General features: G+C 36.7%; 2 protein-coding genes across 8 annotated transcripts in view; one reads left to right on the top strand and one right to left on the bottom strand.

Moving 5' to 3' along the window:
• The first annotated feature begins 18,183 nt into the window (after positions 1-18,183).
• On the top strand, positions 18,184-59,407 carry LOC121312948 (DNA-binding protein Ikaros-like). 7 transcript variants are annotated; one of them, XM_041244934.1, is made up of 8 exons: positions 18,184-18,447; positions 23,317-23,370; positions 28,673-28,792; positions 45,116-45,376; positions 48,315-48,482; positions 50,008-50,133; positions 53,470-53,601; positions 56,556-59,407. In XM_041244934.1, the coding sequence occupies exons 1-8, from the start codon at positions 18,303-18,305 to the stop codon at positions 57,242-57,244; spliced, it is 1,695 nt and encodes a 564-aa protein (XP_041100868.1). In that variant the 5' UTR covers positions 18,184-18,302; the 3' UTR covers positions 57,245-59,407. The 7 variants fall into 7 exon arrangements, with proteins under 7 accessions (XP_041100868.1, XP_041100867.1, XP_041100871.1 ...); XM_041244933.1 differs by having other exon boundaries at positions 53,467-53,601; XM_041244937.1 differs by lacking the exon at positions 45,116-45,376 and having other exon boundaries at positions 56,556-59,405.
• Positions 59,408-71,205: 11,798 nt separating this feature from the next.
• LOC121312947 (fidgetin-like protein 1) overlaps positions 71,206-72,089 on the bottom strand; it is a 7,477-nt gene continuing 6,593 nt past the window's right edge. Inside the window, exon 2 of the mRNA XM_041244932.1 lies at positions 71,206-72,089. This exon is cut by the window's right edge and continues 1,667 nt beyond it. Coding sequence (XP_041100866.1) covers positions 71,697-72,089 — 393 coding nt within the window. The 3' untranslated portion in view covers positions 71,206-71,696.

Genomic DNA, 72,089 nt, shown 5'->3' with positions numbered 1-72,089 from the left:
GTATTATTATGGGGACTTGCTATTTTACTTTCAAAGGTTTTGTAAATATAGTTAAACTCAACTCTCCATGGCAGACATTGGCCAGGTTTCCACTCAGCTTAGAAAATGTAATGCATTAGCTTAGCTGGGAATTTGATGCTAGTGGCTTTATTATTGCTGTGGGCTACTGACAGTACCAGGCTTGAGTGTCCACCTAGAGCTGAAATCTCTTAGACCTAATTCATTGTGGAAGATTTGACTAGATCATTTTTATATCATTAACCTAAAGTGCTGGTATTTTAGCTACGGTCATAGACTATGAGGATCAGAATTGCTGAAGCTATGGTTCTGTAGAAATAGATAGATAGATAGATAGATAGATAGATAGATAGATAGATAGATAGATAGATAGATAGATCTCAACCCAGTTTAAGAAAGTTATGACATCAGTTGTCATGCAAAGCCAAATTGAAACTCTGACACAGATATTTAAATATACCTGCTTGTATTTAATAGGAATTAGGTTATTTGCATTTGGAAATGGAATTTCTCTGGCTAAAAGAAAACTACATGGAAACATACAACCCGAAAGTACTACCAAAATAGAGAAAAAGGTGAGACTTATATTTCTTTTCCCATGGATATTTCCCCATTGTTTCCTGTATGTGTGCTCACTCTCCAAAAATGACTTGCTGACTGGCACTGACTCTGGGAGCCACGGCAGATGGTCAGGGAAAGGAAGTTACCTGCAATATGTGGTGGAGATTTGGAAACTCCCAGACTCTCTTCTGCAACTCACAGTGCTGTGATGTGGAAATGCATTTATTTTTTATCTATCTAGTCATACAGTTCTCCAGCACGGTATTCAGCAAGGAGTGGGTTTCTGCAGATGTACAGAAAATCTTTACCTGTTTTAAACCTGTTTTTAAGGCTTTAAATTTTAACTACTTTTATGACTCAACTATACTATATACAACATTAAAATATATGATATATGTTATGATTAATAATTCTTGCCACTTTTGGTTATCTCAATACAGGCATTTAGGAGTTTTATTTTCTGTTAATATAAAGCTTGCAAGGTTTTCAAGCACGAAATCTATAGCATCATTAATACAGTTCCTAGTACATCACATTTATTCATTGGTCAATCTACAAGCCAATAACTGGCAAGTTGCCATAAACCTATTAGGTATATAAACCTAATTCGCAAACGCAGTCCTGTCGTGCTTCAAATTACCACCTCCTCCCCAAACACCACCACCTCACTCCCAGCCTTGTCTGGGGTGGGGGTGGGGAGTATATGATGCTCCTCTGCTTAATATTTCTTGTTCTCTGGGATGGTTTTTTAAAATGTTATTCTTTGTTTTTTAGCAGGTGGTACCGTAATACCGTAAGGGTGAGGCTGTGCTCCAACTACAGTATTTTTATTCTGTGTTTTATGGTTTTCTTCAACCCTTGTTTGGGTTCAATGTTTTGGAAATCTGTAAGGTTTTGTGTTATGGTAAAGGTGATTATTTAATACAAAAGATTGTCCAGACTGTATATGCTACCATGAATATTACTGAATATTTTAACTGAAAATAAAACACAAAGTAAGACTAAAATAGAATCTTGACAAACATCAATCAATCACATAGGAGAAAAAAGAAATAAGAAGGGTCACAAATGAAAAAATGAAATGTTCACTATGGAAGTTGTTTCACCTTTACCATGGGCTATATTTCCAGAAATTAACTTGTTTATTGCCATTTTTTTTCCAATGTTTGTTGTATCAAATCATAAATATGCGCACTAGTGCATTTTTCCCACCTTGCATTCTTTTTTACATTTATTTTTCTAAAATGGGGCCGTTATACTCTGGTCACGTTTATCCATCTATCTATCTGTCTTTCCATCTGTTATGATAAACACAATAACTGACTTGATTTTGCACCAGTCTTCATCAAAATTGCTTTCAATTTTATATGAATATTTTTTACCTGTACACACACTCATTAACTTTACATACTGAACACTGAAGTTGTTTAAAGTTGATACACGTGGAAAATATAAGTGTGGCAATAGAGAAGTTAAATTCTCCAAATATACCTTCTGGTATTTCCATTATTTGTGGAACAACTTCCATAGCAAACGTTTCATTTTTGGTCATCACTTGTTGGTAAAACATCTATGTTGTCCTTTGAAATGCAAGAATTGTATTCAACAATCTACTACCCCTAAGAAATTGCCTGCAATGGAGGTTATTTTCTTGTTTTTATTCCAGCTGCCAGGAACACTTTTCCGTGAGGAACCAGCAGAGCTGGAAAGGTTATTCTTTGTTATAGCTCTGACCTTCGGGAACACCAATGTACTGTAAGAATGGGAACTGGGAATCTTATACATCATTACATCTTCTCAATGGTTACAGCTAAAGTAATATCTTCATCAATCCTTCATCCCAGTCATCCTTCCACCAGTTTTAAAAGGCAGTACCATGGTGGAGCCCACATGTTTTACTACATGTACCAGCCACTGCATCTCATTTTGAAAGCCACATTGGTTAAGATCAAAGCTGGCATGCCCCCATGTATTGGTATTAAATTCCATTATATTCCACCTGATTCTTTTTGTTGTCTCATACATTAGTATAATTACTCAACAAACGAGTAGTAATCATCCAAACGGGTTTCCTGGTTGAATCACACAGGCTCAGAGTGCTGGCGGTGTGTCCTACTTTGGATCACAGTTTGCGTCGTTGAATTAGGGGTATGTGGTAAGGTGCCTGCCCCTTTTTATTTATGTATGATTATTATGTGTTGTTGTGTTATTATTATTATTATTATTATTATTATTATTATTATTATTATTATTATTATAAACAGTTTGTACCACCCCCAATAATTTACCGGATGAAAGCCATCCGACAGTATTATTTATTATTTGAGACTGGCAAAAATCCGATCTCGTACAATGTCACTGGCATTGTTGGGGTTGAATCCTCCATCCTAACTAGCCTGTGGGAATGTGGCTGGAGCCTGAATAAGGTAATTATTTGATGGGTAACTAAGGCTCCAGCAAGAGTATAAAAGACCTACTCCCGGCTCAGAGTAGAGTTGTGAGAAGGTGATAGTAAGAGTGAATGCTACCAAGCCAGTGAACAAAGGTACTCGTTTATGTAAAAGTATCATTATTATTTTGTTTTGGCCCTTGTGCCCTTTTTGTTTCATGTAAAGACTTTTGTTTAAATATTTATTTTGTTTATTTATTAAAGACGAGCATAGCAGTGCCGTTTAGCCCCCTACCTGTGTTTATGTTTTATTTCCTGGTCTGACATCACCACCCACAAGCACCACTCTAGCCATCCATGACAGGGTGTTAATACTTTAATGTTTAAACATTTATATGCTTTCCAAGTGGTAAACATTAAGAATTTTCCTTTGTCAATGCATGTGCAAAGATAGAGTTCAGCTTCATTGTTTATACAGTAGGATGAGTGATTAATTCAAATGTTGTGCACATGGGTATCTCATGATGCCTTTTTGAGTGGTTACAATAATTTGGCAATATTCTAATATTCTAAAGTTTCTCGTGTTTTATCCAAAAGTTTAAACATGTTTTATCCAAAAGTTTAAACTCTAAGGAAATTAGTGGAATCTAACATCCCTACTTCGGAGAGCTTTACTGCTGTAATGAACGTAGCATATGCTAAGTCACTGTTAGGAGATGGAGCTATATCACAACACCAAGGAAGCATACTAAACCCTGCACAGCATGATTTGGCTCAACACATTGCTGAGTCACCCATTAACCCAGGCATTCCCTCTGCATGGTATTACTTAAATGTTCATTCTTCTTGGATCATTTAAATTGCATCTCTGTAGTCACCTATGTGCTGTATGTGCAATCATAACCTTCGCTTTGCAGCCTCACTTATGTATGGTAAATTAACTCTTTAGGCAGAAGGATAATGAGCTGAGGTCTGCAGTGTTATAAGGAACCCATAGACATATTTTCCACAAGCTCCAATATTCTCACTCAAAGGGCGTAAAGAGATAAGACAGTGTTCTCCTTACAGGCGGCAACCATGACTCAGCAATCCAGAGCGCACAGCATCCCGAGATAATATTGCATCACGCAGCTTCAAAGGGGAGCAGGGAAAAACATTAGTAGTCAGTATCTTTATTATTAATAAAGTCATTAATAGCAAGAGCAGAAGCCAGGTGACTGGAAATTGTATGCGTGAAAAACAACAACGATAAAATACAAAAACAAATGGAAAAAATTATTTGGGTAGTTATTTGGCTGTAAAATCAATATGGTTTCATCATTTGTTAACTATTGCTATTATTTTTTTTTTAATATTATAAAATTATAATATCTAAATTTCGTACTATTGAATGTAATAGTTATGGAGTTACTTTTGGGCTCTACTTTAAACAATGTATAGTAAGCAACCAACTAAAACTGTGTTCTTCCAACATAATGGCCTGGTACTTGTTGAAGGGCAGTGAAAATATGCCTTAATATGAAAACAAATAATGGTTATATATATATATATATATATATATACAGTGCCTTGCAAAAGTATTCAGACCCCTGACCAATTCTCTCATATTACTGAATTACAAATGGTACATTGAAATGTTGTTCTGTTTGATATTTTATTTTTAAACACTGAAACTCAGAATCAATTATTGTAAGGTGACATTGTTTTCTGTTGGGAAATATTTTTAAGAAAAATAAAAAACTGAAATATCTTGCTTGCATAAGTATTCAACCCCTGTGCTGTGGAAGCTCCCAGTTTGCACCGATGAAAGAAATTGCCCTAACGAGGACACAATTACCTTACCATTGGCCTCCACCTGTGAACCATTAAAGTTGCTGTCACATTTTCTGGATAAAAACCCCACTGTTGAAGGATCATTGGTAAGGCTGTGAATCTGAAGAAAAATGAAGACCAAAGAGCATTCTACAGAAGTTAGAGATACAGTAATACAAATGCATAGATTAGGGAAAGGGTACAAAATAATATCCAAGTGTTTGGATATCCCAGTGAGCACAGTTGGATCAATAATCAGGAAATGGAAGCTGCATCACACCATCCAGGCACTGCCAAGAAAAGGCCATCCCTCAAAACTCAGTGCTCAAACAAGGAGACTTGTGAGAGAAGCCACAGAGAGGCCAACAATCACTTTGAAGGAGCTACAGAGTTCAGTGGCTGGGAGTGGAGTAATGGTGCACCAGTCAACCATATCAAGAGCTCTGCATAACACTGGCCTGTATGGGAGGGTGGCAAGAAAGAAGCCGTTACTCAAAAAGTACCATCTGAAAGCACATCTGGAGTTTGCCAGAAAGCATGAGAGTGACCCAGCTGCGATGTGGGAAAAGGTTTTGTGGTCAGATGAGACCAAAATAGAGCTTTTTGGACAAAACTCAAAGCGCTATGTGTGGCGCAAACCTAACACTGCCCATGCCTCAAGACACACCATCCCTACAGTGAAGTATGGTGGTGGCAGCATCATGCTGTGGGGATGCTTCTCATCAGCAGGGACTGGGAATCTTGTTACAACTGAAGGAAGAATGGATGGAGCAAAATACAGGAAAATACTGCAAGAGAATCTGCTTCAGTCCGCTAAAAAACTGAAGCTTGGGAGGAAATTTACCTTTCAGCAGGACAATGATCCCAAGCACAAGGCCAAAGCAACATTGGAGTGGCTCAAGAACAGAAAGGTAAATGTCCTACAGTGGCCCAGTCAAAGTCTTGATCTCAATCCCATTGAAAATCTGTGGCACTATTTGAAAATTGCGGTCCACAAGCGTCGTCCAACCAACCTGAACAACCTGGGCCAAAATCACTCCAACACTGTGTGCAAAACTGGTACATACTTACCCCAAAAGACTTAAAGTGTGATTGCAGCGAAAGGTGGCTCTACCAAATATTAATGTGTGGGGGTTGAATACTTTTGCAAGCAAGATATTTCAGTTTTTTTATTTTTCTTAAAAATATTTCCCAACATAAAACCAATGTCACCTTACAATAATTGATTTTGAGTTTAAGTGTTTTAAAATAAAATATCGAACAGAATGAAATTTCAATGTACTATTTGTAATTCAGTAACATGAGAGAATTGGTCAGGGGTCTGAATACTTTTACAAGGCACTGTATATATATATATATATATATATATATATATATATATATATATATATATATATATATATATATATATATAACACACACACACACACACACACACACAGAGTACAGTAAACAGTTTAACTCTTTAGTTTAAATAAAAAAAAAAAAAGGTGGGGGGGTATATGCAGTATGCAGTGACCTCACAGTCAATTCCACCATTGTTGTTGTAATTGTATGGAACAACAAATGCTTTGGGAATGTTGATGGAAGGATGGGTTTCTTCTTGGAACACATGATTTATAGTTGTTTGAAAAATTTTGAACTAAAACATCTATCAAAACGTGTATGTTGTCAGTAAGGTATTTCCACTCTTTTGTCACCTGCTATAAGAATGACATAATCTTTTCCAGTTTCTGGGTAAAGCAAAAAAAAACATCTGCTGTCAAATGAAGACATGCACTTCATTTCAAATTAGTTTGAAGAGTCCAGTCATCTGGTGGGTGAATTGTTTGAATTTAATTGAATTGTTCTTTGTAGGAAGCTCACTGTAAATCACATGCTTTTCTAGCATCATTCCTGGGTATAAAACGGACTGGATTACCTACCCAGTAAATTGTGCTCTGGAAATATATTCAGTAGTTCAAGCCCCCACCCCCCAATAAAAACAAATGACGTTGACAAAGGGGAGATAGGGGCGAGATGCGAAAGATTCAAATGCAGAGGGGTTGATGATGTACTTGGTTAAGGGGGGAGTCTATCCTCCCAAACGTAGGTTTAGTGTAACAGTACATAAAGAAGGTGGTTTGTTTGTTTGAACATGTATTTGATGATACTGATAGGACCAACCCAGCAGTGGATCATCAAAGGCGTGGAAGAAAGGAGTGGATCTGGGTATGGAAGACTATGAACGACTGATAGGGAAAGGCTAGTTAACTGTAGGGCTGGAAGAGCAGGGGTGCAAGTGAACTGGTCAAAAAGGCAGTGCTGTGTTACTCTTGTTACAGATTTGGACAGGTGCAGGTGAGATAAGAGTAAAGAGGTTCATTTTCACATTTCTTACCCGGTTAATATATAAATCTTTGGAATGCATTCTCTACTGTCTAGTTTGAAAAAAAAACTCTTTAAAGAATTAATTAAGTGAGAGGGTTTGAGTAATGACTAATAGCAGTGTGTAGTTGTATTTTCTGCGATGATTTTGTATAGGGATTTGCCGCAGCTGAGGGGGCAGAAATTACACCCCTAGTGGTCATTCCTAAAAAGCACATCACTTCAGAAGATTACCTTTAAGGAGCCTATTCACAAGCAGTCCATATGGTTTAAAAAGGACACTAGGTAGCAAGTCTGGTAAATAATGGCACACATAATGGGTGGAGGGGGGGGGGCATAACTGTTAATATGCCTGTGCTAGAGAAGCAGAGGGGGCGAGACAGCGATAGGCGAGTACAAGAGTTTTGAATTGGGATGCAAGCAGTGATGGGGAGCCAGTAGAAGGAGCAGAACAGTGGTGCAGCATGGGAGAAACGAGGAAGGGAAAGGCAAGACGAGCAGCAGAGTTTTGGATAAGCTGGAACAAACAGATAGCAGAGACAGGGAGGCCGGCCAGGAGGGAGTTGAAGTAGTCAAGGCGGGACAGTACCAGGGCATGAGCTAGGAGCTGTTTGGAGTAGTCAATAAGGAAGGGGCAAATTCTGCATATGTTGCTGAGGAAGAAGCAATGAGCGTGCCAGAGAGTATGAGGGAGGGGTCGAGGGTGACACAATGTTCTTGGTGGATGAGGAGGGAGATAGGGCAGTGGATTCAAGAGGAATAGAGGTAGAGTGGTCAGCTGTGGGAGAGGAAGCAGGAGAAGAAAAGGTGGTCTGATTTGGAGAGGTTGAGTATGAGATGATGCAAGTGCATCCAGGAGGAGATGGCTGAGAGGCAGGTAGAGATACAGGATGAAATGTTGGAGTCAAAGGGGTGGAAGAAGAGGAAGATCTGGGCAATGTCAGCATAGAAATGAAACAAAAAACCATGGTAGGAGATGAGGAGACCCAGGGAGCGGGTGTAGAGAGAAAACAGGAGGGGTCCCAAGACTGAGCCTGAGGGACACCTGTCAAAAGAGATCAAGAGGCAGAGCCACGCGAGGATACCCGGTATGTGTGATCGGAGAGGTAGGAGGACAACCAGGCAAGAGCAGTACCGGAGAGGGAGGACAGGAGAATAGAGTGGTCAACTGTATCAAAGGCAGCAGAGAGGTTGAGGAGAATTTGGACAGAGGAGAGGGAGGTGACACGGACAGAGAGTAGAGAGTTAGTGATGGAGAGAAGAGCAGTTTCAGTGGAGTGTGCTGGGTGAAAACTAGATTCACAGCACCGTTTTAGTCCCCCTCAACCTAACCTACCAATTTACCGTCTGTGAACCAAATCTGAGGATGGTAAATTTATATAATATTGTGTGTTTGGAGAGAGTCTGGATGCTTTATATTGCTATAGCAAGGCCATCAGTAAGGAATACGATAATATCCTTTATAATATTATTCTGTCGAATTGGAACGGGAGAACACACAAGTGAAGATTGAGAAAGGAAGATTGGCAGAAAAAAAACTGTAACATACTAGTGGGAGGAGACTCTTTGAATGCAGTAGGTAGCAACATTGAAAGTAACAACTTCTAAGACTATAATATTATTAATATGATTAAGACAGGACTAAATATGACCACATTTTTGTACAGCAGTTCAAATTAACGTTACAGTTAAAATGTAATCCTTTAGTTAATGCATATCCCATAAGTTAGCATTGAAGTATGTACTGTGTTTATTGGAAGTACTCATGATTTCGAGGGAATGTTGCATTTTACTCACCCAAAATACAGTTTATGCAAATAGGGAGTTATTTTTCAAAGGAGATCTGCTGGAGGATAATGCTATACGTTATTATTTCTACCGTTTTGTCTGCACTTCTGCTTTTCCCATCGATTGAGTATTTTCTAAAGATGAGAAAACACAGCGTGAATATCCACTGATTTGGTTAATTCATTATTCAAACACTTTCTTTTTGGCAAAATATATAATGATCTAAGAATCCATGTCTATCTTCCAAAGGCTGAAGTGGTGGATACTTTCAACTTCCACCGGTTTGTTTTTCGCCTGCTTAGAATGGTTAATAAGTATATGCGCCAGTATAAAGAGTTACAGCGCTTCAGATCCAGTCACCCTGACTTTCATCATGGATCCTGTGTTAGTAACAGCTGCTGTTATCATTGAGGAAACACAAGAATATCCAAGGAGAAGGGGGAGTTTATAGACCGCGTAATTTTAGGCAAAGAATACATTTTATTTTGCATTTGGAGGCAGTGGTGTTGAAACAGTTTTTATAGTGGGGGTGATGAAAGCCTTATTACAAGCCAACTTCTTTAACATATTGATCTAGGCTTGCACATACTATATTCCTTTTAAGAAGTAATATCAAGGGAGAGAGGGCTTGCTTATTTATTTGTTTGCATTAATAAGCAAAAATGACTTGATCCCTAAGAAAAGATTGTGGTAAAGCAATACAAATGTTAGATATGAAGGCTAATCACGTCTTTAAATGAAAGCAGCAAAACGCTCAATAGTATACAAAATAATGTTGCCGTTCCAGTTTGGGTACTCTTCCAATAAATTAAGCTGCAGATATATAAAACAATTATTTTTAACAGTCATTCAACCTAAACAGGTCAAACAGGTGCTTATGAATGTCATCTGCAAACTTTGTTGTAAAGTTTATTGTGAAGCAAAAAAAACGTTTTTCCATATGCTTCTTGTTTAATATACTGATAAAAATGTATGTGTCAAATGTAAGTAGTGTACATGTTAGTATTAAAATCATTTTTACAAACCAACAATATTAAATTAAGAGCTGATGAGTATGTTTTTGTTGACTTCTGGTTAATTGAATCAGTAACTATTAACAAACATAAACCTTTTCCACATATCCCACTGTACCATATGATTTTAAGCATACAGCTCAAATGTTAGGGAATGTACAAAAGCTGGGGCAGCAACAAAGTCGGCTTTCTAATAAACTGGACTAATGTATCTCTAAACAAAACTATGTAGCCCATTCAAGGTAAAAAAAATAAATGTTTCCACCAAAAATGAAACTCCTTTCCAAAATCGGAGCTCGGTTTTCAGAGAGAGAGGGATCCAGTTGCAACAATTGTTGTCACAAACCAGGAGTAAATTGTTACAAAAATGTTGCAAGGGATCAAGAGCGGGAAACTAGGGGCCAAAAGCTGGAAGTTGTGTATGCAGAGACTAAAAGAGCTGCAGGGACAAGACAGTGAAATGGAGAGAACAGCCATAGAGAGCCAGAGAGAAGAAGGACAAAAGAAGGCAGAGAGAAACCAGCCGGACTGCACTTAGTCGGGCATAGCACACAGCCAAAACAATGTATTTTAAAATGTAAGTGATGACTGAATTGTGAGAATTGTGCAAACGAGTAGGGATTGTAAGGTTGTGTGGTTGCAGATTTACACTCATCCTCCACTGTCACAGTGGCATGGACAAGCTCTGTATTCCAGTAACCATCTACAGTATGGCCTAATGCAGCTGATGAAGGCATTAGCTGAAATGTCTCTCTATTTGACTAATTTTCCCATAAGTGGATGCGCAATGAATCATTTAGCTTTCTGCTACATCAAAAATATTTTTTGTTTTACCATTAGTCAAAATAACCATACAGTGGATGCAAACATGATATGGTGCAAATGTGTTTCTTTTAAGGAACTGCATATTTTAAATACTTGTATTTCTTCATAGCAGCTTGCTTAGCAAGCTGTTGGTTTGCTTTTCAACTGCACTTACTCACCAGTGCAAACTTATATGGAGGGGTCATCATATTTTTGGTCTACATTAATCTATAGCTTGATATTGGTATGAAATCAACAGTTGAAATCTGATTTTACACAGATACAATCCAAAAGGTCAATAGAAGTCTATAATATAATTCCAGAGAAGATCTGTGAAAATTCAAAGCAGTTATCATGCTGTTCACACATGTAGGGTGACAGACAGATCGACAGACCAGGAGCAGTGCATAAGGGTCTACAATTTAAATAAGAACACACAAAGGTCAAACTCACAAAAAGACATGATAACCTTTATTTATATTCACAGCACTGTATTAATGTCTACTATAATTCAAATGTTCAACTCAAACACTACAATAACACTACAATATATATTTTAAAATGTGTTAGAAAAAATGTGTTCAGAAATATTGGTTAGGCCTATATTTTTTTTTAATTAAAATGGAATTATAAGTACTTCAATTCCAAGTTAATTTAAATTACATTGGACCTAACCCTCCCATCCAGGGGAAAAAAATAAAAAATGCAATAAATATATTTCAAATATATATTTTTAAAACATATAGTGACATTAAAAAATGGCTGCAAAATATATTAAAATACATTGTAAAATATATAATTCTATGTATTTAAATATATTTTAGACATACATAGTCATACAGTAGTATAGTATAGTATAGTATGAAATATAAGAGGACATTTTGCCTATTTTAATATTTTCTAACATATCATAACATTACTGCTATACATCCATTCTACCCAGAATTGATAACAGATTCAACATAGTTAAATCAACCAAGTTTTATTCATCCATCCCATACAGCTGCAGAGCAAAACACAGGTCAGGGAATTCAACACAGAGCGGGGAGAGACAGGAGATCACACCAAACGACTCACACACACTCTACAGTAACACATCACACAGGACAGGGCAGTGGTACACACAAAGGGAAACAATAACACAAGGGTTTATGTCCGAAAAGGGGAACAGAACAGTTCACCTGTCCTTCGGAGCCAATAGAAAGTAAAATATAATGTCTGGTAAGGAATTAAATGTAGACCCGGGAGAACATTAAAAGAATTGTTAAAATGCAATAAAGAAAAATGGTATATTACAGAAAAGCGTGGGCACGCCACAGCACGCAAAGTAGCCTCTTTTTTTTTTTTTTAATGTTTTCTGAAATGTATGAGAATATATTTAAAAATATATTGCACTATACAGCATATATTTAGGAAAGAGATGACAATATCACCATGTATATTAAATATACTTCTATTGCTTTGACACATACTGCAATATTTTTTTTTTTCCGAATGGGCACCTTTGGGTAGGTTAATTCCCTCTAAATATACTAGTATTCAAATCATTACTGTGTATGTTATTTTAAATAAAATGTGTCTTTCCTTTGCTATTAATCTTCATTCAACACAAAGCCCATTTTAGGCAATACTAGAATATTCTATTAGCAAGTTTAATTTTCCAGGTTTTGTTTTACATTCACAGACAGGGTGTAAAGGGAATATGTTAATAAGACTGGGTTATTGAGTGTCTGGAGAAAAAGCAAGTGCAATGGCAAACAAACAGGGGGAGGGCTGAGAACACAGCTGCACAAGACAGGGTGTGAAAAACACTAGTCAAGTTAACCAGTAATTCATTGTGAAACTACCGAGGGTGGCACAAGTCAGCTATTTTATTTTTGTGTCAGCCACTGTCTATTACAAATGTACTAAGTTTGTGTATTTTCTTTTCTAAAAGTAAAATTACCAAGGATTCTCACAGTCAGCTATAATAAATGTGTTACCCAAAGGCAGTTGGGGTCTTTAGGTGGCTATGGCTGTAACATAAATCCCACCAATTAAACTTCCCAGTGCTTCAAGTTTAAAAGGAGGGGGAGAACATGTGTTTAAAACAGCAATCAGAACCACATAATAGTTTTACTCTCTTTGCTTTTTAAAATTTTAGAGCTATTTTGAAAAATGACTAAACCACTCGAAGCCCAGTGGAAAAACGTTTTTTGAAATTTAGAAGTGCAAAAAACATGACAACATAAACAAATCTTATCTATTATCATAAGATCATAAGAAAACACATGACATGACAAGTTCATTCTCAAGACTGTGTGGTGAAGGATCCCACAATTCAGCATCAGCATCAATCTCCACTTAATTTCCTGGTTTTTAAGATTTAAAAATTCTTTACAATAAAGTTGAGCACCCATGTAACACTGTTGTACATTGCTGCACATTGTTGCACTGGGTTAATTTAGTGTGAGGGTTAAAAATATGACACATACCAAATTTTGATGTTTATACATGTCAGGTTTTGACAACTGTACTTAATGTACTTTTAAATAAAAATACATACAATACTTATTTATTTCTCTAGACATTACTCATAGTTTTCAAAGCTTTTGTTTTATGATTATAAGCAAAAACTATTTTAACTGTTCAGTTCTCTTGTGTCATTTTTACACTGAATCAGATATGCAAGTTTTAAGTGCTCAGGACTCAAGACTGAGTTTAACTCTCAGTAGAACCTGTTCAAGGCCAAGGTAAGACAGAAGCAATATTCCTTAACCACTCCAGACTGTATCATGACATTGTTACAAAGTGCACCAGTAATTAACATGTGTGTTTATTTTAATACTGTATGTTTTTAAAGTTCTTAATGTTTTATTGTTAATGCCTGTGCATTCGCAGTACAACTCCAAGACCCCAACACAATGTAACAACTCAAACAGCTCAGGGAATAAAGTTCATTTTTTTACTGTTCTGTCACTCAAAAAACTAGGTTTGGCAATCTGGATTATTTGACTATGGGACAATGACATAAGGTTAGCAGATTCCCTTCACTGTTCCTGTTCTAACAGACTTCTGCACACATAAAATAATATGTATTATTCAAGGATGCCTACTGGTTATCCCTATAAAACCAACAGTTGTCTTATTGCTTTGTTTCAAGAACAGTGCTACATGATAGAGCTGTAAACAAGCATTGTGGCCTGGCCTCATTGACACTCAATATTTCAGCTAAGATTTCACTAAATAGAGGAAGACTGAATGAATGTTGTGATGTCCCTGCACACCAGCATATCTTTATGGACAAAAGAAAGAGAGAAACAAAACATTCTGGTAGCAGTGGTGGAGATCATTTAGATTACTATCAGAAAACAATTAGCACCTATAATATGATTATGGCTATTTTTTTGCAGTATGATGAATAATCATGACTAAACAAATTATAGATAATATTATGATAATTGATTATCGCTTCAGGGGTAATCCTGGAATAACCATGGACAGGCACTGCAAACTTTAATAAAGATGTTGTGTTACATTATTGTTTATATTCACAATACAACTAGAACAAGAAAAAGAATGCATAAAATAACCATGATGTTCACACCCTTATCAATACAGACTTCCAAGAAGACACCAATTCAGATGCATTGTCTTGTTATCAATGGGATGTCTTGTGACCTACACAGGGCTGAAGCAAGGATTTTTGCTGCCCTAGGCAAATAATCATATATATCATATATATATATATATATATATATATATAGATAGATAATATCTATCTATATCATCTATCTATCTATCTAGCTATCTATCGTCACTTGAAGGGAGGCCGTATATATATATACAGTGCCTTGCAAAAGTATTCAGACCCCTGACCAATTCTCTCATATGATTGAATTACAAATGGTACATTGAAATTTTGTTCTGTTCAATATTTTATTTTAAAACACTTAAAATCAAAATCAATTATTGTAATGTGACATTGGTTTTATGTTGGAAAATATTTTTAAGAAAAATAAAAAAAACTGAAATATCTTGCTTGCATAAGTATTCAACCCCTGTGCTGTGGAAGCTCCCAGTTTGCACCGATGAAAGAAATTGCCCTAACGAGGACACAATTACCCTACCATTGGCCTCCACCTGTGAGCCATTAAAGCTGCATCACACCACCCAGGCACTGCCAAGAAATGGCCATCCCTCAAAACTCAGCACTCAAACAAGAAGGAGACTTGTGAGAGAAGCCACAGAGAGGCCAACAATCACTTTGAAGGAGCTACAGAGTTCAATGGCTGGGAGTGGAGTAATGGTGCACCAGTCACCCATATGAAGAGCTCTGCATAACACTGGTCTGTATGGGAGGGTGGCAAGAAAGAAGCCGTTACTCAAAAAGTACCATCTGAAAACATGTCTGGAGTTTGCCAGAAAGCATGAGGCCAAAGCAACATTGGAGTGGTTCAAGAACAAAAAGGTGACTGTCCTACAGTAGCCCAGTCAAAGTCCTGATCTCAATCCCATTGAGAATCTGTGGCACTATTTGAAAATTGCGGTCCACAAGCATCATCCAACCAACCTGAACAACCTGGAGCAAATTTGCCAAGAAGAATGGGCCAAAATCACTCCGACACTGTGTGCAAAACTGGTACATACTTACCCCAAAAGACTTAAAGCTGTTATTGCAGCGAAAGGTGGCTCTACCAAATATTAATGTGTGGGGGTTGAATACTTATGCAAGCAAGATATTTCAGTTTTTTATTTTTCTTAAAAATATTTCCCAACATAAAACCAATGTCACCTTACAATAATTGATTTTGAATTTAAGTGTTTTAAAATAAAATATCGAACAGAACGAAATTTCAATGTACCCCATTTGTAATTCAGTAATATGAGAGAATTGGTCAGGGGTCTGAATACTTTTGCAAAGCATTGTATATGTATATATATATATATATATATATATATATACACACACACACACACACACACACACACACACACACACACAATTATTGTACACTAGATTATGTTTTTTACAGCATCACAAACTATATACAACTATATACAATCATCACTGTAGTTACAAACGGTAGTAACATCTACTGTCATCTACTGTAACATCAATGGATTCTACCACCATGCATGAGCTTAGTGTTATAATATAAACAGCAATTGATACAGGATATGCAGGTTACTTCATACACACTATATTTTCATTGTACCTTATTTGTACAGTACCGTACTGTGTTCCTTAACTACTATAAAACTGGTATCTAACATGTAGGTTAGTGATCATGTAATTGCTCGCAGCAAATCCTCTGGTACTTTTTTCTATAGGCAAATCCTTGACTTAAGAATTAATTTTAAAGAATTAAATAATCTTTACCGATGTCTTATGAAAATGCTTAAATGGCAACAACTGCTCTAATTTCAGTGCCTGGGCACCGATGAAGCGATCTCTTTTTTCTTGTTGTGTCAAGTCAATAATAAGCGATGTGGAAATCAAATTTTTTTTTCTGCACCTTCAAGCAGTGTTGCCAATTTAGCGAATTTCTCGCCAAATCTAGTAACTTTATGGGCTGACTTGTTGAGATTTGTTGTCAAAAGCAACTAGCTACAAATCTAACAATTTCCAGGACAGTCATCTGAGAATTTAAGAGATATAAAATCAGTAAATGTTTCAATTATATTATATTATTATATTTTCGATTGTATTAGCAAAGTCCTTTTATAAAAAATAATTGTCAGGGTAATTAAATGAAATCCAATAATGCCCAGCCTCATTTGAATATGCAAGGAACTTCAATGCATCATTTGCTTACCAACGGGCTCAACAGCCACGAGCCTGTTTCCAGGGGAGACCAGATTTCTCTTGACAGCACAACATGATCACCCTTCCCCCCGAGCATTCCCGTACTTCCAGATTTAGGACTTCATCACTGCTCATGATATGATCCTGTAACATCAGCAGTAAGTTTTGCAGAACAAGAAACAGTGATTTAAGATGTTGAACATTTTACGACTAAAGAAATGTGAAGTATAAAATGTAATTATGTACCGTTTTTGCTGCCCCTTCAATTTGTCGTTCTAGGTGGCCACTTGTTTGGCCTGTACGGTTACACCGGCCCTGGACCTACATTATTTCTGAACGGAGCTTACTCACATTTAGGTCAAGTGATGTACCACGCAGTATGTGTGTGAGTGGCTGAGATGAGCTGAGAATTTAACCCTGGATCATTTTGCGCCATCAAATCCATCAGGTTATAAAATAGAAGAAAGTCACTGTATCAGAGAAACAGACTTGTCTTAGGGGCTGTGTCTATCATTGCCGTGTCCATTCCTGGTACACTTTAGGATTGGTACATGGTTGTACGTTACATTAGGCAAATTTAGTGTGAGGGTTAAAAATATGACACATACCAAATTCTGATATTTATACACATCAAGTTTGGGTACCTGTTCTAGAATTTGATAGTATATGATATTCTGGCATTGGACCTGAGAAACCTCCAATGAGGTTGGAGGGTTAGGACATTTCCAGCCAGCCATTCAGAAATTGAGCTTTTGGATTCCTCCAAGGCTTCTCAGTATAACAACAGGGTTCTGAATAATACCAGAATTTTGCTGTAATGTATCAGAACCTTTTAAAAACACTTTTAAATGATAAAACAATATAATGAAAAGCAACATGGCTGCTGTACAGAAGAAGGAAAAGTTTCCTAAGATTTAACGTTAGGGATGAATGAATTGTGGTCTCATATAACTATGGATGCATTGCTTCTGCCTAATAGAAATAAAGAAGCTGAATATTGAAATTAAAAATGAAATATATTTTGTTCTCCTATTTCCCAAACCACAGATTTACACACACTTGTAGTATACAGAATATCGTATAATGGTAAATGTTATTGTAATAAGGATTTACAGGTCCGTTATGAAGCGGGTATTTGTTGGGTAAAGGTTCAGGTTAGGGTAAATAAAACAGACATGAGGATCAACAGGTTTCTTATAAAATAGCAGTTGTGCTTGGTTACCAAACATGTGTACTTTTCTTTGGATTATAAATTTTTGCCTCGTTAACATCTGATATGTCCAAAACTTGAATTCAGAGGTAAAGAATATACCTGAAGTCGCAGTTGGTTACAAAATTACTGTAGATAAGCGAATGGCAAAACTTATTTAAAATGATGGTAAAAAAATAAATAAAATAAATGTCGGGTCAGTAATAATGCCAAATGGATATGGCTAAATGATATAGAAAACACATCTGCCAATGGAATTTCATAAGCAGTACAGAAGATTGTGAATGTGCCTTGCAAACCAGACAAATTACTTTATTCTAAATGGGCTTTCCGTTACAGGAGTAAGCACCTGCAGTGTGTAAGACTAAGAGACCACCCCGAATCAATTAAAAGTCTGGCGTCCTCGAATCCCCATAGCTAGCTAGTGGCAGTGATGGTCTGCAGCGCATCGTCTATTGGCACACCATGAAACATGTGCCACTGTCTGCAATAAAGTCGGGCTCAGGATGAAAAGGTTGCAAAATGCCTTGAGTGAGTGCAGAAAACTAAGCAATGTTAGGCTGGAACGAGGAAGTGGAGAGGAGAGGGGAGGGACGGAGGGCTGAGCTCCATCCTGCAGCCGCGGCGCTGAGAACAGCAGCACATGGAGCTGGGGAGAGCTGGAAGAGCTTCATATTGCAAACTCAGGGAATAGCAGGTAGAGTAACATTCACGCACTTTTATGTACACAGCAACTTTCAGTAACTTTTAAACAGGTTCACTGGCAAAACTATTGAAATACTATGTTCAGAGTTCCATTGCAAGGCTAAGCGGTCGCGGAATTTAAGACAGGACTTCTGATATATCCAGGCGTCACGAGAAGTGCAAGCCGGAACCGCTACTTCGTCTTGTATTAGTTATCCATAAATGTTAACTCGCATGTTTAAATGGGTTACTAGTTAAAGGGAATTGGTTATATTATCAATAAATATAAACATTTCATTAGGAAGGTATTGTTGAAAATACAGGAATACTGTCCTAGTTTTTTTTTTTTTTTTTTTTTTCCAAATGGACTTCGTTTGGAATTCAGGTAGATTTTCCATCTTTTGCCTATTTGTTAGTTATAATTGATCAGGGTGCTATGCATAAACAAAAAAAAAAAAAAAAAAAAAAAAAAAAACACGAGACAAACATATAATTACCATTATTGTAAATTACAGAAAGTTAAAGCAAGGGTTGCATTAGTTTCTCTTTTAAAGGAAGACACCTGTTAGAGCCCGTGTTACAAGTGCACACTGCCGCGTAACCTTAAATTGGATAAGTTTAACTTATTTTCTGTGAGCAATTGATATAATTTATAATTTAAGTATATTTTCTTGGCATATTTTGACATAAACTTTTAAATTATTATTATTATTTTTATTTTTTAGAAATGAAAAAAAAATTGTTTTTTTCAGGAACTCGTTACATTTCTTCGAACATATTTTTGGACTATAAAAGATATCTCAGAATATTAAAAAATGTATAAGGTAATTTAAATTAAAAAAAAAATAATAATAAGTAGAAGTCTCCTGAACTGTATATTTTAGAAATACGACAGAGTACCGTTGTACTTTGAAAACGGAAAAACAGATAGGGAAGTACATTTAAACATTGGTTTAAACATTTGTTGATCAGTTTACGTATAATAAATACATGTTAATTAGATCATGCCTCAATAATGAAAACAAAAATTATGTAGGCCTATTTGATTAATATAAATAAACTTGATATTATTAAGGAACTGCACGCCACGCTTAAACTAATAATACGGATTGTAAGGTTCTACTGCATATGTTTAACGGTTTGGCAGTTTACATAACTTCGACACACTTTAAGCTTTTTTGTTTATTTTAATACCTCTTTATTTTAATAGTTGTAAAAAATTACAGTTTAAGCAATTTAGTGGCTATCATGTTTATTAAACAAAAATGCACCTAATATATATATATATATATATATATATATATATATATATATATATATATATATATATATAGATATGTAATATAGTGTATATATATATATTGTGTGTGTGTGTGTGTGTGTGTGTGTGTGTTTAGATAGCTACATAGAGAGATAGATTATTATTTTTGTATTTATTTATTTTCACTTACGTCTTTACTGCAGGTACCGATATTGCATCTTCTTTTCAGGAATATTCCTTTTTTTTTAAATCAGTAAAACTTTGCAAAAGCTTTTATTTTTGTTGTTTCGTTTTTTGTACACTAAATTAAACTAGCGTATTTCCCTTTTTGTAAGTTTCAGTAAACACATTCAAAAACGATTTATAGCATTTGCTATCTGCGGCGGGGGCATTGCTTGCACGTTTTGAGTCAGTTGTCTGAAGGGAAGGGACTTACTGACTAGTTAAGTACTCAGGTCATCCACAAACAAGCGTGTTATTCACGAAGACTAATTTTAGGAGCTAGTGTAGGCTATATGCTTAAAACACCAACATCTTTTCTGTCCTGAATGACTAAACTATACAACAGCTTTAATAAAGATGAAACCTGCCGGTGGGCGCTGGTGTGTGGGGTACTTAAACACTTTCAGAATTATAGAATTAGATCTTACTGCACATCCCCGATACATGGCAAACATGTATGCGTAAAGTTCTGCTTTTAACTTTTATTTTGCATTGCACATAAATCTAACGAATAACTTTATGTGTAAGGTCTGAACAATCTGATTGTAACTTGTCAGCAAAATGAGTCAGTTTCTTCTTGCAAGCTGTCTTTAAATATATCTATCAATAGATATATAGATGGACATATATAAACAGACCTGTGTGCATTTGCATTGTACATTATTTTGGCCAGTATTTACCACATGTCTAAATGTACTGTATAATGAAGATAGCAGAATCACCCCTTTCACCTATACAAACATAATTATTAGCAATTATATGGCATGATTAAAAAATAATAATAATAAAAACTGTAGTATGTAATACTGCCTCACACAAACACATCAGCTGCAGGTGAAATATCAAAATGAGCATAAGTACAGATAGGCGGGATGCAACATTACATTGCAACAACAGTCAGGAGCACAGACCTATTTTACTGCTGTAAATGTACTGTATGCGTGTCATTATTAGATTACACTGTCCCATACAGATGCACTCATGTTTTTTATCCAGCAAAATATCTTTATGCTTGCATTTAACATTCCCAGTTATAATATACCCAATAATGCACAACTGCACTACTGTATAATACACAATAAGAGCTGCTACTGTATGTGGTAATCATTATGAAATTGGGATGATATAATTAATAGCCTACTATCCAAATATCAAATACTGTCCAACACATGTTCTATTACTTGTTGGTGTTGAGTGTGTACAGTATTAATAATAATACAAAAAAAAATGTTTGGTACTGTTTCCACTTAGTCCAGCTGTATATGCCAGTAAGGACCTTATAACTTTACTTGCATGTCAATATTATTGATAACGATTCGTTTGAAGCTGTATGAAAACATTTATTTTTCACACACTTTAAATACTGATGTTATCTTTATTAATGATGTGCTTGTAATTTTTTTTAAGTGAGAGTAGATTTCTAGGCTTTTTTTCTGTTATTAAAAGTATTCACATCGACAAAACCTGTGCTACTGATCTTCTTTAAATATCCTTGATAGAGAGCTACTGCACATGCTAGCAGGTACCCTTTCGGCCCATAATATCCTTGATGGTGTTGCCTTCATTTGGTTCATTCTAATCCGATCAACTGGGCTGTAGAAAGCCCGTCAGTGCCATGTTGTTCCATAGCACCCAGTCTAGTGTTTTACTTAAAAAATAACATCTTGCCAGATAGGTACTGCACTTTATACATCAGTCTACAGACGTTACCTCATACTTTGTTTTTGGTTTAAGCCAAATTAGCCACAGATTTTCATCTGCCGTAGTATACAGTATACTGTTTTACACTGTTAGTTAAATGTCTCCACCACTCTGTCTTACTCCCCATCCTGCATTGGTTCCTCAGTCTTTTTGCCTTGCTACAACAGCGGCGCCAGTGGTGTGTGGTGGGACTGGTGCAGCTGCAAGTTAACCCACAGATTCCTGTCTCTCTTTCTCACAACCTTCTTTTTCTGCCCTTTGTCCCTTCGCCTCCATTAGTGTGTAAGGAAGCCAGTCATTTTAAACTCCAGCCTTTAGAACAGTACATGTCTTGGGTACACTTTACAACAGGAATACAAATATAATTCCATATGATTTATTCAATTCCATTTTTATTTTTACTCTGGATACCACTGTTTCTGGGTTTCCCTGGTGGTTCCACTGGTTTTTAATTTCCAAAATGATACGGTTTTTACCTGGGATACGATATATATATATATATATATATATATATATATATATTCATATAGATAGATTGGGAGATAGATTGGGTCTTTGGACAATAAAAAATCTTAACCTCATAGAAGCTTGACTCCTATTCTGTGTTAGGCGAGTCACCCTCAGCCTTTTTTAAATTTACCTTTTTTTGTCTATTTCCTTCCCCCTTATGCAACCCCCACTCCCCCTTTCAAAATGATCTGCCGGCTGCACGGCAAGGGTCACCTGAGACTTTGTCTTTTGCCTCCTACTGTAATTCCTAGCTAGTGAAAACACACACAACTGATGCATACAGCACAAAACTTTTCTATAGTTGTGCACCACTGACCTCCCGCTCGACTCCCTGGCATTTGTGGTTTAACTTCTAAAGATACCTTTAAGAGCACTATATGTTGCAACAGAAGGGGTTACCGCTTCCCACTATTTGTTCCAAATCTGTGGAGCCATCTGTCAGCAGAACAGGAAGACCTAGGTTCCCTTTCTCTCCTGGGGTTGTTTTTGTTATTTTAGGGAGCTTCATTTCTCTCTCGGAGAGCTGGACAAGTTTTATACCAGGGCTTCTTAAAGTGAAAGTCTAAATCTGTTCTGCCCATCTGCCATACGCTAAAGTTGTATCCATTATTAATGGAAGCAGAGCTCACTGGTGGCTACTCAGATATGCAGTCCTGTTGGGTTAATGAGACATTCTTTAGTAAATTGCTTCTTCTGCTTCTTTTCTTAACTCTGTTTTTTTTTTTTTTTTTTTTTTGATTGCCACGATTGTAATGCATTGTTACAACTCCAAAGTTCATCGAAGCATGTTCAGTAAATTAGAAAGAACATAACTATGGATCAGCCAGGGGAATGAATTTCAGTGTCTGAGGCGACCCAGGGCCATTTAATTTTCTGCGTAATCTTGCGGCAGTCAGTTTGCATTTTTTGGATTATTATGCGGTGGAAAATTAACAATAAATAACAAATGTGGTTATATACATTTCTTTATTTATTTAAAATATATATATAATCAGAACAGTTAATAACCTCCCCTCCAACAACTCCTCACTCCCATTGTAAAGCATGTTTTAAGGATCATGGTCTCTACCAATCATATTATGGAGGTTAGGAAACTGTAAAGGAAAAGGGCACCTAACTTAATAAACAGTCGTCTTTACATTATTGCATTTCAGTCTCAATTTAATTAAACCACTTTCTTTCCACTAGAATACCTGCAAAGAATGGAGACAGAGGAGGCTCAGGACATGTCCCAGGGTTCAGGTGAGATCCATTTTCACATCTACTGGGAGGCTCCTGGTCCATCAGATTGATTGCGGAGAGAGAGCTGACAGTTTCCTGTCTCTGTACAGCACTGGGGAGACGGACGCACAAGCCAGCTTTGTACTGATGCACCAGGAATCAATTTGTTCAGATGTTGTTTCAATCTGGCTCCTGTCCTAGCTAAAGTTTCAAAAGACTTACTTAAAAATAAAGTGAAGAAAATGTATCACGTTTTATTTTTTTTTCTAAAGCATATCCATCCTATAAAATCAAGGTTCCAGTAGAGATTGCTGTTAAATTATCCCAGCTTAGGTTTTCCTAAACAGCCCCCTGGTAGCCTGTCCAGTTGTGTGCAACAATTTTCTACCCCCTTGTCACTGAAAATGAGCTAGCCATCCCTGGTATTTACAGTGCAGTGAATAAAGGAATTGGAGGTTTCCTGATTGAGAAATATAAACAATTTTACAGTAATAATCTGGTTATTCAAACAATTTAATTTTATGAACAGCTAAACTACACTATAAACTAATAATATAACTACTGTACTGTATATGATGTCATACTTAGGGACAGATTCATTTTGATTAAAGGGGCTTGAAAGATTCAGCAACATTTTAAAGGAAAAGTAATTGATATACCCATGTTGCAAAGTGTATGAGCCATGGATGTGTCCACATTGTTAACTAATTATAGGGTGTAAAGTGTGAGGTAAGTGTTAGAGGGAATATCGGAAGGATCCTCAGCAGTCTGTACAATACAAAAAATGTAAAAACATAAGGATTGGTTCACGACTCAAACAGAGTTACCCCTTTGTGTCCTTTTTACATAAATTAACAGTAAATCATGCAACAGGATGAGGTGATGGGGATAGAGATCAGAGGAATGGTATTCAAAAAGCAATATGAAGAATACAACATGCACACCACTACCACTAAAGCTCTGTGCACTGTGAGCTGGGCAGCTGTAAAAGACCCCCCCCCCAAAAAAAATTTTGATTAAACAACAAAAATAACACAGTATTTACCACAAGATATGAAGAGTATCTGAACATCGGGATGTAATGAGGAAGATACACGTCTGTTCATCCGTACGTACACTGTGTCACACTTATATTCTTACATGCAAACTGTATGTAACCTGGAAGTTAGGTTACAGCGGATTTCATTTCCTGACACTGCTGGCTTTAAGGGACATATGTGTTACTAACATACTTCCACAAATGTTATGGTCTTTTTGGTAAATTTCAATAACTAATGGCATGCATTACTGTGACCATATAAATGGCACATTACCAATGTAATTTTCTTAAAAATGCACACATTCTCATAAGAAAGCAATGCTATTGCCTGTTGGTATTATTCATAATGGTCTGCTTTATAATACCCTTCATAGTTATCAATGAACCCTCAAACTAGATCGTAGCATCATTTCTCCAGATAGGATTTCATCATGTAGATGTAGAAGCATGATGTGCAACAGCATTATGATTTGGGGTGTCACGGTATGACAGTATACCGCGATATTAACTACGGTATTAATACCGTAGCAAACAATATTATCGTGATAACCGCGGGATCATGGTATTGTAAACAAGTCAGGAGTCTGGAAGGCAGAATTTAATACAGAATTCATCGGTATTGTACTGCTAGATGGTTTAACTAGTAATAAGGGAAAAAAACTATCTTTTAATTTTAATTTACAGACATTATTTATTAGAAAAAAATCTAGCTGTTTAAATAAATACATTTTAAAAAGTGGAGGTTCGCTTCATGGCTTCAGCTGGCATCAGTACAGATTTAAAGTAGTCTGCAGCGTCGCCACTCCACCAGAGTGTGTTATGCTCTGTTGAATTTTATAATTCACAGAGTTCTTGTAGTATGGATTTACACTGCTTAAAACCACTGCTTCATTCTACAGATTCAATTAAAATGTGTCATTAAGCAAGTATAATAGCTATGAAAAAGTCTAAGCTGGGTCTAAAAATATATATAAAAGCTGCAAATAGCCCTTAGTTCAGTCGCTAGAGTCAAGTTTCACTAAAATATCCAATTCACTAAAATATCCAAAGCTCACCACTGCTTGGATGATTATAAAAATAATAATTAAAAAAAATACAGGGGCAGCTGTAAAGACTTTGAAACTAAATGTTTGAAATTTGAATCAAATATACATTTTTGGATTAACAGCTAATATTGTACTCACTAATATTGTAATATTTTTCCTCACCAATAGTTACTAAACTCATCAATGCATATTTGTTAGCCATGTTATCATGGAAGCATGCGCACCTGCGTGCTTTAGATATGAAACGCGATGCACATGTAAAAACATACCTGAAAAAGCAATGTCAAAGAAGTGCTGCAAAATAAATAAAATCAACGTACAACGTAAAAAAGAAGAATAAAAATCTGAACTTTTGCAGTCAGGCAAGCAGCGCAGACAAATCAAATTAAGATGATGAGACTCACTGGTGTTATTTACACCAGCAAAAAAACAAAAACTAAATCAACAGTGTGGATGTTTTTTGGCTTCAAAAAGAATGCATATGGCGTGGTAATCGAGGATTGCTTTCAGTGTGCCGGACCTGCACGAAAAAAATTACTGCAAAAAATCGAAATACATCCAACATGATTGTCCACCTCCGTCATCATCATCCCGCACTCTACAGAGAGACAGAGGGAACTGCATCTTTCAATGAAGTGAAAGTCTACTAAGAGTTTATTTATTTATTATTTTAAGGCTTTATGTGGCTTTGCAAAGGAAAGATAGCTAGTTCTACAAAATTTAGTACTACAAGATTTTATAATATAGGATACTTTATTTTGCTATGTTTCAATATTCAGGAGCACAAGCATCAGATAATGCACATCTGAGCAATACGGTATTAATCTGGATATCATATTTGTTTAGTTAATTTATGGTTTTTGTTTTTATTTATTTATTTTTTTAAATTATTTATAACTTTAAATATGCCTTTTTAAGTTGCCAAATTGTTAGTGAAAATGTGTATTAAGTCCTATGCAGCTACTGTAAGAATGATGCTTGAGTGAATAGCTGAATAAGACATTAGTTGGGTATTTTAGTAGCAAAAACATAAAAATAAAATTGTAAGTATATTTTTTAAACAATTAACAGACCCAAATAAGATTCTGTTTCTTATTTATGTATGCCTGATATCATTAGAACTGCTTGATTTCCATAAAAGTGTTTGTTTTTATAGAGATAGTCATTTAAGAACATGAAGGGCCCCATTTTGAAGCAAGTGCAAAGTTTGCCCTCCTTCTGAAAAGAATAAAAACCGTTTTAAGATTGTAAAACTAGTAAGAAACAACTCAAAAGAAAGATCTGATTGCTCCAACCTGCAACAAATTTGTTTCTTGATAGTTGCATTATATTGATAACTTTTTTCCTTTCAGAAATAAAATGGGGGAAAACATTGCAATTACTTCATAATCAGACGTGTAGTATCGCGATATTGAGTATATCTAGATGATTTCTGGACTAATATAGCGATAATGTAAAAGTTAAAAGCGTGACATCCCTAATTATCAGTGTGCTAAGAATTGAAGGATAGCACTGTTTTTTTTGTTTGTTTTGTTTTGTTTTTTAACTTTTTTACATTAGCAGTGCCTGCTAGTTTACAGTGAGGCCTGTAAACCATCAGAGGTACATACTGTTGCATACAATACCACATTATACGGTTCATAAGAATTGAGTTGCTAACCAAAAAACAGTCAAATGACAAGACTCCATTTAAAAAACAAAACAGGATGCCTCAAATCTGACAGTTCAGTTTTCTGTTCAGTTTTTTAACCCCAACTGTTTCTTTGCCTTTTTTTTAACCTAGTATGCTCGTCAAAAGTAATGACTTTGGTGTGATGATAAAATTGTAGTTTCCCGAGTTCGAAAGAAAGTGAATCACAAGACTATTGACTTTGAAAGTGTCCCTCAAATTGTGCTTCTGTCTCTTCCTGTGTGAGATACATGTAGTTACTGGAACCCTGTCTCATTTTCTTCTTTTTGGGAATTATGTGCGCTGTTAACCACAGAAGCCTTGCAGAGCCAGGTTCAAAGCTCGTTGTTTTATTTTAGCGCTGCATTTATGTAGCTGTGAAAAACCATAAAAGAACTGACACATGTTCAGTCAAACAATATCCGGTACAAAAGTATGTTAAACTAGAGATTCTTATCTGTACTGCTAACTGGCAGACGTCTTCCTGTCTAACATGGAGCTTTCAGCTTAAAATTGCACTAAAAAAAAAAACATGAGCGAGACCTCCGATGCAAAAAAATCAACATGGCTTTAGCAGAAGTTTGAAAGTAATGCTAAAGGAAATGTTTCTTCTGTTTAATTGTTAGTTCTAGTATTATAATTACCAATCAAAATTAATTGCTCTTTAATCTAAAACTGACAATACATTCAGTCTTAACAGGTAATGGTATAGATGGATCGATCTCAGCAGACCACCACTGTGCTACCGACATCTTTTGAATATATAATGCATTACCTGTTTAATGATATAATTATATTTATATCATTCTCTTCTGATGTTTCTTCTAAGGTTATTAATTTCACCGGGCTTACTGACTAATCTCCTTTTTCAATCACGTGGTCTGTTTCTGAAGTGACTGCTAAAATAGGTTGAACTATGGCAATTGTGAGTTAGTAAATGGAAATCTCTCTATACAAAATCATAGAGGGGACAGGAATTACAGCTGCACACTTCTGGTGGTCATTTTTAAAACCACCAAATCAAATTTCTAGAAACAGGCCGGTTGTTGAAAAAGCAGTGAATGGTAAATATTCTAGTCTTGATCTAAACAGACACAATATTAGGGACATGTAGATGATATCCCTTCAACACATACAGAAACTTTAAAGAAATATGTTGGTTTTTATTGAATGTTTAATGAATGTGCATTACACATTCAGGCTTCTGTTCCATGTGTTTTGACTGAAAATGTTAACAGTGAAATTAAGGAGCTTCTGTGAGCATTAGCTAACTTGAAACCATGGCTCTTCTCCTTGAGTACTGCTAACATGACCTTGACCTCTGTATGAGTAATGTTTGGTTTCATTTGTTAAAAATATAGTCACATTAAACCTAAGTGCCTGGTCAGTGTATGGTATTCAGATTCATACTCATTTCATACAAAGGGAAATAAAATTAACATGTATTCTCGTGGAGCTTTTTATACTAGCAAGGTTTGGAATCCCAGTGAAAGTGGATATCAGGGAGATTAGACTAAGAATAGCACACTGCCCTTAGCCCTATGTCATTGTCGCTCCCTGTGTCTACAGGACAGGAAAGCCCCACTGCAAATGATGTCCCTGAAGAGACAGATGAGCCAATGCCTGTGCCTGAAGACCTCTCCGCGACCTCTGGACAGCAACAGACTCCCAAGAATGAGAAAGTGTTAGGTGAGTATCTGGGCAGGTTTACAGCAGAATTCAACTTGAAGTCTTACCAGTGTCATCAAACCATATATGTTTCATAGCAAAGGATGAACTCAACAACACCACTGTCACCACTGCCTCACATCGTACCATACAAACAACAGTCAGTGCACCACTAATATAACATCCAATGCACTTCAGTTGAAGATAGCAAAAGCATTTGTACGCTGTACTGTTTTTACCACAAATTTAATTATATTTGCATAGCACTTCCTTTTCTAGTTCATAATTGTGTAGATGTTGCATGAACCTCATTTTAAGAAACGCTATTATCTTCAACGTAACAGTCCCAAAATACTATGTTATTGAAATAGCACACAGTGTAGTTATCTAGGCTTTGAGATTAGCTATGGTTACTTTAAAGGTGTTTTATTCTATCACAATAAACCATTATACTTTAAAAACCATTTTAGGGAGACATGGAATTTTTGTAAAATAAGTTATATCCGTAAAATGTTCATTATCTTTATCATTTTAAACTGGGATGTAAAAGCCAGGTAACTGAGGTGGACTGGAATGAGCTCAAAGCGCTAGTAATATCAGTACACATTTATAGAAACATGTTGAACTCACTGCTCCGGGAAACTGTGATACCTGAGCAATACTAAGGGCTAGGGTGAAAATGATATGTACTGCTATTCAGAAATACCTGTAAACCTGAAGTCACTTCAGAAGATAAAAAAAGACCTACAAATTAGGAGGATAATCATTATCAAAATATCAAGGATCAAGCTTTTGCTCCAGTATACAGTACATGGCTTCTTCCTAAAGGAAGACTTTGTAGGAAACTGCATGGAAGGTATGTGAGCATCCTGACAGCAGAAATTCATGAGGTAGTGAGTGAAGATTGAGGCCCATATTTAGAGACCAGCATATCAGAAGACAGGCTTTCTTTGAGGAGCAGATACTGGTATCCGGGGTTACAGCAAAATATCTCCTCCCTGGTGAATGAAGGGAATTAATACAGATTGTTAATTTTAGTGTTATCGGGACACAATGTGGGCATTAGGAAGCACTTTGTAAAAGTTGATAAGTAGTATGTATGTGTGTGTGTGTGTGTGTGTGTGTGTGTGTGTGTTGTGGTGTGTGTGTGTGTGTGTGTGTATATATATATATATATATATATATATATATATATATATATATATCCCAGTTACTCACAATTCTATAGCTACTGATTTTACTCTCTCTAACTGGAAAGCTACTTTTGTATGAATTAATATGAATTTCAAGGAACCAGGCAAAATGCCAAATGCATACTGTCAGTTTTTATTGAAGGTACAGTTACACAAATCAAATTTCAACTGCAGTACATTGAAACGTATTATACGTTTAAAAGTACTGTGCATTTTATTGAAAATACGGTTGTAAGATGAACTTGAAATCCCATTCTGATCACGGCCAAAAAAGCATGGCGTCCTCAACATCGGGGTATTGAGCAAATCGGAAAAGCTAACCACTTGCAGCCACAGTTTTGCTGTTCATAGGTCTGAATTATTGTATCCTGGTTTTTTTCTTTTTTTTTTTCCCTGCGAGGCTCCAAAATAATTCGCACAAACAGGAACTTTATGATGAGTTTGTATTGTAAGAAGTAATTTACAATAAGCGACTGCAAAATTTGTCCGCAAATAAGCAAGTGCTATATTTGACCTAGCAGGCAGGTACGGTACTTACAATGCTTGTTAGTATGTTAGTATCCTACACTGTGAAACAAACCAGATTGATCTTACTTATTCTGTTCTGAATAAGAGGTCATTGTCCAGCCCATGAGAAGGTTTTATACTCCAGGGAACCAGGGAAGGAGACTTTCTGAGATTCAACATGTTCATGTCACCAGCTAGTACATTGCCATCTGTATACAACATATGAGCTTCATGTAATTCAGTGTAGCAAGAGAAAATTGTGTGAGAGAGAAATAACTAATTACTACAGTAAACCTGAAATAACTGGGAGTAAAACATTATTTAAGACAAGTGTGATGATCATGTTCATTTTCAACCAATAAACAACAGCTAATAATGTTCCATTGTCGTTCTATCTTACTGTATAATAGACTTGAGCTACAACGCGTGCCAGGGCTTGCCTGCCTGCCTTCTAATAAAGCAGTGTTTGGGTTCAGCTAGCAGATTGTGTAAGTGTAAGGTCCTGTCTTTGTAGAATTGTTGAAACTGCCCCAATCAAGGTTCTGCTTTCATGTGGCACAAACAAAAATGAAACGACAAGGGCTCAGCTCACTACATTTCTGAAGTGTTCCTTTAAAAGGCAGTTCTTGTTCACTGTATTGTTGAAACCCTTCATATGACAGGGTTTTTAGTTAGGAAATTGCTGCACATCATATAGTTTCCTCTGTTAGACCTCTACAGTATCTTCTTGTCATATCGGTTATCAAGAATTCTTATTCCTTATTTCTGCCCCTTTACGAGAACTACTCATCTAGAACAGTTGCAGTTGCATGGTATGGCTATGAGTTAAGTCATAAACCACTGGAGCTAATAAACTGAAAACTTACTTTCCCTATGACTGTACATAGAGATAGTGGTGTAGTTCCGTTAAGTGAGTTTTATAATAGGGCAGCTGGGCTCAGTCATCATCATTACACCTTGGTTTGAAGGGTTAAGATTAACATTCCCAAACCTGAAAACGCAGTGCACAGGCAATACCGAATTAGATTATTATTTACATACATTTTACAAAACACACTTATATTTCTGCTTTTCTCAATGTCGTTGTTAGCTGTGGGTGGGGGTGGCGACAACACAATTATAATATTTAATCACCAGGGGGAGCTGTGCACTGAGTATTCGTTCCATTAAAATGTTAATAGTAATTCTTAAAGAGGAAGTGAATTTAGCTATAGAAGTACACCATGCTACCTTAAGACAACTTGTGTATTGCTGTCCTAGTTTTTTTTTGTAACAGTTTTCAGGTATGCATTATACTAAATGCACATACTTGCATTGACTTTGTGTCACATACTTACTGTACAAGATGTCAGGGCTATAGCATATATAGTGAAAGTAATCTTTTAACTTTGTAGCAGGCAACAGTAACAAATTCTGCGTTCATTTTGGGGCGTAATATCATCATGGATGGGGAACATTTCACTGTGATTTAATATTAGAGCACATTGTGACAAGTCTGCTATTCCTCGCCACACCAATCTGCCGTCACACAATCTGTACCTTTATAACATCACTATAGGAAAAGCATAGCAAAGTGTAATAAAGCATAGTGAAAGCACGGTAAAGCATATTGTAGGTAAGAATTGTAAAGTCCCGAGACACACGTTAAAGCATCTTAGAAACATGGCAAACTATGGTAAACTATGTTAAATGCATAGAGTAACCATGGGAAAAACGGCAAAATTACTGTGATTAAGATTCAAAAGGATAGCCTCAATACTAAATTAGTAAAACGAATTCTGAACTACTGAGTGTGAAGGTAGGCAAAGTGCAGTAAATGTACTGCAAATTTCGTTCCTTACCTATATATAAAAATCTGGTTCTTGTAACTTGGCATCTATATTCATGCAGATCAATGGTAATAGTTCAGAGTTTATAACTTGTGTAGTGCAGGTCAGTGTATTTTTTCTAATTAGAATTATACAGTGTTATACACAAATACATATTGCAGTAATTTATAAAAAGTGGCAGAGGGCTGCTTATGATGGCTTAAACACTGAACTGAAACTAATAGCCTTAATTTACATGTGCTGTCAAGTGTGTTCTAGTTCCCTGTTATAAAGGAAGGGAGGAGCTACTGGTACTGCAAATGAACTGAATCACAACTTTGAGAATACTAAATATCTCAGTTGTTTACCACACTTTTAAATGGTAAATGTTAGACCAAGAGTACATGGCTCAGGAATGGATGAAAGATACGTTTTCAAACTCATATGGAACTATATAATTTAAAGGGAGATACCCACCCACGCACCTCGTGGTTTTAATAGGAAGAACCTAGCCTAACACCTCTACCGACTTATATGAAAGCCCTAGCCCGAACCACAGCCTTAAACCTTATGCTAACACCACTGCACTCTGATGTAAAAGCCATATACTGTTAATGCCTTCATAAGGTTTAATAATGATATGTTAGTTTTAATGAGATTTAATAATTAAAACCGCAGAAAGAGGTTTTTTTCAGCATTAACTAAAATATGTCTGGCATATACCGTACAGTATAGGAATTCAGCAATTCAACAGTATTGCAAAGCCAGAAGTTGCAGTCAAGCAGTCCATCTTTCCTGGAGCTCACTATACAAACAAAGATCAACAAAGTACAAATGTGTAACTAGCTGCCCCTAGGTGTTCTATAAGAAAGCAGCAAAGTGTGCTTGAAGAGGGCTGTATACTCTAAAAGCATATGCATATGCTTCATTTGAATAGTCATTTGACCATTCACAGTACTGTGCAGTCACAGTAGTTTGTATACACTACATTTTTTTTCTGATGCTTTACCATGCTTTCCCTTTGCATCAGTACACACCTGCAGTTCTGTTACCGACAGAACCAAAGTTGCTTTTATTGAGCTCAGTGGAGCATTGCTTTTGGCTCTGCAGGTGTCAGCTGGTAGAACGCTACTGGCTTGCAGGAAAACGGGTATGGAGCATTCAGTTTATTTATGGCAGAGTCTGGGGCAGCGGTAAGAAGCAGCAACCCAAGTCGAGGAGCTCAATATGTGTGTGTCTGTCTGTGTGTAGTGCTTGTGTGTGTCTGTCTGTGTGTAGTGCGTGTGTGTGTGGGGGGGGGGGGGGGGTGTTCTTTTAGCAGTTTCTGAACCTGCTGATCTAATCGGCAGCCTTGAGGAAGTTGCTGTTTTATCTGTGTGCTGCATCTCCTGTGCTCTGATAAACCCCAAATGTATCGGGGTGTTAAAATTATCTCACAGGATCTAGCCATGGCTGCTGAAAAGGATCATATGCACATGGCTAGGGCTCTGGATTATTTTCTTCTTGTATGTGGGGCAGGCGCAAGGCTCATTAGTGCAAATGCTCAACCTCAGGGTGTTTGTACAGTATTTGTATACATTTTGCATGTGTCTGTGACATTTTAAGTGTGAGAGTGAGATTTTAGTTGAATCAGCAAATAGGTCATGCACGTACAGACTAAAAGCAGTATTTTGTTAATGCTTACATAAAGGGTTATGTATGAGAAAACATCATTATAACTTCATCTTGGAGATGTGGACATTGTAGATATTATTAACTAGACTGAACATGTTTTTATTGGTGCTTTTCAGTATTGAGCAGTTTTTTTTTGTTTGTTTTTTTAAAGGCTATATTAATTGGAACCACTGGACTTCTAAGTGGTCCACGTTATTTCTAGATTGTGCTGTTTCTGGACATGCTGATACAAAGGATTTTAATTATCGTTTAAGGGATAATATACACCTATAAAAAAGCATTTATGGTAATTTTTGCTGTTTTGGGATTTACCGTGAAATATATCTAATTGCTGTAAAATTGTTGTTACTTTATAATCTAATCAACAGTAGGAAAATGTGAGTAACTACAATTCACAAACCATTAAGTACAACTCTGCCTGTTCAAATTCCCATGGAATAGTTATGAGAATAATGGCAGGCTTGTTTTGCTTTAAGAGAAAAATAAACTGCACTAACTTGTCAAGGCCACCGTCTTCTGTCCCTAAAGTCATGCTGTAAACTACCAAAAGAAAAAAAAAAACTCTTGGATGCAACATGAAGTAACTTTTTATTTAGAAAAAAAACTTCTGAAATGATATAAGTGAAGAATGATTACACCATAGCATAAAGAGATTTCAGAAATTAACTAAACTAAGACATTTTTATTTATTTTGAGTAATGTTATGTGCAACAATGTCAAATGTAAGGCATACCCCCCGCCCCCCCCCCTTAAGGCCATTTTATTGGTTGGTTTATGGACTGGCCTTAATCACTGTTCTTGTATTCATAATACATATCATGAAACGTTAACTTTTATTTTTTAAAAAGAAGTTTATGAATAAGCAGAATCGTAATTGAATGAGAATTTCAGTAATTTACTATGATTTAACAATCAGCCATACCTTACTTGACTGAAGAAAATAATGCTTAATAGATCTTAATGTAACTCATAGTTGATGTGAATTCCATGTCAAAGGTTATTGTGATTACTGTGATAAAGCCCCTATTTCCTGGTATTATTAGGGAGCGATTTGAACTAGTTTCCAAAACTGCCAAATGTAGAAAGAAAAAGAAAGCGTGGAAGTTCCTGCCTTCGTGTGGTTTGTAACCCCAAGTCCTAATCTGAACATTCCTTATCGCAGCGCTGCTCTTTTCAGAAAACCAGAGAGAACTGTCACATCTACTAGCTTTGAACTGCACTGCTGGGCTCAGCTCTGCAAGCAAGCTTTGCTGGGGTATATTTAGTACATGTGATGTGCACGCAAACAGGAACTCTCAGTGCTTTTATTTCTGACTGTTTATTCCACTGCTGCAAAAGATATACTCGGTGCCTAAATTATTCAAGCTGAAGACAAACTTACCAGTCATGTAATTACATTTCATACAGTATGTCATTTGTATTGCCTTTTGCATTTCACCTTCTGTTTCAAGTAACTTTGGATTCTTTTGCTCTGGCATCATCTTTCTCTAATCTGTCTTTCAGCTTGTCTAGAGAACCCCAAGAGCGAGGTCTGAACAGCCTTCCTCATTTAATTCAAATCATGTAACAATGTGAGCAACTTTACGACCCCCACCTACTTGTATTTATATACATATATACAAGTATATATAGACAGACAGCAAGTGGGGCTGAGAGTTGAAATGTCACATTGACTTGAATGGAATAATGAAAGAGGTTCAGTTCTGGCAAGCTCAAAGCCATGTAAAGGAAGATGAAGAGAAATATTATAATGACTTGGTGTTAGGTATGCAAAATCATCACTCTCTTTCTTAACCCACCAAGGATATGATCCCAGAATGCATAAAAACAAGGTGCAGTTCTCAATACTGCTTAAAGGGATATTGACCAACAGTTAAACTTGTTTCTTACCTCTCATTAGTACAGCATATCAATTTACTGGCAATTGTCATTCTGTTGATGGTTTAGTGCTCCAGAGTAGGGGATCCAAACAGCTGTTTGACAGGGAGTGAATCTATATTGTTAAATAGGCTTCACTCAATTCAAAGTGAAAAGAAAGTTTGAAGAACTAAATATTGAACTGATTTTACTGAGGTATACTGTAATAAATAATAAGATTTGCTAGCTCTTTTTCTTATAATGCTAACCAAGGCTTATAAAGCCGGTTCCTTACCTCTTAGTAGCACAACATGATCACTGGCAGCCTGGCTGAAACTGAAGATCTCTTATCAGGACAAGACTTTTTTTGCATAAAGCTCTTCTGAAACTCAAAGTGCCGCACATTTATATTCACAGCAATACTGTTCTAATGCTACAGGTTTTATTTGCACACAATGAGAAACAAAAATAAATTGGTATTATATTTTGACTACCACTAGCTATTATCTGTTTAAAATATTTCCATAGCAACAAGAGGCAAACAAAAGCCATTGCATTGCACAAGCAAGTGTTTCTGCACTGAAGGCTGTGGATGATGTCACTGATGGCAGTTGTCTTAAAAGCTGCAGAGGTGTCCACTTCAGCAGAAACTATTGAGTCTGCAAAGCTCCCCATCATTGAGGCTTTACAGTTATACTGGATGTTTTTCTCACTGCATTCCTTCCACTGGAAGATTAGGATATTCAAACATTACACTTCTTTAAAGGGGAATTCTGCTGCCCCGGTTAACTTTTTTTCTATCTTGGTACAGCGCTTTTGTTTTCAGTCTGTGCAAACATGCAAAGCTCTAGGGCAGTTACTTTGATACCATATACTGCAGTGGTTCCCAACCTTTTTCAATGTAGGTACCACCTTGGTGTTTGGATTTTTCTCGTAGACCACTTGCCATGCATTTTTTTCACAGCAGCATTTTGAATCAAATTTTTATGTGTATATGTATAAGTACATATAGAAAGTACAGTATTGGGGGCTCCCAAGTGGCACATCCCTTAAAGGCACTCTGCGAGTAGTGCAGGATGCGCCCTGCAGCCTGGAGATCACAGGTTGGAATCCCGGCTATGTCATTGCCAACCGTGACCGGGGGTTCCTACAGGGCGGCGCACAATTGGTTGAGCGCCGCCTGGGTAGGGAGGGCTTAGGTCGGCAGGGCAGTCCACGGTTCACCGAACACTAAGGACCTCTGGTAGGGCACCTGTGGTCTGCAGTGGAGCCATCCAGGGTCTGGTGGCTTTGATGTGGATCTGAAGTGCAAAAAATGACAGATTGGCAGGAACACGTTTCGGAGGACGCGTGTTTCAGCCTCTGTCCCCCAAGTCGCCGGGGAGGGGGAGGGGGAAGGCTGCAGCGGTGAACCGGGATAAAAATAATAATTGGGCATTCCAAATTGGGGAGAAAACCGGGGTAAAAAACCATTGATGACAACTAAATTAAAAAAAAAAAAAAAAAGTAAATTATTTATATCACTCTAACTTAATGAGATTCCTGGACTTCGCTGCCAGTTCATCAAACAATGTTGTCATTTTACACAATAAAAGTTGCGGATGGCAAAGTTGCCGTTTCTTTAATTTAAAAAAATTTGTTTTTTTTCACATTGTGAATGCTTTGTAGATAAATGGCTTTTCAGTTTTGCAGGTTTAAGAGTTTAGTTTGGCAAAACCTCCTGACAAATAACACACTGGGGCTTTGGGACGTCCACGGATCCAGTAAATGTAAATCCCAGTACTGATCCATGCAACCGTTACCTTGTGTAGCAAATCAATGTCTAATGCAACTTTGCTCAATGTACATATAAAAAAAACACACTGGAATACGAAGATGAGGTGGATGTGAAGCAATTTGAAAAATTAAAAAATGATTGGCGAGTGTACAGGATGTTACATATTACTTCTTCTCGTGGGCTGTGATGCAGGGGTGCTGGAACTAGGGGTACAGGGCTTCCATCATATATAGGGGTTACAGTTTTGTTCAGTGGCTTTCAGCACACCCTGAAAGCTGTTCCATTGCCTCTGCTGTGATATGTAAATTAAACAGGATTGGTGGCACATAGTTGAATTTATAGCAGTAGGATTTATAGCATTTTGATTAAATATGACAGCGTCAAGATCAGACTGTACACATTATTTCCAGAAGTAGAATTTCCTTTTGGCATGTAGTCTTGTTTGATATTAAACCTGGCTGAATAAACCCATATAATAACAGGGAGCTGAAATCGACCATTCACACTATGGTACAGTTCACAAGTCAAGCAACAAATACAGCCTCTTTTTGTTTCACATTATCTTCTGTTACTATAAGCAGATAACCTATCCAAAAATGTGTAATATGGTAATAATAGGTATATTCTTTTATCCCTGGCAACACTGGAGCACATATTTTATATTGTTGAAAATCAAAAGTACTAAAACTGTCCTTTTAATGGCATTTAATTTAGTCGTTCCAATGAGTTAGTAATACTGAACACAGTGCGCTACTAAGCATTATGCAGAGCGAAAGGGCTGGGTCAGCCAGATTATGTTTTTTTGTTTTGTTTTGTTTCCTGAACCATGAAAACAAGCAGTAGAACGAGCATAGATTATAAAGATGCACGTTGACGTGAATGCTAGATGTAGATTTGTTTTTTTTTAAATAATGCTGGCTAACAAAAAAAGTCTGTAATTTTGACGAGACAAATGTGCCTTCACAATGTGTAACAGATATTTAGTTAGTATTTATTTCATATTAGAAAGCTGTTTCAGTTAATGGTGGCCCTGTAGGCGATGCTTGGTATTGCATAAAAGGGAGTGGTAATATATATTATTTATAAACACAGCCGTAATTAAAGAAAATAGATAAAGGGGAAAAATGCAGACAACTTATATTGTAGTAGTACAATGTGTGATTGTGTAGAAACAGGTTTCTGAAAGAACTTCTTAACCAAATTTTGGGAGTTCTTTGTGGACCACAGGTTGGGAACCACTGCTCCAGTCTTCTTCATAGTCAGAATTAATCTTTGGTTCCCTCTTTTGCCATTTTACTAAAAGACAGACTTCTAAGTGAAGGCCAGGGGTGCAGTGCTATATTTAGAAGTGAGTGGTCTCTATTTCTACCCCCCCCAACACTACCACGCCCCTGCCATCCCTGTTTCCCCACACACTCAACAGAACTGCAGTTTATCACTCTACAGTAGTTACATAACGGTGAATGTATAACAGGTTTCATCTCTAACTTTAGCTATATTAAGAAATGCACAGTAATAATCATGCTATTTGAGTATAATATCATGCTGTTTGAGTGGGGGACTACAAAGTGAAATAACATCACTTATACAATTATACACAACCTTCATACAACTAATTAACTTAAACATAAAAGTAATGCTTAATTCATGAAATTATTATTATTATTATTATTATTATTATTATTATTATTATTATTATTATTATTATTATTATTAATCCTGTGCGTAACACACACATACACACCCTCGTATATTGAATGGTTTGGTCCAGAATCAGCTTGTCTCACTGTCCTCCTATTGCAAAAAAAAGATTTGTGTAATAGGAGCAAAACAGTTAAATATTCTACACCTTAAGTATAAAGCGGTGCTCCCCCTGCCCAAGAAGTGAGGGTGGGTTGGTGGTTCCTGCTGACCCCGCAGCACTACACCCCTGGTGCAGACGTAATTATTGCATCCCTCCTCTGGCTTAAGGTGATCTTATCTGGGGAAACATTGGGGTCAACCAGTCCCAATATCTAGGTGGAGCAGGATGCACACCCCTGCTGGTACCCTTGTGGCTGAGATATCTTGTTCTGAGAACACTGCTATCTAATACAGTATGAAAAATCCAGCATTGTGGTATTGGGCTGTCCTAGTATTGTCACAGTAATTTTAAAGCATTCATAGTTGACTGACTGTAGAGGACTAACAGGTTGTAAAACACAGGTAGCAAAATTCTGGGAAACTTTTTGTCCTTTTTTAACTTAACTACCAGTAATGCTCCTGAGAAACAGAAATCCAACTCACCCATGGGACTCAACAGGTTCAAGAAGTAGTGTGTACAGCTGGGCTATAGTTGTTTTTTTATTGCTTTTTTGTAAGTGCTTTACAAATCAGCTGAATAATGTAACTACAAATATCATTCAAATTAAATGTTATGGAACATACTAACGTGTTTATAATTTGTTATAAAAGACTTATGTTTAATTATTAAACACATGATTTACAGTGTTGGCCCATAGTTACAGTATAAAGTGTTCTTCTGGAAACAAGTTGTTTTTAGATGATTTAAAACATACCCTATACATGCTTGCATTAATACATTGAGAAATTGCAATGTTATATTTGCAACTAAAAGCAATTAAAATCAGCACTGTCAACAAGACAACTTCATTGATAGGAGCCGCACCAAGGGTCCCTCTGACATTCCAAGGTACAGTATATCTGATATCATGAATGCAGGTAATTTCACAATACCTTGGGATTTTTGCATGAAAGTTGCTTTACAAATACAAATTGTTATAATTGTATGACATTGTAAGCATTGCTTATTTCAGGAAATGGTTACATCATTTGTAACACCTGGTGCAAAATGCTTTACATAGCTTTTTCTTATGTATATGTGTTTAATTAGTGTTTGAGCTAAATGTGTCAGAAATGCAGTTTTCAGTCAGGAGAGCGAATGGAAGCATGATATAGTGGTTATGGTATAGGGGGGAGAGTGAATTAGCTCTTCAGAAACTCAGCAGTGGTAGGGTCGAGGGTATGAAGAGCAGTTTCCTGTTGTCTGTCTTTCTACCTCAAAAAAACAAATGCAATCGTATACTCATAATGCAGTGCAGAACCATGCAGACCTCACAGGCTGCAGAGAACTTTTTTTTTCCTTTTAATATATGTTGTGAGGTCTGCCTGTGACCCATACCTGCAAGGAAATGAACCAATCCAGACAGTTGTTTGCATTTGCACGAAATGTTCTGTGGTTTTGCTGTATTCTCAGATCGCCAGCCTGGAAGATGTGAATCAGACAAAGTTAGCAGAAAATAAAATGATGCACACGGTTTGTGTTTGTTCCTTAGTGTCCTTTTTTTTTAAGTTACAGCCCTTTGACAATCACAATACAGTTAGTGAAAATACATAATCACATCATTGTAATGTGCACAAACAAAGATGCCAAAAAGACAGTGACTGTAGTGGAATAAATACAATAAAAACTCCTGGTGACAGCTCTCAGAATAATCTCTGACCTTAAAATACACCAGAGTGTAACTGCTGTTATAAAAAGCTAAAATAGCAATTGTTATAACCTCTACCAGTAGGCTGAGTTTAGTCTTTACAACCAAGAGTAACAGTGTTAAAGATACTGTTATTATCCCTGTTTCTGTAATCAGAAAAACTACAGGACTACAAAAGACTTGCTTCAGCTGCTGATTTGTATAATTCCTTGTCAGCGCTTCCCTTTCTGTCACTTCTCCTAAATTCTTAGTGTGTCAGTTGAGCTGACCTGCTTGTTGAGGCTTCCTCTTTTTTCCCTGGATTCCTATATTTCAATATTTCTTCTTGTTCCTCTTCATGAGCCTGTATGGCGATGTGGAAACCTGCTTGCACTATGACAAGCAAACCGCAGTGTCATCATTGCTGGGATGTTTGTGCTGTTCTGTACCTGAGGAGTGTAGATAAGCACATGCGAGCATTAACAGGCAGACATTGCACCAAGGAAAATTCCATTGGGCTGACAAGAGTGCTTTAACATTCAAACACTAAGGATACACCTAAAGCAAAACACTATGAATATATTCCACAATCAAAATGACCCCAAAAAAACAATTCCTTGGAATCTGTTTACTATGTTATTACATAGTTTAGCTTTCCGTGCACTCTGCTGTACATTCTCCACAGTTTAAGCTGCAGGAGTCATACAATGCCTTGTGCCTCCAATGTGAATCCTTCTAGCTACCTTGTTCTGACTGGTCTGAAAGCAGCACAGTGACAGAATTGTTGAGACACAGCATCTTGTTTACTCAGTTGTATATCCATGCTGCATCTGGGATCTTTAGTGTACACAGAGGAGAAAGGGCTTTGGTCTCATCCGAAGAACAACACTTCTTCTTTAATGTTCTGCTGGGGCGTTGGTTACATTGTGCAGTAATTCAAAGGACTGGCCGGCTCGGAGACAAACCCCCCCCCCCCCCCCCCCCCCCCCACATTTCCGATCTAAGAAATTACTTTTATTCTTCTTTAACAAGCCATTCATTGTACTATTGTACACTGTGCCACCTGGTGGCTGCATCTTGTAATTACTGTACAGCTCAAGTTAGGATCAGTAAGGCTGGAATTGTTTCAGAGGGGAAAATACTAATACCTTATATTACCCTAGTCTCCACAGAACACCAACTCAAATACAGTATATGTAGAACTAATTAACATCTATTTTAACAAACCTGTTGATTTGTAGTGGGGTAAAAGCTCATTAAATCAGGTTCATATTATCTAAAACAGGTGTAGCAAGAATGAACTAAAATATAATACAAAATCCTTTACTCATAGTGTTATAGGAAGTGTGTTTTTCTGCTAAATGAGAATGAAAAAGCGGGAGAATGTGTAATATATTTACCTTCCTTGCTTACTTTTGGAGAAAGCAGATTAGTCAGTGGCCTAGAAGCCACACAGGCTGCTGTTGACTGGCATTAAGGCTGGGCTTGTTTTTATCTTAGTGTTTTGTTTTATTTACTGTACATCCTCTTCAGTTTCAGTTTGTTTCCTGTTTATCTTTGTGTTCTACACAAATGTGAGGTGGGGAGGCTCTTTATAGTTCATTGGAAATTCCCTATTCCTGAATTTGTAAAACAAAACAAAACAAAGACATAATGAAAAAAAGGAAGCGTTGTCCGTCACTTGAGATGGAAGTCTGCTCTACCACGTGGACGCTATAGATTTAATGGCACTTAATTTGAGCTCTGCCCCACACACCACACACACTATATGGCTCCCTGTAATACCAGCAATGGTCCGCACTGGTGTATCCTGGTATGAGCTGCTGAGTTACTGGTTTCCAGCTGGCCATGCTGGTTAAAGAGGCCTATAGAGTGATTAAGCTGGTATAAATACTGAAAATTAGTCAATGAATTCTCATTCATAGATAAATCTACTTGTGTACCAATTTTAGATATCTGCTCAATATACAGTAATAACCCAGCGTGTGGTACCATTCTATCTCTTGCTGCTCACCAGCAATTGCTAGATATTTTCTTCCCTTCTCTATGAAGCCAGTGAAGTAGATATTGCTCTCAATAGGGTTTACTTGTGGTAAGTATTTTAGTTTTTAGTTTTTTTAACACAAGAAACATGTAATAAAAGTAACTGGTGTAGGCCTGCTCTCCTAGGCACTGAGACACTCCTACAATGCGTTATACTGCCAAGAGAGCGCAAAACAAATAAATAATCATAATAAAAAATAAGAGACGAAAATGAACTGTTGTTCGTCACATGAGATGGAATTTGCCACATGGACAATATGTTGGAATTATTATTATACTGGCACATGGTTTCCTTGTATAAATTATACCTAATTGTCGATAATGATGCTAGTCTAGAATAGTTCCTACGTAAGGTCCTTGCCTTCACATTGAAAACAATCCTGTAACCATCTTTTCAAAACTTTCAAAAAGACCAAAACATTTACAGTTTCTGTAAATGAACAAGCACCTCTTCTGGAACAGCAGGCAGGATGAAAAACTGCGTTCTTACTGCAATCAACTTTCAGTTTTAAAATAACTTAAAAAAATTCTTGTTGATATATTTACAGCATATATTTTAAGTATGAAAATACTACAGCATCTCTTATTAAGCTGGTAAAAGATAGCTCTGGGTTTTTGAACGACTTTAAATTGCTTAAGACCTGCTCTCATGAGTTATGACATCACCTAAAAGCCCTTGCTATCTGTCCCTGTCTTAAAGGGGACTCCAAGCAACCCATCACCCTACCAGGGCTTCCAACGGTTCCAGTGAAACCAGTCTGGCTTAAAAAAAAAAAATAGTACTTCTCGCTCTTTTCTTCTGTTGTGGGGCCCTAGGCTACTGCTATTTCTATCTGTAACAGATATCGCTTTTTGCCAAAGAATGAACACAGACAGATCATTTTGTATCTGTATGCATTTGCTGTCTGGCTAACTCTGTAGCAAGGTGGTTAGACAGGGGTTAGCTAACTAAGGACATTGCTTCAGAAAGGGCTAGTCAGCTCCCTGTTTAAAAGTGATTAGTGTTGATTTTTTTTATTTTTTGGGACTGGGGGCGAGACTTGAGTCTCTAGTCTGAGCCCGGAGCACCTTTGGTACGACACTGCATGTTAAAGCATGTTTCATTAATATGGGGCTGCACAATCTGCAAAGCTTAGTCACTTCCACTGTCATTCACTTATCTCTTCCTATTCTACCGCACATTGGCCAAAGATTCATTGCATCTCACAAATTACATTATATCAGAACTACAATTGCATTGTTCCTTATTGTTTCATTAATAATAATACTTTTAAGAATAATATGAATGCTGATATTTGAATTAAAACAGCTACTTGGAGTTTTTAAACATACTTTAATCAATATTTAACAACAAAAAGGATGTAATTCGTCATTTTTGTTTGGGCAGTCTATGGACTAGTGTGTAAACAGATTATAATTCAGAACCTGTAACTCAATCTTCTCTCTGTTTTTTGTAATGAAAAGAAAAACACACAGCGTATATATATATATATATATATATATATATATAATATATATATATATATATATATATATATATATATCGGATATCCCTATTAACTCCTTTAACTCCTCATAGTAACCTACAGTTTTTCAAAGGCATACGTGTTGTAATAATTGTGTATTTAGATTCTGAGTGGTTTACGACAAGAAAGAAAGAGATGGGGTCAGTTTCACTGTCCAAGTGAAATAACCAAGCATGGCCTGCAAACAGAGATTTCTTTGTCTAGCACAGTACCTAATATCATGTTTGTTATAACATGTGTTTATTCAAAACTGCACAGTTGAGACCAGTATAGCGAATGGAAGTGTTAAATGCTAACAGGTAAAATTCATGACATTATTTTGTTCGGCAACTTTATTTGAACAATACAAGAAATAAAACATTTAAATTGAAAAGGATTCAATTTGTAGGCAGTTTATTCTTTAAAAGTATGGTCACTTCATGTAAAATGAGAGCAAGCTGTAGAACGACATGCTAATACTAAAAGGTATACTACTGCAATTTCTTTCAGCCAGTAATATTAAAGTAGAGAATCAGAATGATGAAGAGAATGGGCGTGCCTGTGAGGTGAATGGGGAAGAATGTGCAGAGGATTTGCGAGTGCTTGATGCTTCAGGAGTGAAATTGAATGGCTCCCACGCAGGCCAAGGCAGCAAAGCCTACTCTTCAGTCGGTGGCATTCGTCTCCCCAATGGGAAGCTAAAGTGTGATATCTGTGGAATCGTTTGCATCGGTCCAAATGTTCTCATGGTACACAAACGAAGCCACACCGGTAAGACCTGGCTACATTTATTACCATTGTTTTGGGTTTGGGGGTTGTGTAACATCTATGTTGCATTGTAAGTATATTGTACGTACAAATATTTCCTACGGTTTTTCTATATTATATACTTAGTTTGCCTGCTTATTTTGTAGAAAATCAGCTAAATATCAAAATGTCTCAGTAAGGATTGCCCATGTGTGGTCCCCACATGTAAGTGCATATTCTGTAAAATAGATGTTTTAATATTGTTGTAAACTCTGTTTGTATCCTGTAATGTTTAGCACTTCTTAAGTATCTTAAACCTATGCCATTAAATAATAGTGTGCTTACTGGTTGGCTGTTAAGGATACAGGATTTCCACTGGTCATTCTAATGATTGCCTGTGATGTCATTCTCACCCAGGTACATACAAGGAATTGGTAAAGAAGCTCTGGGTAGTCATGTGGTTAACATCTGGATTTGTCTGTAATTTGAGAAGCCTTATCTCTATTTCTTTATCTGTCTCTGTCTTTCAAAGTATGTCCTTGTGTCATTTGTTTATGACCAATTCAGTTCTGCTTTAGTTGAATACTGTACATTTCTACTTGCTAATTTGTCAGGGTACGTATAATTATAATTGGTAAGCCTTCAAGTTACAGGACACATTCATATTCCTTAGTCGGTGTGTTTGTATTATGTAATTAAGTATCTTCCTGACCCCCATGGCCACTGCAACTCCAACTGCTAAAATTTCATAAACCACTGAAATGCCAGCTTCTTATTTTGCAATGCTATGGAAGCTCCAATGTAATGGCACCCTTCACTTTGACCTGTGAACTAAGATGGCTAACGAAGTGTGGTGAAGGGAGTACATACTCGGTACACAACTGTATTTTACGATTCTCTGTCTAGTTTAGTCATGGGCATCATACAAGAAGAATGTACCTTTTTGTGGCAGTAATATTGCATATCTTCTGCCACCATGCTCAAACTTATTTTCAGGGTTACATAAACACTATATGCAAAATGTGTTGACTATGACATTAACTGAGAAAAGGGGAATAAATATACAGCTATACAGTTCCCAGACTTCTTCAAAACACTGTCACACATATCCAGAGGAGGTAATGTATCAATGGCAAACTTATTTCCAGTAAATATAGGCGAAATATCGTAGCCACATGGGATCAAACTAAATAATTTGTCCAAATCTGCATTTGATGCACTATTTTACACTGGTCTCTCGCTACCTAAAATATGTAAGGTTATCCTCTGAAAATAGAAATCGGCTTGGTTTCAAGCAGAGAACGTCATTATCTATTAATGGGGATAAAACTTGTCAGAATTGCAGATTTTGTTCAAAATGACGATTTTGGATGTGTGGGTGTCTACACATTTTTATATTTGAGTGTAACTTATTGTTAAACAGTTAGTTGAGTATCTATAAACCACATCATGCCAGTAAGACTTGAATGGCTTTTCAATTTAAACCCTATATTATACCCTTCTCATATAACGACAAACCTGTTTCAGATTGATCCACTCCTACTTTGTACCGTGTTTCACTTGGAAGAATGTGGATATGTATATTAAATACAGTCAAGTGGTATCAGATAGGTATTAATTATTATTCATGGGTAATTCTGATCTAAGCACAAACTCCTGTGCAGATAATCGAGAGTATATTGAATATGCATGTATTGTATGTTCAACTTTAGAATTGTTTGGGTAATCCATTGTTTTAGAATGATGTAGTGTATATATAGTATGTATTTTTTGAATTTGTAAAGGTTTGTAACTAATGATAAAGGTGTTTTTTTAACTGATGTATTGGAGTTTTGACTGTTGGCAGGTCAGAAGCTAATAGAGCAAAAAAAAAAAAAAAAAAAAAACAGGAAAATGTAAATGTAAAGAAGTTATTATACGGTCTATAATGAAGTGGCTCTCATTTAAATATAAAAATGTGCTGAGGTGAAACTGTGATCCTGAAATGCATTTTTAATGAGTTTCTTCTATATATATTATTTTGCTGCTTCACTGGCGGTTCTTATTTTATAGAGCCTTTGAAAAAAAAAAGACATTTAAATCTTCCCCCAAAATGCCACAACACACAGAAGTGGATATTGGTTTATTCCAAAACTGTTGATCAGGAAGAGTGGCTTTTCAACACAAAATGTTGCTCTCACTTTATTTAAATGAGTTTGAATTTGCATTGTGATGTGCCATTCTGATTTTAGAGAAAAAAAATTAGATTTTCAGATCAAATTGACCCAAGGCAGTGAAGCATTAAGAAACTGGCAGGTTTAGTCTGAAAGCCTCTTGTTCTATCACACCAGCCTGCTTCCACAAGTCGCACACTAGACCAGGGAAGTGAACTTTTCTTGCTGAAATCTTCATGGTTATTAGGTTTAATTAAGCTTCTTTTTTTTTCTAATTTTGGGGCTAGTGATTTCTCATGAAAGGTAAGGGACAATGGCTTCTGGGACAATTCAGTCAGACCCTACAGGAGCTACCACACAAATGTCAAATTGAAATTTATTTAACCAAGACACAAAGCCTTGAAACACGCAGAATATTATGTACAAATACACAATCAAAGACACAAACAAATGACTCAGTAAACTACTGCACAGGGTAAACATCTGTACAACAAAACAATATAGGGATTTCAAAAGCAGGCCCCTCATTAGAACTCTCCTTAAGCATAGTTATAAGTCTCTAATGCAGATCTAAGATAACAAAGAGCTAATAACCAGAGGAACCTCTCAAATAGAGACAGTCAACAACTAAGTTGTGGTTTTGTGAAGTAAAAGCTGAGACTACCAAATTTACTTGTGACCAGAGCCCAGTACAAACTCACTGTAGGCCTCCTGAGGCGAGAGGCATCAGTCACTGCCTGAACCTTTCGACCCCACCCCCAACACCCCCCTTGCTAATGAAGCTCGGATGTGTTCTTTGTTTTTCACAGGTGAACGGCCGTTTCAGTGTAATCAGTGCGGCGCCTCCTTCACACAGAAGGGCAACCTACTACGCCACATAAAGCTGCACTCGGGTGAAAAGCCATTCAAGTGCCACCTATGTAACTATGCCTGTCGCCGTAGAGATGCCCTCACGGGTCACTTGCGCACTCACTCTGGTAGGTCAAATACAAACATAACATTTCAAATATATAACAAAACAAAAAATGATTACACAAAAGGAAGCAAACAAAACAAGCAAATATGTAGTCCACAATGTATTAGTGTTTACGACCTGTTTCTAATTCAGAGTACAGTATTTGAAGAAGTATCTCCAAAGTTATTTTTATTGAAAATGCAGGTGCGCCACACTAGCAATGCAATGGTTCTGTATGAAGGTGGCAGTCAAATAGTTAGCTCCAGAGGTAGAACCAATTCACACTGGACATGGAGTAGAATATGTTAAATTGTCAGCACCTGGGTTCTATCGTACAGTACCTCTGCCCAGTACTGTGTAGCCATTGCTGACTATGACTGTGTCGCTTGTTAATGGTTTTGCTTGGCTTTTTTCAAGGTGAATACACATGTATTATTATGGAAATTGCAGCTGATGAAAAATGCCTCTTCTTTGTGTAGTATTTTTAATGTTGTAAAGGCTAGAGTTATTTTTAATCACATGTTTGCAACATCAGAAGTTGTGCTTTACACTCTGATCAGTGATGTAGTTTGTCTGTGGTTTTACTGAACAGAGTAAGGCTATATGTATTTAAGTAGAACCCTTGACAATCATTTTTGTTTTCCAAAAGCTGTTCAGTGGAATACCTCAATAGGCTCAAAACTGCTTTGCTGAAGCAGTGAAACTGATGACTTGTCTTTTCAAGTATGACAATGCAGTGATCCTTGTAACACATGACACATTCATGGCAGCAGTGTCCTAGAAGATATAACTGTTCTACATTTTACCAATATTTGACTTTAAATTATTATTTGGGTTTTTGCTTTTGTTACACTCTTATCTCGATTCCCGTAAAATTTCCATAGAAATTTGTTGATGTTTGAGCGGCTCCAGTATTGTTTGATCTAAATTCACAGCTGGCTGTGGACTGTATTTCATCGGCCAGTCTTTCAGATCCCCATTACGACATTGTCGTGATGCTTAGACCTTTGAACTGTATCAGCTCTATACAATACAATTGTTGACACAGGTGACAGAGTTTCGTGACAAATGAACAGATTTCAACATTGCTGCAGCAGAATGATTTCCAGAATGAACCCTATTTGGTCTTTAAACAATTTTTTCATCATTTAAAGAGTGATAGCAGTTCATTTAAACTACTTTTAAGTTAACTGAATATATAACAGACATGAAGAAGTTTATTTACAATCATTTGTGCACAAATTCATGTGTTCACTGGAAAATGGAGATTTGGGAAAATGAGAAGATATATTTCAGACAAACAAAATACAGTTTGCACTTGTACTGTATATCTGAATTATCATCACAAAGCATGGTAAGGAACAGACATGAGCAGGGCACCACTGGTCTGAATTAGATTCTTAATAGTGGAACCTTTATGTTTTACTTTGACAAAAGTTGCAAAACCTTTTCCAAAACTCAAGGGGACCCAGAAAGTTGAGCCATTAAAAAAAAAAAAAAAAGTATGCCCTTTTAATTTCTTTAATGCTCATTTCTATTCTCGGCAGTGGGGAAGCCTCACAAATGTGGATACTGTGGCCGGAGCTACAAACAGCGCAGCTCATTAGAGGAACATAAAGAGCGCTGTCACAACTACTTGCAAAGCATGGGGCTGCCAAACACTGTCTACTCAGGTAAGAGTGTTGCTAGGAAACTATAAGGGGTCGGAGAGGTAGCAGGTAGCCAGGGCATGCTGCAGAATCCCACAGGCATGTCTGCATTAGAAATGCGGTCACCTTTTTTTCTAAAAGATGCTATGGTGGTTTTACATGGAGATGCTTACAGAGCTAAATGCTGTTAACATGAACTTATCAAGTAACCTTCTGCAATATGTAAAACAAATATTTTTCAAATCAAATGGGGTACCACTTATTTTAATAATGAATTAGTCATGTGAACGTTCAGTAATAAATGTACCTTTGCCCATTCTAAACAGAATAGTGTTGTTTTATCGTCCAATGATTACTATCGCATCATTACTTTTTGAAATCACTTTGTGTTTTACACAATTAAGATACCCCACTAACGTTTTTGGAAACGTCACACAAATATATGTACACACAGTATATAATGGATATATATATATATAATATATATATTATATGTGTAGTGTTGTTGTGTGGGTTGATATATCGTGCACCCAAAGACCCGCAAACAAATCGTATATATATATATATATATATATATATATATATATATATATATATATATATATATATATATATATATATATATATATATCGAGGGCCGAGATATAGCGAGAGACCCATAGAAAAACAAATAGGCTAATAACGAATACTGTACAGCCACTCCCTTGTTTTATCGGGGGCATCAGGGTCCAATATAAATCCTCTACACAACACACTTGTTCTCATTTTTCGTGTAAAAAGTAGCATACCATTTTAATTCATACTGCGGAGGGTATTGCTTCTCATCAACTTAAGTCTGCAATTAATCTCATGAATCTTCCTCTGCTTTCTCAAAATGCCCAAACCTCTGCATTGAAAGAATCCATTCACAACATAGGAGGCTTGTTGCTATGGAGCCAAGGTCACTGCCCTGTGTTTTTTGCTAGTGCATTGCTTAAAGTAGATATTTAATTTGCTTTGTGTTATTGTGCAATGAGTGTGTATATGATAACAGAACAATATTAATGCTTTGTTTTTAATTGTTCGGTATGTTTAGTTTGTGATGTGCAGTAGTACGAAATAAAACAAACAGTAATTCTAAGTGAAATTGTCTATGTATAGTACAGCTAAGGTGTGTGCAGTTAGACTATAATAATGTGGAGAAATGTATATCTGAATCTGCAGTATAGCGATGGGTGGCTGTGTATGTAAGTCTTGCAGTTTAAACTGTAGATGGAATTAATTTCCTGTAACTCATGAAGCCCAATATTTATTTTTATTTAGTTGTTGACATTGATTTGTACCCCAGTTTAGAATTGCCTAATGGCCATGATCAGTGATGACATAACCTGGACTCAAACCAGTGATCTCCAGTCTATAGGGCGCATCCTGCACTCCACATGGAGCGCCTTTACTGGATGCGCCACTCGGGAGCCCCTAAGTTCATATGCTCATCTATTATTTTATATGTATACACCGTATTTGTTTTTACCGTATTTAAAGGTAGAAAGGGTTTTTAAAAAGGTATTATTCTTTACAAATGTCATGTTATTTTGTTTCCAATTCTTGTTTTTCAGTCTTAAGTTCATTGTTGTTTATTGCAACACGCCTTCTACTGAAGATCATTTCTAGTGGTCTTAAGGAAGATAGAGAGAGTCAGTCTAATTTGATTGATAGTCTCACCTTCAACACCTGTGCAAGAACCCCTACAGACAACTGTGTTCTGACGGGCTAGTTGAATTAATGGTTGCTATTAATAAGATGTGTTGAATCTGGTATGCTTTTGTTAATATTTGAGAAAAGAGAAATATTTATTCCAAATGTATCAGTTGGTTTGTATTAACATCCCAGTTGTAATTATTTAAGTACACAATTAAAAAACTTAATATTGGATTGCAGCACAAACCCTTTTTAATGGGTTATCCTGGGAACAGGATATGTGGTTAATGAAATCCAGGATGATTCCCTGGTGCTTTAAAATGCCCAAAAATCCAGCTGTGGCTGAAGTATGAGGTCAGGAGATTCAAATTTTAGGCAGAAGTTATACCATATAGAATGTGACGGACAGATTATTGTCAATGCATCAGGGTGAGCATTTTAAATATGGTTTAAAATTCACAGAAGGGAATTGTGCAGCAATAAATACCTACTGGAGAATTGTGAGGTTCTGACTGGTTCTGATTTTGTTCGTTTAAACGCCTTTCCTGTTGTACAAGGTTTCCAACACTGCTCATTATAAATCACATATGAGAAATCAATCGTTATGGATTTGTCAAAATCCTATTTTGTGTATAAACATCATCATGTGCCAACTTGCGTAAAAAAACACTTTTTATGTTTAATAGTCGTTCATGAGTACACTGTTCGTCTTTTTGAGTAAAAATAAGCTAATACGCAGTTTGTTGGGTGTCTATATTATAACAGAAATCATTTTGTTCAGTTTGAGCAACCAATAAATGCAAAAGATGACATCTGTTATAACAATAAGACACACTACACACAGCAACTTCTGATATAATACAGTAACTCGCAGCAGAGGTGGTTGGAAAAGGAGACGCATGAGCAGTCAACGATTGTCTTGCCGCTGCTGCCAGCCTGTGTTCACAAGTTGCATGTCTTTATTTAGGCTGGTTTGTTTAGTTTTTCCCCCTGATATTGTATCATTACTCTGTTTCTAGGTTGAATGTCCTTCGTCCCTGTTTCCAAGATGTTTTAAGATTTCAATTAGCTCATGTATATTGTATTAACTCACAGTACACATATACATGTTCAGGTCACTATAGTCTCTAGTATATATGTTTTAAATCCTAAATGAAAATCAATTTTATAAGCAAAACAACACAGTCCATTGTGGCTGGTTGAAGCCTCTGAACTGTATATCTCAGTACGATTGAGCTATTGCATGCGTGAACTAGATACGTGTGAGTAATATTATATTTTATAAATTGGATGAATAGAGTTCACAGATTTAATTCAATTCGCATTTGTTGAAATAATATTTGATAAGAAAATAAGCATTTACTGGAGATCTGGAAAAAGATTTACATCATTTTTGCAACACAAGCGTCTTCTTTTACAGGGCAGAATGTTTGCAACTACTAGGCTTGTAGGTAATGTACTCCAGAATGTGAAGCACCTGGTTCCTGGCAAGCACATTTATTTTTTATTAGTTTATGAAACAGACTTCTGATGGCTATTTTGCTGTTTTGCAACTGAGAACTTAGATTATTATTAGATCTTTGTAGAGAACAGAATATTAGATCTTAGCAGAGCTAAGCAATTTGTGAAGTCGTCTTATTATTTTAATTCTAAACTGCACATTTCTATTTTGCTTTCCAGTAGTAAAGGAAGAAAGCAACCACAATGAGATGAGTGAAGACTTAAGCAAGATGGGATCAAAAAGAGCCCTGGTGCTAGACAGACTAGCTAGTAACGTAGCTAAGCGTAAGAGTTCTATGCCTCAGAAGTTTGTGGGTAAGGGTTAAAAGTCTGCTTTTTTTAGTCCATCTACATTAATCATAGGAGTTTGTATTTGTCTCATACCTTTTAACATTTTAAAAACTAGAAATACAAAACAAAGCAGTTCTGCAAACTGTAGTATTGAACATATTGGTACCCTGCCGGAAGGTGACATTTGGTGTGCTGAACCAGGATGTAATGGGAGGCAAATAAGGAGTGGCTATAGTGGGAGTTCCTACTGCATGGCATCTTACAACCTGTGATGCATTATCAACACCCCATTAGTTACTTCTAGTGTTTGCTTCCCACGCCACTGACTCTTAAAGCTCTTTACTCCATCATACTTTATTAAGCACCCCATACTTAAATTAAGTAGCACAAGACTATGCATGTGCAGACAACTAAACGAGTACTTCAAAAAGTTCTGTAAGGGTTACATCTTTTATGTTTGTTGAAAGTGCAGTCAAGTAGGTGTTGCTGTTTTCTCTTTAGTAACCAAGTCTGTGGAAGTATAGTTTTGCTTTCTGGATGTCCTTCACAAATACTGTAGGGTTATCACCACCACAAAAGAACCCTTGCGACTAGGCCAAACTCCAACTGAGGAAACGCTAGTGTATATATAATGTGTGAGGAGATGAGAGGTTCAGTCTCTCAGACCACAACAGCCATCCTTAATTAGCTAGTACAAAAGAACAGTATTTCCATTGTGTCATTGTACTTGTTTAGTTTGTAATGGATTTATTTCAGCTTAACTTATTCATCAACATCAACCAGGAAAATGGAAACCATTGTATGTTTTTTTGTATATACCTTTAGTTGAGTATGGTCTGATCTGGAAAGTAATTATATCTGTAGCAGTAAGAAACATAGGGATTTAAGTGTAGGACACTGGGATGTGACAGTGGACAAATGTGTTTATAGTATGTCATTCCCCTTTGGGTAAAAACTAGGCAGTGTGAATTATGTCAATTTTCCGTCAACTCCTAACACAGTGCAAAGCATCTTTGAATGTATTTTAAACTAAAAAAGATCCTGTCCTTAGTGGTCATCAAGACATTTCAGGGTCTTTATCATCATTGATATTTAAAACCGTTTGTCTGACAGAGTTTTTTATAATTTCAACAGCTCAGAAAGCAATCCAGTCTTTAACATGGCTGTGGTATACGCTATTTAAAAAATAAATAAATAAAATATTACAATTAAAAAAACAGCTTAATACTACTTACAATCCATTGTATACAATGGGTGTGTTGTGTATTTATGATTTCATAACTTTATGGTGTGCATTTCAAAAGAAAGTGTGCAAATAACTATTTGGAGTAAATAAGTGAGAATCTAGCCCAGCGGTGTCATACTCCAGACCTCGAGGGGTGCAGGGTCTTCTGGTTTTCATTCCACTTAAGCTCTCAATGAAGTTAATTGATCTAATTATTTGTTCAATTAGACATTTCATATTTTTCAAGGTCTTTTACAGTTGATGATTTAAAAAATGGACATTATTCAAGGTACACTACCTATGAAACATTTTGATGCCTGGAGAGGAGTGTTAAATGACACCCCTGATCTAGCCCTTTGTGTAATTGAGTTGGAGGGACATGTATAAAATGGCAGCCAGTATTTATTTTATACTTCTTTTAGACTGTGCAACTAGGGATCAAACCCATTGCTAGACGCAGTCATTATTAGTATTTATATTAATAATGGCTTATACATTTTTTTTAACAAGTAAACATAATCATATCAAACAATTTAAGGGTTAAAGAGTAAGCAGCAGGGTTCAGAAAAAATACTGTTACATTCCCCCACATGTTTCTACAACTGTTTAAATAATGTACCTGTCATTTTTATTCATTGTTAACATCCTGACAACTTTTTACACTTATAACATCAAAGCTCGTTTTAGTGTAAGGAGTATTGCCCACATTGGCAAACAGGTAACACAGCAATAACGATCCATGATGTGGTACGGAACAGAAATGCCAGAGCACTTGTGTTTAACTCACTCGCTCTTCCTGCAGTGATTTAGAGCAGGGTTTTCCAATCCTAGACCCTTAATTGAACTGACAATTTGCTTAGTTGGACCTTTTAAGTGTTTTCAGCTCTTAAACAGTCACAGAGTTCAAGTTACTTAAAAAAATTATAGCTAATTTCAAATCTGCAACTGAGCTGAAAACAAGTAAAAAGGTCTAATTAAGCAAGTTTACAGTTCAATTAAGAGTTTCATTAAGTAACTGAGAACTCGGAATGAAAACCAGCAGACACAGGGGGTCCCCAGGACCAGGGTTGGGAACCACTGATTTAGAGGACAGATCTCAAACCCCAGTGCACTAGAGCGGCCATTTGGTTTAAAAAATTTTGAAACAGACTTTAAATTTATAAGTGTAAAAAGTTGTCAGGATGTTAACAATGAAAAGAAAAATGAGATAATGTCATTTAAACAGTTGTAGCAACACGTGGGGACGCACAACGCTATATTTTTCGGAACCCTGCTACTTACTCTAAGTACTTTCAATGGAATATGTCAAGCATTTTTGTAGTAAAATCTTTAACAAAAGCATCACATCACATGAGTCTTCTTATTGGACACATTTTCAAAGGTTTAACGCAAGTCTTTAATTAACTCCTACTTTTTGAAGGAGACAAAACATCTGTTCATTTCAGGTCCGTTTAGCAGGCTGCTTATGATAATTATGATTATGTAGCTGCAGAATTTGGTGAATCTGTGGAAGACTGAGAATTTCTGCATTTCTAAGGAATTCCATTTTCTGCAGATTTGGGCTGCTATGGTACCCTTTATACAATGCAGTGTTTAGAAATGAAACCCTGCTTTATTAATAATAAAACCTTTCTATGAAAATTAAAAAGAAATACAGTTATATTGCAGTGTATTCTTTAACAATTTACATTAATATATTTATACTGTGTTTTCTTATTCTGTTTGGCTAACCATTGTCTTTTTGTGAAAACAGGAGAGAAGAGGCTGTCGGACCTCTCCTATGATGGCAACTCAAACAACTACGACAAGGACAGCGAGATAATGCAGCCTCATGTCATGGACCAGGCCATAAACAGTGCCATCAGTTACCTGGGGGCCGAGTCCCTGCGTCCCCTGGTCCAGACTCCCCCTGCCTCCTCCGATGTGGTCATCAGCCCCATATATCCTCTTCATAAACCAAACAATGGCAACAACCACAGCCACTCAGTCCATGACAGTGCCGCCGAGAACCTGCTCCTACTCTCCAAGGCCAAGTCAGTTTCCACAGAGAGGGATGTCTCACCTAGCAACAGCTGTCAAGATTCCACCGACTCTGAGAGCAACAACGAGGAGCGGGCTGGGGGAGGCGGTCTCATCTACCTGACCAATCACATCGCGCCGCAGGCTCGGAATGGCATCTCCGCCGTCAAGGAGGAGCATGGCAGGCAGTACGATCTCCTGAGGGCTGTAGCGGAGTTCAGGGTGGTCACTAACGAGGGGGAGCAGGTCAAGGCTTATTACTGTGAACACTGCAGAGTTCTCTTCCTGGACCACGTCATGTATACTATCCACATGGGTTGCCACGGTTTCCGAGACCCCTTTGAGTGCAACTTGTGTGGCTACCGAAGCCAGGACAGGTATGAGTTCTCCTCCCACATGACGCGAGGGGAGCACCGCTTTTAATGCACACACACTGGGAAAATCTGAGGGACCATTGATAAGGATTTATGTATATACATTTCCATACTGCATGGGTGAAAAAAAAAAACCCAGCACATTTTAGACAGCATTTTATTATACTAAAAAGCAAAATGGAACAGCAAAATCACTTTTTTGGTTTATTTGGTTTTATTTTCATTAAACAAATTAATTCACATGCTTAAAAGGAATGCCCACTGTTTTCCCCATGTGTTTGTGCCAGAAGAAGAGGGTTTAGTTGAGAGACTGATTTGTTTATACACGGACATATCTTGTGAAGGGAATATAAAGAATGCAATAGAACTGCTATTTAGGTTGAACTGCTTTGTTTTCTGTTTCAGATAAGAAAAAGTACAAATTGTGTTAACTACAGAAAGGTGACATTTGATGTAGCATATGTGGAAATCCTGAAAATACTAATAAAATTAAAGAAAAACTACTGTATTTGCCAAAATGAAACATTTATAATATGTATTTTAAAATGTCATGTTTGGGTTGTTTGTTCAAAGTATTCCATATGTGAGAACTAAACTGGTATTATCCTACATACACAACAACAGAAGGGTTCTTACAAGTATTTCATGATGATATAGGGTTGTAAAACTGTGCATCAGCTTCGTAATGCAACTGTTTGAAAGAGTAAACAAGAGCTTGATTTCTTTCTACAGCTGAAACATTTTATTTCAAAATTAAAATTGCACCACCCTTGGTGACTGTACTAGAAATACACATTTTGGGCTACTCTTCATGGTTACAATTCCATGTAGTTTAAACCTACAAGCAGTGTTCTATCCAGGTGACGCGCAGTGACTAGTAGTTCCCTTAAAAGTATGAAATGTAACCATGGCCGAGGGTTAATGGTTCATTTCTATTTCAGGGAACCAGGGTTATAATAATAACCTGACGTTATAGTCTGCCTACCAAAACATTCTGTTAGACAAGACATTTTACATTACAGTGAATGAAGCTCTAGCTTACTTTTTTTAAATAAAGTGAACATAAATGGCTAGATTCACAGTCCCTGATTAGCTTTACTCGCGGATTACCTTATCTAAATTAACATTGAGTAGACCAAGATTAGTTCTAACCAGGGGCTGTGAATCTAGCTGTCAAACTTCAGACTGCTCTGGAAGTATGAAAGATAACTCCACACAAAAGAGCATACCAGCGAACTAATCAAATATACTTACATATATATCTGTGCACATCTGTTTTACTAAACTTGTACTTGTGCAACTAATAAATTAATATTTTAATTGATTAAAACCCTGATACTTAGTGTTACATTTTTTTAAAAAAATAGCTGTTTTTATTTCTACGTTTCCAATTTAAGTTTTCATATAGAGACAGGATTATAATCATGCATGTTAATTACGTGGAGCAAAAATGCAACAGATGAAACAGGGCAGTACATTCAGAATTGCACTCATTACAGAAGTGATTATGCAAACTAGATCTCAAGTGTTATAGCTGAGACACTTGCATATTGACATTTTTATTTTGCAGCCAATGTTTGAGCTTAATTTACAAATCTGTGCGTAATTAAGTCTGTATCAAATGTGTGGAGGCACATAAAGTAGCTGTTTCAACTTTTGAATTCATTAGGGTACTGTTAGTTTGTAATAAGGAAAGGGTTCAAGTTGTACAATATTTTGTATCGAAATGAAGAATTAAGGCAATAGTATGCGTGGTTCTATAATGCAGAACCATCAGTGACATTATTTTTATGTAAAGTATTTATGCTCACTGCATAATGTATTTCATGTTTTTTTTTTTATGTATTTATGATAAGATGCTTTCCGCTTGCATACATTTTATGAGTACATTCATACATACTGTATTTCTTCTGTACAGTCTGAGTTAGTTTTGTTTACAGCAAAAGAAAAGTGTGAATGTTCAAAAAAAAATTTTCTTTCAGCATTCTCAATGTGCAGTTCAGGAAATTATTTTATGTTGTTTTTGCCTTAGAGGATGTTGAAAAAATATGTCTGCAAAAAGTCTAATAAAAAAAAAAAAAATCATTTTATAAATATAAAGTGACAAATCATTTTACCCCCATTTTTTCCCAGTTTAGAATGTTCAATTATGTTCCCTCACCGCGCAACTTCACACAGCAGATCAGAAGCACTGCGGGTCAGTGTGCTCTCTCTGATCCCACCACCAAGCCAATCACCTCTTCACACCCAGGAGCTTGACAGTGAAGGTTGCCAAGCAAACCACCCCTTCAAAAACAGCCCTGTGGTTGTCAGTTTGAGCCAACTGGGCACCTGGCCTGTAGGGATTATTGTAGGGTGGTGTGAAGCCTCCTTAACCCTACAAATTATTATATTTGAATTATTCTGTTCATTGCTTTATAGATCACGTGGTAAAGACCCACATTGCAATTCAGCATTTAGAACATGGATTTGAAAAGCATTGCAGGGGTACACTCAAGGGTCCCAATTCACTGTGTCACAGCTGAAATGTACAGAAATATGTGTGCACAGCCCGCAGTATAAAAATCCCACACCTCTGACTAGAAAAACTTCTCGTAATTTGCCACATCTCCCACACTGTTCAGAGCTTCACCTCCTTTTGGGCCCAGTCTTTATTATTAGTCAGCAACAAGTTTGGGCTGTATGTATTTTATGCTCTGCTTGCCTGGTGGCTTGAGGTCAACTAACCAAGTTACACCACTCTAGAGCAGCTTTTCATATCATGCTGTGCATGACATCAAAGATATGTTGGAAACACACTATGGTACATAAAGGGACATTCATATCATACTCCTAAAGCCAAAATGCTGCACCACACGCACAGAGAAATGTATAGTACGTAAATCGGGCTTTCAAACTGCAATATGATTGCAGTGCTAATCATATGAATACCATAAGAATACAATTCATCGTGAGTTCACGGAAATTCCTTTGGAAATAAGATTGTTCCTGATCAAAACAATTAGCCACCCAGGACACGGCTGCACGGAGGCAGGAAAAAGGTTACACTGAAACACAAGCCAAGGTCCCTATACCCCATTACGACATCCCAGACCAGAGATAGATTAATCTTGTGCTGTCACCATTGCCCACTCCAATCAGTTTCATATGGCTTCATAATTTATGCTTTCTTGCATCATGGCCCAGCCACCAATGGCGTTCAGCCCTTAAATCTCTCCCCACACGTGCCAACATGCGAGTGAAACTCAATTCAATGCAAACTACAGGGATACACTTCGCAAGCTCTCCTCCTTCTACAATTATACCAGTCCTAAGAACTTTTCCAACCTGCTGATGATTGCTCTGCAGACGAGGCATGCCTGAATAACAGCTACTAGTGTGACTGGTTATCCCTAAAATCAGTCAGGTAGTCCTATAGGGGCTACCCCCAGGAATCCTACACGATTTGAATTGAAGTGGTGGTAGCTAATACAATAATTTAATGAATCTTACCTGTCTTGCACTTTTATTCACTATGTAGGTTTCAAATGTGCAGTTTTTAAAGAAAGTAAGCAGACATGACACTTGGTTAAACTTTAGGTCAAAGAAAGATCTCAGTTTGCCTTTCTTCCCAAGAGCTGCCATTGGGTGAAGTTATCTCTAAAGTAAATAGGACTATGAAAGTAAATGTAGCTCTAGCAGTTCAACCTATGTCATACCTAAAAGTGAGTCAATACTGTACATCTTCTTCTCCATGTTCTTTTTTATTTTTATTTTTTACAGAAAGCAGGCACAGATCCTGAAAAACAGAAGTGCCACATGAGGAAATGAAAACTGAAATGAAATTCAGCTGCAAAAGCATCAGGAATGACTATTATTGGCAAATACAAGCTGCATTGTCTTTATTTGTCACGCTGTTTGAGGGGGACCACAGGTTCTGTGACACCCTGTGGATATATTTGTGATATCAATTGCATGTGCTCCCTGGTCACGTGTAGGTTTTTGTATATGCTTCTATAACTTCCTGAGGTAAAAATTAATTTAAAAATACAGTGTTCAGACAGATTTATCTGTTATTTTTTTATTGAATGTCACCTACTTTATATATAAAGAAAAGTACTTTGAACCAATGAAATCTATTTACAGTATCTGGTATCTACGTTTCTCTAGGGCACACATATTTTAATGGTATATAACGTTTTTTCTAGTGGAAATTCTATATTAAACTCCAGCCTCTAAGTATTGTTACCTTTGGAAGGGAAACAATCTAGTCAAACTCCAGTCCTTGAGGACCACAAGGTCTCCTGGTTTTCATTCCAACTTATGCTCTCAGTGAAGTTAATTGATGTAATTATTTGTTCAATTGGACTAATTTCATATTTTTCAAGGTCTTTTACAGTTAACAATTTAAAAAATGCACTTGATTCAAGGTACACGACCTATGAAACATTTTGAGACCAGGAGAAAAGTGTTAAATGTGTCCAATTAACGAAATCATTAGAGCAATTAAGTAATTGCACTGCGGCCCTCCAGACAGATAGATTGGGTGGATTTTCAAAAACAAGATATTTTGTGGTGTCAGGATTCTTACCAAATATTTCTTATGCTCATATATTGATTAAATCAACCATGGCAAGGAAGGCTGGACTTTCTTCATGTGTCCCAGTTACAGCAAAGGAAAGCAGTTGAAATCCCTACCTCATACCCTGGGACCCTTCTACAGTCTCAAACTATTCTCAATATCTTTTGGATTTTTTAAAAATCTTTTTTTCAAAATTCTCTGCTCCTATTTAGTCGGCTTTTCAGTTTTAGAAAACTAAACCTATTAAAAAGGTTAATCTTTCATGTTTACATTTTATTACACTATTAAGTGTTTTTTAAAGTTATGGTTTAAATGAAGGGCCTTTTTGGGTGCTGAATTTCAATAATGTATAAAAAGAAATGCTCTTGCTAATTTAATTCAAAAGTTATAAATTCACTAAACGTATTGGTATAGTACATCTTGTATACCGTAAATATCCAAATATATAATTAGCATGTCCTGCTGCATAGAACCATGTTGCCATGACTAATGTTTGAGCAAAAAATAAGTCCAGTCAATCTGTCAAAAAAATCACCTATTCCACTGGCAAATGAGAGGGCTGTCAGAAAAAATGACTGACAGCATTATTCCTCCTCAGTAACAAATAGGAAGTTAAGCAAATTAAAGGTTGATGTAAGATAATGGAATATATTAAATAGTAGTAACTATTTCCCAACTTTTACTACATTTAACTGTAAAAGTCAGTTTTATTTATTTATTTCAATTTTAATACATATATATATATATATATATATATACACACACACACACACACACACACACACACACACACACACACACACACACACACACACACATAGAATGTGGATAGAATGATTACTATGCAATACTGGAGCAAGAAAACAATTAGGGAGATGGTCAAAAAAAAAAAAAAAAATTACATTTAAGCCAACAGCATTTCATTTTATGGCATCCAAATGGTGGTGTGAGTGAGCGAGGAAATTTGCATAGCAGGGATAATCTGGTACACAGACTGTCCCTGTTAGACATCTTGGCCTGGATCTGGGCAAAGCTTCTGATTTCACTTCTTGTTTCCTCGGCCCAGAAAATAAACCAAATGCTAATCTCCTCAGGGTTCTCTTAAACATCATTACTGCTCTAAAAAAAAATCTAAATAAATAACAGATACATATTATTTATATAAGAGAATGACACAGACCATCTATTAGTATGTATAATATAACATGCGTGTTAATGAACACACAGATACTGTAAGCAGGTGAGCAAAACACTTGTTACTGTAATACATTTGAATAAAGCTGCAAGAAATATTTTCTTTGTTGACTGCGAGTCACAAGATTATTAGATTCAATTACAGCAGAGCAGCACTATTTAGTTAAATATATTATATCCACTATCCCCTTCGGTCACTAAGTATGATTGTACCAGTATCTTATTTTATGTATAATGCAGGGTAACTTCTTGTACCCCATGGAGTTCACATAAATTGTTGTAATATTTTAAAAACAAAAAGTAAAAAATGTGACTGAAGGGCATAATATATCTAACACTTCAATAACATTGCAATTGTTTTGTTTTCATTGTTCACTTTGTGTGAACAATTAAGTAGAAATGGCAAAGCAAATCCCATCTGATCCTGATTGATATGCTGTACTGTAGTGCAGTTAATAATATGATACTAAACACGGATTCGTAAAGCTAGCGAATGGGTCTGATACAGTTTATTAGATTTTTGTTAAGACTGTTAGTCTTCTGTTCTCCTGCTTCTTAAATCACAATTTATCCAAATTAAATTGATATTATTCATGAATCTCATTTAAAAGCAATAATTATTGTTTCAATTATTCTGTTCTGTGCAAACTGCGAAACCAGTCCACTCTAGAACAGTTGTTACAGTGGCAGTCGAACATACAGTTGCGGTACTCTGTATAGGTAACAACCTTAAGTGTGCCTAATTAAGTCTTTAATAAAAGTTCAAGCAGCTCAATTTGGTGGTTGGCATCTGTAACTTGCACAAGTTTGCATTCCCCTAGATGCAGTATGGACTGTACTATGAATGTTGTTGGAACATATCACACTCCATACTAAGTGACTAAGCTGTTGTTGGAATGTATTCAACTTTGAGTCATTTGTGGAACTGGGAAGTTTTGCAACAGCTCTCATAATACAGATTACTTGGAAATTCATTGCATGATACTTACAATAGAACTTTAATTTTAATTCCCAAGAAATGTGAGGGTAGCTTTAAAAACACACACACACACACACACAAACACACTCTAATAAATCTTCATAATGCAGTGTGTGTGTGTGTGTGTGATTTATATATATATATATATATATATACACACACACACACACACACAGCTCTGGGAAAAATAAAGAAACCACTGCAAAATTATCAGTTTCTCTGGTTTTACTATTTATAGGTATGCGTTTGGGTAAAATGAACATTTTTGCTTTATTCTATAAACTACCGACAACATTTCTCTCAAATTCCAAATAAAAAAATTGTGATTTAGAGCATTTATTTGCATAAAATAACAACTGGTCAGAATAACAAAAAAGATGCAGTGTTGTCAGACCTCGAATAATGCAAAGAAAATAAGTTCATATTCATTTTTAAACAACACAATACTAATGTTTTAACTTAGGAAGAGTTCAGAAATCAATATTTGATTTTCAAGCACAGCTTTCATGCGTCTTGGCATGAGTCTTTCACACTGATGTTGGGTGACTTTATGCCTCTCCTGGCGCAAAAATTCAAGCAGCTCGGCTTCGTTTGATGGCTTGTGACCATCCATCTTCCTCTTGATCACATTCCAGAGGTTTTCAATGGGGTTCAGGTCTGGAGATTGGGCTGGCCATGACAGGGTCTTGATCTGGTGGTCCTCCATCCACACCTTGATTGACCTGGCTGTGTGGCATGGAGCATTGTCCTGCTGGAAAAACCAATCCTCAGAGTTGGGGAACATTGTCAGAGCAGAAGGAAGCAAGTTTTCTTCCAGGACAACCTTGCACTTGGCTTGATTCATGCTTCCTTCACAAAGACAAATCTGCCCGATTCCAGCCTTGCTGAAGCACCCCCAGATGAGTCCAATTTTCAGCTTTGCCCAACACCTGGTCGTCTAATGGTTAGACGGAGACCTGGAGAGGCCTACAAGCCACAATGTCTCGCACCCACTGTGAAATGTGGTGGAGGATCTGTGATGATCTGGGGGTGCTTTAGCAAGGCTGGAATCGGGCAGCTTTGGCATGAATCAAGCCAAGTACAAGGTTGTCCTGGAAGAAAACGTGCTTGCTTAAAAATGTTCATTTTACCCAAACACATACCTATAAATAGTAAAACCAGAGAAACTGATCATTTTGCAGTGGTCTCTTAATTTTTCCCAGAGCTGTGTGTGTGTGTGTGTGTGTGTGTCTATATATATATATATATATATATATATATATATATATATATATATATATATATAACACACACACACTCTTTTAATAAATAAATCTGCATAATGCAGTGTGTGTGTGTGTGTGTGTGATATTTATATATATATATATATATATATATATATATATATATATATATATATATATATATATATCTGTGTGTGTGTGTGCATGTGTACTGACATACTGTATACCTGGTGTGGCGGTTGAGTATCTGGGTTTCTAGAAGACCTCCTATCCTGCTATGCTGTCAGTACTGTGGAAAAGTTTACTTGTACCATATAAGTGAGCACTTTGGGAAGCATGCTTGTTCTCAGAATGGCTTATTTTGCTTCATTTGCAGAGGAAATTAGGCGAGCTTTTTTACTAAGGAGAAGCAGAAGCGTAAAAGAAAAATGGTCTGCTGTCTTCCCTTTTTTCCACAGAAAAACACAATCCAGAAAAAGAATAACAGCAGAGGTGGAACAGGTCCTTCCTTATTTTTGGATTTTCCCTTCTCCTGCCTATGTATTTAAACGTGAGATAATGCAAAAAAAAATAAGAATAAACAGGTTCTGATAGGAAACATCTATTTCAGTTATTCCAGCACCAGTGAAACAAATTCTGGAAAGGTATTTCTGTATTTAAGCAAAAATACTGACCCATAGGGTTACTTTTAAACTTTAAAATCTGGGTTCACAGTCTTTGATTTGCACCAACATAATATTACTCAATGTAAATGTAAACTTTGGTAAAGCAGTCAAGACTAGTCCTAATCTAGGAGGATAAAGGAGAGTGGATGTCTGTATTTGGTTTGTCATAGTCACCGAGCTAGCTAATCGTTAGAGTGAACGGTTTGCTAAACTCCTTCTGCTTAACAGGGCTAATACCTTTTCATTTTTGGTCTGATGTTTATTTGTTTATTTCATTTTAAATAATTGTGTCCTTCCATATGTTTCATTTTGATTATTCAGTGATTTCGGTTTTATTTGGATTGTGGTTTTCAGCTTGTGTAGTGTAGCAGCTTGTAAAATGAGGCCCAGTTCACCTCTGCTTTAGCTGGAATTTGAGTCTACTCCTTACCAAAAGCAACTTTTATCTTAAGACAGCAACAATGTTTAAAAATCAGCCTCCACAATGCCATGTGTAACAGTTAACACTGCATATGTTTGCTGTTTGTTTTTCTGTTGTTAATTTACAAGGATGTGTTGCAAGGAATCAGAATTAGCTGCTGTTCTTTTTACAAGGGAAGTTACTTAATACAGCTTCTGTATCCAGGTCTCATGACAGGGCGAGAGTCCCCCACAAACAACTTTCCACATTTCTTCTTCCAGTCACAGCTAAAACCCACTAGAGAAGATTTAGGAGCTACAGGGAAATTGCCCCCTCTATAGTAAATGCATTACATGGCCAATCTGCAGCAAGCATAGTCGAGAGGGATATAAGGTTGCAATGTTATCAAGTTTTTTTTGTTCTGTTTTTTTTTGGCAAAAAATACAAGCCTGCACTATTTAGTTGTGAATGGAGCTGGTGGAGGAAATGAAATATATAAATGCTACAAGGACTGTGCTACTTTATCTGTAGAGTGAATGTGCTTAGAATGCCGTGTTTGCTTGATGCAGACACAGAGTGTGAAGCCAAACAGTTTATAAAAAAAAAAAGAAAAAAGAGGAGCAAGCATTTTTAAAAACAGAACTTTTAATAAAAGAGTCTGACTTTTGCCACAGTATCATGTCGTGTCTTAACCCTGAATAGCATGTTTGGTATCAGTCCCTCTGCCTAGTCAATTCCATGTATTACCGCTGTTTTGTCATTTTAGTGTAAAATGCCCAAGTAAAATACAACATAGTTGGGACTAATTTGGAAATGTTCTGATATTAAGAACTGAGGGGGCCAAGTTAGCCCTGATTCTGTCTTCTTGGCCATTTTTATATAAACTCAAGCACTGAACTTGGCCCTTTTTGTAGGTATTTTTTAAACAGGAAATAGGTTTATACACTGTAACCTCTATATACCTTAATATGTAAAGCCACACAATTCCTCCTAAGACTATTTAAAACCTAAAACCTAGTAATTTTACATAAAAAACTGTATATAAATCTCTCTCTCTCTCTCTCTCTCTCTCTCTCTCTCTCTCTCTCTCTATATATATATATATCCTTTGCTGTCTTCCACAACAAAATCCCTATGGTCACGGGCACATTCTTCTGGGAGTTTTGTGTGTAGGCATTTTTGTACATTTCGCCACAATTCTGTTTTAAATCCTGCATATCTTAACTATAATACAACTTTAAATCCCGCTAACAAGCCTCCATCCTGCTTGTAATCTCGTTTTAAATCTCGCAAGCGGACTCTCCAATAGAAATGTAGGAATGTGTTGTCACTCAGTAGTTGGGGCGGGTTTTAAGTATTCAGAACATGTATGTCAGGAAGGCAGAACATTGCCCAGCAGCACTGGGAAATGTATTTATTATTATTTTTGTAGGTTTTATTTTATTTATTTTTTTAATGGAAATTAATTTATTAACCATTTCCAGAGTTTTTCCAGTATTTATTGGCTATCCATTTCCTATTTTTTTTTTTTTTTTTTTTTAATATAATCAGAAGCCCTAATTATAATACACACTGCTGCCTGCAATTACATTAATATATTTAACTCTTCATACCATATTCTTGAAAATAAGAACCTATTTTGTGTCATATGTGGTCCCTTCATTAGGGTCCAATGCAATGCCTCTCCACCCTGATTTCAGATCCTGCAGTTCGGCAAAACTTTGTTCAACCAGGGGGTTTATAGGAACTATTGCCATGGCTGAAGAGATGAGGGGAAAAAGAAAAGAAATCCAAGGAAATTAATCATCATTTTAATTTATATTTAAGTTCTGTTATGACTATAAAAATGATACAAATACTGAATATTTAAGTAACCAGGAGTCCTTAACTGCCAGGGTTTTTTGTAGTCGTAGGATCTGGTTCAGCCAATAATTTATCCAAGCCATTTTAGAACGATTGACTTTCTTACAGCAAAGGTCTCTTTATGCATCTTTCCCACCACATTACCGTATGGTTCTGTTGAGGTGTGGAAAGCAGTTGTAGTTAAGCTTAAAATTACTCTGCGTCATATTCTTGAGAATTTCATATTTCACAAAGGCATAGGTATCAGTGGAATACCCCACTCATCTGTTCTAAGCAAAAGCATACAGCTGAAGCTTCCAGTAACATTTTCCCATGCTCATACAAATAATTCCTCCCCAACATACTCTAATATAACTCTTTGAGGTTCATGCTCAGCAAATTGTCACCCTTGTTATAATTTTGAGAAACTTGTTCTTTAATTAGTTTTGGCAATGCATTGTTTAAAAGCATGTGAAATTGTTCCATAGCACTCGGTATGACCTCAAATGAATAACCATAGCAGTCAGATGTTCTAGACATGAAAGATGGGGAGCATGTTTTTCGATGAAATGCAGATATCATGAGTTTAGCCTCTTATTGGATTAACCCGAATACAAAAAAAATACATTTAAAAAAAAAAAAAAAAAAAAAAAAGTAGTGTTTACTGGTGGTTTTGGTCACATCTTGGTGGACCACTAATGTCTTCAGAACCTACCTTGGGATGTGACCAACAATTTGCAATGGTGTTATTTACTATATATTCTACTCCAATTAAAAACCCATCACATGGGGTGGGGGGGGGGGGGGGGGGGGGTCAGTCCAAGTCCAAGTTTGTTAAACAGGTTCAACTAACCACCCTAATACAATCCTGATTTTTACAAATGCAACCACATTCATCAGTTGTGAGTCCTGCAAGCCAGGTTAACACATTCACAGTTGTGAGTCCTGAAAGCCAGGTTAACACATTCATCAGTTGTGAGTCCTGAAAGCCAGGTTAACACATTCACAGTTGTGAGTCCTGAAAGCCAGGTTAACACATTCATCAGTTGTGAGTCCTGAAAGCCAGGTTAACACATTCACAGTTGTGAGTCCTGAAAGCCAGGTTAACACATTCACAGTTGTGAGTCCTGAAAGCCAGGTTAACACATTCACAGTTGTGAGTCCTGAAAGCCAGGTTAACACATTCACAGTTGTGAGTCCTGAAAGCCAGGTTAACACATTCACAGTTGTGAGTCCTGAAAGCCAGGTTAACACATTCACAGTTGGTGGCATGATCTTAATAAATGACAATTTCTGTATATTGGTTTTATATATTGTGGATGATTAATTTGGTTACTAAGTGCACACACACGCACACTGTTCTGTAAACAATTGTGCATTCAAACCACAGAATAGCACCAGAAACTGTTCTGCAGGGTTATTTGAACCTTTTAACCTATGAAGAAACTGTGAATATTAATTAAACCCTTTAACCTATTAAGAAACTGAATATTAGTTGTACTACTGAACTGATATGGCAAATGCGGGTTTTCTTTAGAAAAACAACTGAACTTCTGTTTCATGGTAATCTCAGATAAAATATATATAAAAAAATAAATAAAATAAAAAACTGGTTCAGAGAAAATTACCTAACACAAAGTGATGTTACCTTTTCCGCAAATTAACTGACAGTATGTTTTACCTCCATTTTTACGGAATATGGATGGAGACCAGTTTACAGATTCATTACTAAAAACAATATGGGCTCCTTACTGATAGCCATCAACTTTCGACTATCTGTTGGAACGGAAACCCACATTTCTGAGGAGGGGCATTAGTAGCAATTAAGATAAAGCTGAATGAGTAAATAACTCCACCTTGTGGTTTGTGTGAACACACCACAAGAGACAAGCAATCGCTTCCAAGCTGCCAAACAGGAAACAAAACAGTGAATACCACATGAAAACTGGGGAGCATGCACCCATTAGGCTGTTCAAAAACAGAAATGATGCATTTGACCGGTTCATTTGTTATGCACAGCCTAGATAGGTTTTCTGCAAAATGTAAAAAACAGCATATCCCTCTTTAGAATTATTTGCAAGATCAAGACAGCATAGCTGACATTTTGGACGGCAGGTGCTTCCATCACCCGGACTGCAGAAATACAACATACTACTAAAACATAAGAATTTAAGCAAAACTACTGTTTAGGAAATAATATCTTTATATAGCACCTTTCATAGTGGACCACCCTCACAAAGAGGTAGGCTGTGAAGTTTGCATTATATGCAGTCACTTACAATAGGACATTGATTTAACATCTCATCTGCAGGATGGAGCACTTGTAGGTAAAGTGACTTCCTCAGGGTCACACAGTGAGTCAGTCAGTGTCAGAGGTAGGATTTGAACCAGTGACCTTCTGGTTACAAGTGCTGGGCTTTAACCACTGGACCACACTGCCTGCTTAAATGCTGAAAAAAAAGACCTGAACTTGTACTGGAAATGTAAATGTTTCAAATCTATTTGGTGGTGGTATATGTTTGTACTTGGCATAGTGAAAAGAAAGTTTTTAGTTCTGTTAATTGTCTACATCAAGTATATGTGCCAGTTTTGTAATACAATTGTTTCACCGACATAGGTGGCATTTTATTCTGCTGAGTTCTGCTTCTATGCATTGAACACCATGCTTGCGTATAAAGAACACAGCCAAAAGTAATTTTATTTGACTTACAGGAGAGCAGTGCTTATTTTATATCTAAGAGATGTCTCTAATATGGTCATAGAAAGCATGACTGTTCTAGGTTCAGCAGTTAACCAGCATATGGCGATTCTTATTCTCTCACCCTCAGCCACCAGCATTAGAGGCACTGGCCTTCACCACAATACAATCCACCCAGAATCGGAGACAAAGAAAACATTTTCATCCCAAAAGCCTTGAAGAACTTAAGTGTATCGAGCTCAGTTGCAAACAAAACAGAGACGTTTATTTTCTGTGCAAAACAAAACAGTGCACAACCAAAAGTAAAGTTGCATGGTCCTCATATTTCTGGAAATACATCTTTTTCATGTCTTTATTACATTAATTTACTCATACATCAGAGACAAACAATCAATAGCTTGTTATATTGAGAACTGAAATGTAGGTCCAGTTTCATATGTTTTATAAAAAAAAAAAAAAAAAAAAAAAAAAAAAAAAAGTAAGCTTCTGGTTTCTCCTCTATGTTTCTATTTGCAGTATATCACAACTTGAATTAAACAGAAAATAAAAGAATATTTTTTAGCATACAAGTGGTTCAAGCATCAAGGAGCAGAGTAAGACAAATACATATTCTTCACTCAACACAAACATTTGCTTGCCAGCAACAATTCAATCATAACGTTTGAAACTGAATCTGCCATGGGTTAATATGGTGCTGGCTACTTCAGCTTTGGGTCAGGACAGCATGAATTAAACTGCAGATGAAAACAAGGAACTACTAGTGTACTATTGTAGTCATATACTAAAAAAAGCTTAAACTTCCTGAAGGTCAAATTGAAAAATCTCCAAAAAACTGATTGCAAAACAATTTTGACAACCTTGCTCGTATTCAACTAGAAACATATGGTATATATGGAAGAAAAACTGATTTAAACTATGTTGTTTTCAGGTTTGTTTCTCTTAACGGCTGCAGCCAAATGTTTTGTTCCAGTCCTCGTACAGCTTCAAGTCCTTGGAGGACACGGTGGGGCGCACGGTCTGGAGGGCGTCCTTAAAGTCTGTGTAGACAATGGCCCGTACTTGGTCTGAAGCGATGGTGGAGATGTCAGTGATCTGGATGCTACGGATGGGGCCCAGGGCGGCCTCCCGGCACAGCTGCGTCATGTCCGCCCCAGAGAAACCCTCAGAATGCTGGATGATCAGCTCGAGTTCCTCGTCCCCAAGCCGACAGTTCTCCCGAGACATCAGATTGACAACAATCTGCTTCCTTGCCAAAGCTTCAGGCAGGGGGATGTAGAGCCTTTTGGCCAGCCTCCTGCGTGCAGCCTCGTCAATCTCTTGGGGCCGATTGGT

Source organism: Polyodon spathula, chromosome 3 (genome assembly GCF_017654505.1).
Source record: "Polyodon spathula isolate WHYD16114869_AA chromosome 3, ASM1765450v1, whole genome shotgun sequence".
Taxonomy (NCBI): domain Eukaryota; kingdom Metazoa; phylum Chordata; class Actinopteri; order Acipenseriformes; family Polyodontidae; genus Polyodon; species Polyodon spathula.
This window is presented reverse-complemented; position numbering and strand designations above follow the sequence as displayed.

What these genes read in the sequence shown, in the direction of transcription:
- LOC121312948 (XM_041244933.1), top strand. Translation starts at nt 18,303, where the DNA reads ATGTTAGGCTGGAACGAGGAAGTGGAGAGGAGAGGGGAGGGACGGAGG. An exon ending in TCACTTGCGCACTCACTCTG is followed by an intron (nt 48,483 to 50,007) that starts GTAGGTCAAATA and finishes TATTCTCGGCAG; the next exon opens with TGGGGAAGCCTCACAAATGT. An exon ending in TATGCCTCAGAAGTTTGTGG is followed by an intron (nt 53,602 to 56,555) that starts GTAAGGGTTAAA and finishes TTGTGAAAACAG; the next exon opens with GAGAGAAGAGGCTGTCGGAC.